General features: G+C 44.2%; 8 protein-coding genes, 1 long non-coding RNA gene, 1 other non-coding gene and 1 pseudogene across 10 annotated transcripts; 5 read left to right on the top strand and 6 right to left on the bottom strand.

Annotated features, from left to right (window-relative positions):
- Window positions 1–855: 855 nt before the first annotated feature.
- On the bottom strand, window positions 856–1,862 carry LOC145941254 (uncharacterized). The gene is made up of 4 exons (XM_083047261.1): window positions 1,846–1,862; window positions 1,530–1,779; window positions 1,303–1,458; window positions 856–1,221 (listed from the first exon to the last, which is right to left on the bottom strand). The coding sequence occupies exons 3-4, from the start codon at window positions 1,396–1,398 to the stop codon at window positions 913–915; spliced, it is 405 nt and encodes a 134-aa protein (XP_082903387.1). The 5' UTR covers window positions 1,399–1,458; window positions 1,530–1,779; window positions 1,846–1,862; the 3' UTR covers window positions 856–912.
- On the top strand, window positions 1,397–6,213 carry LOC145940256 (uncharacterized). Its single transcript, XM_083045169.1, has 2 exons — window positions 1,397–1,465; window positions 1,513–6,213. Exons 1-2 carry the CDS (start codon window positions 1,397–1,399, stop codon window positions 6,211–6,213), a joined length of 4,770 nt encoding a protein of 1,589 aa, XP_082901295.1.
- Window positions 6,214–21,479: 15,266 nt separating this feature from the next.
- Window positions 21,480–23,939, bottom strand: LOC145940740 (uncharacterized). Its single transcript, XM_083046232.1, has 2 exons — window positions 21,881–23,939; window positions 21,480–21,530 (listed from the first exon to the last, which is right to left on the bottom strand). Exon 1 carries the CDS (start codon window positions 23,603–23,605, stop codon window positions 21,887–21,889), a length of 1,719 nt encoding a protein of 572 aa, XP_082902358.1. The 5' UTR covers window positions 23,606–23,939; the 3' UTR covers window positions 21,480–21,530; window positions 21,881–21,886.
- Window positions 23,940–33,359: 9,420 nt separating this feature from the next.
- LOC145940255 (uncharacterized) lies at window positions 33,360–33,740 on the top strand. The gene has a single exon (XM_083045167.1). The coding sequence runs from the start codon at window positions 33,360–33,362 to the stop codon at window positions 33,738–33,740; it is 381 nt and encodes a 126-aa protein (XP_082901293.1).
- Window positions 33,741–36,370: 2,630 nt separating this feature from the next.
- Window positions 36,371–36,901, bottom strand: LOC145940254 (uncharacterized). The gene has a single exon (XM_083045166.1). The coding sequence runs from the start codon at window positions 36,899–36,901 to the stop codon at window positions 36,371–36,373; it is 531 nt and encodes a 176-aa protein (XP_082901292.1).
- A 383-nt stretch (window positions 36,902–37,284) lies between these two features.
- On the bottom strand, window positions 37,285–37,746 carry LOC145940253 (uncharacterized). Its single transcript, XM_083045164.1, has one exon. It carries the CDS (start codon window positions 37,744–37,746, stop codon window positions 37,285–37,287), a length of 462 nt encoding a protein of 153 aa, XP_082901290.1.
- Window positions 37,747–38,578: 832 nt separating this feature from the next.
- Window positions 38,579–38,652, bottom strand: Trnaa-ggc (transfer RNA alanine (anticodon GGC)). The gene has a single exon. It is a non-coding gene; the product is annotated as a tRNA-Ala (tRNA).
- Window positions 38,653–59,654: 21,002 nt separating this feature from the next.
- On the top strand, window positions 59,655–60,139 carry LOC145940252 (uncharacterized). The gene is made up of 2 exons (XM_083045163.1): window positions 59,655–60,018; window positions 60,066–60,139. The coding sequence occupies exons 1-2, from the start codon at window positions 59,655–59,657 to the stop codon at window positions 60,137–60,139; spliced, it is 438 nt and encodes a 145-aa protein (XP_082901289.1).
- Window positions 60,140–63,322: 3,183 nt separating this feature from the next.
- Window positions 63,323–64,066, bottom strand: LOC145940251 (uncharacterized). Its single transcript, XM_083045162.1, has one exon. It carries the CDS (start codon window positions 64,064–64,066, stop codon window positions 63,323–63,325), a length of 744 nt encoding a protein of 247 aa, XP_082901288.1.
- A 4,910-nt stretch (window positions 64,067–68,976) lies between these two features.
- On the top strand, window positions 68,977–70,249 carry LOC145940624 (uncharacterized; annotated as a pseudogene).
- Window positions 70,249–70,977, top strand: LOC145940623 (uncharacterized). The gene is made up of 3 exons (XR_014426050.1): window positions 70,249–70,383; window positions 70,471–70,617; window positions 70,758–70,977. It is a non-coding gene; the product is annotated as an uncharacterized LOC145940623 (long non-coding RNA).
- Window positions 70,978–71,558: the final 581 nt, after the last annotated feature.

Below are 71,558 nucleotides of genomic sequence, written 5' to 3'. Positions count from 1 at the left end.
GGTACTCATTGGGTAGCATATGTAAAGAGGGGAAATCGATCAATATATTTCGATAGTTTTGGTAATCTACGACCACCCAAAGAATTGGTGCAATATTGAAATATTACGAAAATAGAATACAATCACACATCCTATCAAAATTATAATCAGAATAATTGTGGACAATTGTGTTTACGATTTCTTCAAACGACTGATATAAAGCCTGTCAATCCATCATCACGATTCAGTTTGACAACATGTCGCTAACACTAACGTTGACTGGCAAAAGTAGTTCTCGCTGTAAGCTACATTCCAACTATAGATTTATATGATGATGATTACGTGCTCGGTTTAACAGGCTTTGAAACTTATCATACGATACCAAATGTGAATTCTAAGAATAAAAAATTTTACTTTGATAACTGTTGCGGATTAGAGAGAGAGAGAGAGATAGAGAGATAGAGAGAGAGAGAGAGAGAAGGAGAGGGTGTGCTTATATGCGTGTGTAAGGTGCAACGAGCGCGCACGCCTCGTTGCGACAATTAACGCGCTCAAATTTGGCGCGACCACACGCGCCTTCCGCCCGTGCGCCAATGGCACCACGGCGCGCCCCGCTATATCGCGTCGTAGCGCGCGGTTCGCGCGCTAAATATCACCGCCGCTTAATCGCTCACGAGTAACCGTTCCGTGGGCGAAAACAATAGCGACGAAAACAAACGGCTTTGTCCTCCGACTTTCGAGAAGATTCGATATCTTTATATTACAAAACACAAATACTGTGATTTTGTCTCAGAATCTTCTCGAAGGTCAGCGGGATAAAGACCGTTTGTTCGGCGCCTTTTTCTCGCACTCGTCTTGTCGATTTCTACACGCACAGACCGAGATTAGTACGCTTTGCTTTCTTACGCTTTTTCACAAGCACTTTCGATCGTTCTATCGGTTGCACTTCTTGCAATCGTCATGCGCTTTTCTGTCGCTACTTTCGAACATTAACGCACTTTTGTATATAGTTCTGTAAATATATTCTCGTCGTGTGAAATTTAGCTTCTTCTTTTTTTGTGCCGTGCTGTGCCGTCTCCTTTGTCTAACTCGCTCGCGCACTGACCGCGCTTCACTTGCCGCGATATTGCACATTTGCTGGTCCTTCGAGCCGGATCTCCGCGTCTTCGTCGCGTCCGGCACCTTTTGAACTTCGCCGTCGGAGTGAGTGCGTGTTCCGTAACCAGGTGCGTGTCCAGTGACCTGTGACAGAAAATGGAGATGGATCAGATGATCGACGCGCAGCACGATCTTCACGCGCGAATCCTGCGCAGTATCGAAAACCTGAAGAAGATCGGGGCGGCCAAGATAACCGTTCACGTCGTCCGCACCGCGATTCGCGTCCTGGACGATAAGTGGGCGAAGTTCGTGGAGCAGCATGAAGAGCTCCGAGCCGCCTTCTGGAAGCAGCTCAAGGAGGACGACTACACGACGAACGACCTGCCGAGTAAGGTAGAGTCAGCATATTACTCGCAGCGCTCTGAATTGTGCGAGCTCGAGGAAAAACTCACCAAGCCGAAGGAAACTGAGCTCGCCGAACGGGCCCGAGACACCGCGCCGTCGCGCAGGGCCTTGCCGCGGATCAACCTGCCTCAGTTCAGCGGCAAGTTCGAGGACTGGCCAGCCTTCCGGGATCTGTTCCGCTCGATGGTTCTTGAGGAGCCATCCTTGTCCAAAATTGAGAGGCTCCACTACCTAAAGACAAGCGTCAAGGGCGATGCTGAGCAACTAATCAGGAACCTGCCGTCCATGGAGGAGAACCTGGAACAAGCGTGGGACCTGTTGAGCACCTATTTCGAGAACAAGCGCCTTCTAGTCAGATCTTACCTGACAGCGTTTACCTCGTTGCCGCGGTTGAAGACTCCGTCAGCCGACGGACTAGGCCGATTCTTTCACGGCGTACTCTCGACAGTCGGCGCTCTCAAGGGCATTGGGCGTCCAATCTCCGATTGCACCGACCTTTTCGTGCACCTGGTCATCGAGCTGCTGGATGTCGAAACTCGTCGGGAATGGGAGAGCTCCCTCGGCAAGTCGTCCGAGCCGCCTTCGTATGACAAGCTCCGAGAGTTCCTACAGGAGCAGCTCATGACGTGGGAGGTCCTCCAGGCCGTGAAGTCCGGGTCGTCAACCAAGTCTCCGGAGAAGACTAGTCGCGCCTCTCGCAGCAGTCACGTGGGTACCAAAGGGTCAGATCCAGGCCGCAGCTGCCCACTCTGTAAAAAGGACCACTTCATTGCATACTGCGAGCTCTACAAGAAGAAGACCGTGCAGGAAAAACGAGAGGCCGTTTACACTCACCAGAGGTGCTGGAACTGCCTGGGTCGACACCTGCTTGCCGACTGCAAGTCCAAGGCCTGTGCCACGTGCTCCGGGAAACATCACACCACACTGCATGACGCCTTCACAGCCGAGGCCCTTCCTGCTGCCGGGTCATCTCCATCGGTGACGGTCCACGTTGCGCGACGGCAGCCAGTGGAGTGCGGACCAGCGCTGCTAGCTACCGCGCGCGTGCTAGTAGCCGATCGCGCGGGCACTCGTCACGCGGCCCGCGCCCTGATCGACCCGGGTTCGGAAACGTCTTTGATCGCGGAATCTTTGGCGCAGCGGCTTCGCTTGCCGCGGACACCATCCTCAGTGGCCATCTTCGGAGTGGGTGGCGTCCAGACGGGAGCCTCTCGCGGTCGCGTGGCAGTCAACGTCTTTTCTCGCGACGAGCGCTTCGCACTCGCCGTCTCGCCGCTCGTGTTGCCGCGCCTCACCATATATGGCGGTACTTCAGAGGGTGAGGCTCGTTCGTGGCCTCACCTTGATGATCTCGACCTCGCTGATCCTGAATTCCACCGCCAGGATCCTGTGGAGCTGCTACTCGGGGCCGACGTCTACCTGGACCTCGCCTTGCCGGAAGGTCTTCGCCGAGGAGGCCCTCGAGAACCAGGTGCCCAGCTGACTCGCTTCGGCTGGGTATTGCTAGGCTTAGTCGGAGCCTGCCACGTCGCAACTCCAGTGTCATCGCTTCAGTGCTCCACCGCAGATGACCTCGCTGACCTCGTACGCCGCTTTTGGGAGGCAGAGGAGCCTCCCCGTGCCGTCCTTCCGCTGACCGCTGACGAGCAGGAGTGCGAGGACCACTTCGTGCGCACGCACGAACGGCTTCCAGGCGGTCGCTACCAGGTGCGACTTCCGCTTCGCCAGGGGCTGCCGGACCTTAGCTCCACACGCCGAGCCGCATCTCGCCTCCTCGACGTCATGCAACGTCGCTTCGACCGCGATCGGGACTTCGGGATGCTGTACCGCGCCTTTATGAGCGAGTACATCACACTCGGACATATGTCGCCAATCGCCGCCGCGCTGTCATCACCAAGGGACCGGATCAGCTTCCTGCCGCATCACGGGGTGCTCCGGAGTTCAAGTGCCGGCTCTAAGATCCGCGTGGTCTTCAACGGCTCCACACGCACGGGCGCCGGAGCTTCACTCAACGGTCACCTGCTCATCGGACCTAACCTGCTGCCATCGCTTGCTGACACGTTGACTCGATGGCGGCGGCATCGCTACGTGTTCGCTGCCGATATCCAAATGATGTATCGGCAGATACAGCTTCATCCAGATGACCGGGACCTGCAGCGGATCCTGTGGGGAGAAGAGGGTCAGATCCGCGAATACCAGCTCAACACAGTGACGTACGGCCTAGCGAGCGCGCCGTATCTCGCCGTCCGCGTGCTGCGTCAACTCGCGAGCGACGAAGCCGACCGCTTCCCGCTGGGCGCCGACGTACTGCAGCATGACGTATATGTGGACGATATACTCACCGGAGCGGCCAGTCTGGAAGCCACGTGCAGCTTGCTAGACCAGGTGGTCGCCCTCTGCACGGCGGGCGGCTTTCCACTAAGGAAATGGGCCGCCAACGACGATCGCCTCTTGGAGAAGATCCCTCGCGAACACCAACTGGGCACCACGACGGGCGCCCGACTGCCGACGGACGAACACTCGGTGCTGGGCCTCCGCTGGAACCCGAGGGATGACGCCTTCTCGCTGTCCGTGCGGCTGACATCGACCGTTCCACCGACAAAGAGATCCGTGCTCTCTCAAACCGCACGTCTCTTTGACCCGCTTGGCTGGCTGGCGCCGATCGTCGTGCGTGCGAAGCTGCTGATCCAGTCTGCCTGGTTGCAGCAGCTAGACTGGGACGCACCATGGGCCGGGGAGGACGCCGCCTTGTGGACCAGACTCGAAGAGGAGCTGCCAGTGCTTGAGGACATCAGGTTGCCACGCTGGCTGCACCACGACGCTCCGCACAGTTCCTTGGAACTTCACGGGTTTGCTGACGCCTCCGAACGTGCCTTCGCCGCCGTGGTTTACATCAGGGCTGAGATTGACGGAAGGCCGAGCGTGAGCTTGGTGGTCGCGAAAAGCAAGGTCGCACCATTGAAGCGTGTATCGCTTCCCCGCCTGGAACTCTGCGGGGCGGCCCTCTTAGCCAAACTAGCCGAACATGTCCGCGTCTCCCTGGGCCTGGAGAAGTCAGCGGTCCACCTGTGGACGGACTCCACAGTTGCGCTTGGCTGGATTCGAGGACACCCTGCAAGATGGACAACATATGTAGCGAATCGAGTCGCAGAGATCCACCGCGAAAACCAGGAGGCGCGATGGCGGCACATACCTGGTCTGGAGAACCCGGCAGACTGCGCCTCCCGAGGGATATCGCCCAGAGAGCTGGTGCGTCATCCGCTGTGGTGGCGGGGACCTAATTTCCTCTGCGGCCACCCGGACACTTGGCCGAGGGGCGTCGGCCTATCGGATGAGACGAATCTCCCGGAGCAGCGACCTTCAACATGCCACGTGGTCGCCGAGGTGCGGGAACCTGCGGAGCTTTGCCGTTTCTCTGATCTGCGTCGTCTACTTCGCGTGTCGGCCTGGATCTGGCGCTGGAGGAGTCGGCACCGTCGCGCGGCAAGCGGCAAGGTTGCGCCTACGCTTCTGGAACCGGAGGAGCTGACGATGGCACTATCCCGCTGGATCCGAGTGGCCCAAGCCTTGGGCTTCCCTTCAGAGCTGCGGGACATCCATGCCGGAAAGCCATTGTCTGCCAGGAGCCCGCTTCGCAAACTGGCTCCCATGTGCGACAAAGAGGACATCCTGCGGGTTGGCGGGCGGCTGAAACATGCTGTTTTAGATTTCGACCAACGACATCCGATGATTCTGCCGCCGGAATCTCATGTCACTAACCTGATAATCGACGCCGCCCACAAACGCACTCTTCATGGAGGAGTCCAGGCGACCGTGAGCGACATCAGGCAGCGATTTTGGATCCCACGAGCCCGCCAGCTGGTTCGCCGCCATATCCACCGCTGTCTTCCCTGCTTGCGATGGCGGGCGGCCACTCCGCAGCCGGTGATGGGCGATTTGCCGAGGACGCGCGTCACGCCGAGCCGACCATTTGAGCAGACCGGCGTGGATCTGGCAGGACCTGTCTGGCTCAGGACAACAAAGGGCCGCGGTCACAAAGCCTACAAAGGCTTCCTTGTTGTTTTTGTGTGTTTTAGCTCCCGCGCTGTACACCTGGAGGCCGTCAGCGATTACTCCGCTGAGGCCTTCCTCGCCGCCTTCCGCCGGTTCATATCACGACGGGGGCTGTGCACGGTCGTCCACAGCGATTGCGGCACGAACTTCGTGGGAGCGGACCGGCAGCTCAGGGACCTCTTCAAGGCGAACAGCCGCGAGGCCCAATCCATAATCGGACGACTCGCAGATGAAGGAGTCCGGTGGCGATTTAATCCGCCGTCGGCTCCTCACTTCGGCGGCCTGTGGGAAGCGGCCGTCAAGGCCGTCAAGCACCACCTGCGGCGCACCATCGGCGAGGCCCGGCTCACCTTTGAGGAACTTTCCACGTTCCTCGCACAGGTCGAGGCATGCCTAAACTCAAGGCCACTCGGGGCCTTGTCCGATGATCCGGACGACCTGGGCGCTCTAACGCCCGGGCACTTCCTGGTGGGAGGCCCTCTCACCGCCATCCCGGAGCCATCACTTTTGGAGGCACCTTCCAACCGTCTCACCCGGTGGCGACTTCTCCAACAGATGCGGGATCACCTCTGGCAGCGATGGACCCGCGAGTACCTACAGGGGCTCACTCCGCGGCCCAAATGGTGGGCCACCCGGGGAGCCATCCGCAAAGGCCAGCTGTGCCTCGTGAAAGGCTAGAGCACCCCGCCATGCCGGTGGCCGCTCGCCCGAATCACGCGTTTACACCCGGGAGAGGACGGGCAAGTACGCGTGGTGGACATCCGCACCTCCGTCGGCGAGCTGACCCGGCCAGTGGTTAAAATCGTACCACTGCCGACGGCAGCCGCCACGGATGCAGGGCCACCCGCGTAGACCACGTGTCGCGAGTCCCATCGCGCCTGTAAATAATGTACATTATTGTAAATAGTCTTAACTCATAATTTTCTACATTGCGTCCTCGCGTACTCACCAGTCTCGTGAAATCTCGTCCTCCGGCGTATCTCCATGCTCTCAGCACGTTGCACACGGGGTTCCTAACCTCGCCTGTCAACTCGCGAGCGCGCGCGACACCCCCGGTTCGCGGCCGCGATAACGCACTATCAGATTTATTCCCCAGTAAACCCTAGACTCTTTCGTCGTTCGTATCCCGACGAGGCGGGCGGGATGTTGCGGATTAGAGAGAGAGAGAGAGATAGAGAGATAGAGAGAGAGAGAGAGAGAGAAGGAGAGGGTGTGCTTATATGCGTGTGTAAGGTGCAACGAGCGCGCACGCCTCGTTGCGACAATTAACGCGCTCAAATTTGGCGCGACCACACGCGCCTTCCGCCCGTGCGCCAATGGCACCACGGCGCGCCCCGCTATATCGCGTCGTAGCGCGCGGTTCGCGCGCTAAATATCACCGCCGCTTAATCGCTCACGAGTAACCGTTCCGTGGGCGAAAACAATAGCGACGAAAACAAACGGCTTTGTCCTCCGACTTTCGAGAAGATTCGATATCTTTATATTACAAAACACAAATACTGTGATTTTGTCTCAGAATCTTCTCGAAGGTCAGCGGGATAAAGACCGTTTGTTCGGCGCCTTTTTCTCGCACTCGTCTTGTCGATTTCTACACGCACAGACCGAGATTAGTACGCTTTGCTTTCTTACGCTTTTTCACAAGCACTTTCGATCGTTCTATCGGTTGCACTTCTTGCAATCGTCATGCGCTTTTCTGTCGCTACTTTCGAACATTAACGCACTTTTGTATATAGTTCTGTAAATATATTCTCGTCGTGTGAAATTTAGCTTCTTCTTTTTTTGTGCCGTGCTGTGCCGTCTCCTTTGTCTAACTCGCTCGCGCACTGACCGCGCTTCACTTGCCGCGATATTGCACAATAACGATGACAAGGAAATTACGATACCCGAGGGATCATATGAATTACAAGCTATAGATGAGTATCTGAGACGTGCAATTTCACAATATCCTTCCAATAAAGAGCAGAATGAAGATGCAATAGTGCTTCGCGCCAATCATAATACTCTAAAGAGTGAAATCAAATGCATCTATAGAATAAACTTTAATAAACCATACAATATAGGATCGCTATTGGAATTCTCGTCGAATCGTATATTGCAACCTCAAAAATGGCATGATTCAGATTTACCTATAAATATTGTAGGACATAAGCTACTTATTATTTAACGCTCGCAAGGTAGGCTATTGAGGTATTTGGATGCAGGAATTTGCGCAGTAACGGAACTCAAAATTTCGTTTAACACATGGTATATTTACATTTTTTATTTACATGTGGTCTGGTGTGTGTAGCAAGTAGTGGCACGTATTTACGTTGCCCCCGCGTTTTCTTGTCTGCGTCCACTGATCCACCTGGATCGCCTCTGGAGGGACGAAGGTCTGCGTCTCCTGGCTGCAGGAAGGAGTCACCGGCCACGGGTCCGTCTGGGTCCCCACGGAGAAGGTCTGTGGCTGCAGTAGCCACGGGACAGGTAACACCGACCTTGGCGTACGGGGCCGTCCTGTACTCTCGTCAGCCGATGAGAGAGTTATCGGAGATGACGGGTGAAGCTCCAACTCCGGTTCTGATATTGTTGTATCAGGAACCGGGGTTGGAGTAGGCTCCTGACGAGGCGTCTGTCTCGGCGGCTTTGGGGGCGATGTCCTCGGGCGCTTGGCGTCGGAATCGGCTTTTTTCTGGTTGGGGCGTTCAGCGCCGGAGCTGGGGCGCCGGCTGTCAGACCGGGGCAGCGGCAGTGGAACGTCGGCCAGGAGGCGTATTTTTCCTTTCGCCGACGGCTTCGTCTTGTCGGATCCTTGGCGGCACGCACCGACGTTCAAGCGTGGATCGTTGTGGCGTGGAACGCCGGGATTGTGGCGAGGAACGCCGGGGCGTGGAGCGCCGGAAACGTGGCGTGTAACGCCGGGGCATGGAGCGCTGGAATCGTGGCGTGTAGCGCCGGTAGAGGGCGAGGCAGCGCCGGAACCAGGGCGCGAAGCGCCGTGTCCTTGGCGGACTGCGCCGGAGTTGTGGCGTGGAGCGCCGGTGACTTGGCGTAGAGCGCCGGGCGAAGGAGCGGCAGCGCCTGATACTTGGCGGGAAGCGCCGTGCGAAGGCGAGGATGCGCCAGGGGACGGGTGTGCGCCAAGTGAAGGCGAAGACGCGCCGGCTCCTTGGCGGGGAAGGCCAGAGCCTTTCCTCGCCAGGAGGTGTAAGGATGTCGGATGTGTCCGTCTCCGGACCCCGATGTCGCTTCTCCCTCGGGGGGAGATGTTCTCGTTTCCTTCCGTGGTCGTGCAGTTGTCCTATCATCACGGAAGAAGTGTGGGCGTCGAGGCACCTTGTGGAGTGGTTACTTTTCTTCTGTGAGCGTAACTGCGCTGAAGAAAAATCGTACTAACTCCGCAGGGGGTCTTGCTTATATTCCCGTCGGCGAGAATCTCGCCTTCGGGGAAACAAAGTCGGCGTGCGACGCCTAGCGGAGGCGCCAAGCACTAGGCGCGCGCGGCGTATATAGCCGCCCACGCGCCTTTGGTTTGCTGATTTCTTTCGCGGGTGCGCGCCGCGTAGCGGCGGCGGCGGAACTACGCGCTGCCGCGCTTCGTGTGGCGTATACTGCCACAAATATTATTAGTGTGAATATTATTCGTATAGAATGTAGCGTCACCACTGGTGCGTACAGTAATGACAAGCGCGTACACACGATACATGAATTTTCACCGAGCGTGCCGCCAGGATTAAGATATCGGAAACGCCTGCACAGATCATTTATCTCCCGATCGTTGTACGGAGCATTACTGATTTAACGATACGTATTGTTAATCAAGAAGGACGATTGTTGGATTTTCGAGAAGAGGAAATTACTGTAAGATTGCACGTACGGCGTCGACAAAATTAGCGTGTGATGGTTGTGCTAAATGATACGGAGCATGTGAGAGACAATAATTTTACGAGGGACATTACGAGGGATAATACTTTTGCGAGAGCAGCTGCAGTGACTGCGACGACTGCGGTATCAAGTGACACGAATCAGAGATCTCGTTACACTAAAAAGAAACTCAGCGCATTGAATCGCGAATTTTTAAAATCATTGGGATTCATCGTACGAAAAGATGATTGACATTTTGAATATTGGCGGTGAGCCAGTCTTTGATGATCGTATCGTCAAGGTTGAGACACATACATACAATCCATATGCCAACACATCGCTTGGACATAGCGACGAGATACGGATACCTATACACCACCAGGATTTGTACACGTTGCCGTGCGAAAGCTTTTTGTATGTTGAGGGAAAGTTGATGACATCTAAAACAGATGCAAATGAAACGATGATATTAACAAATAATTGTGTTGCGTTCATGTTTGATGAAATTCGATATGAACTCAATGGTGTGGAGATTGATCGCAACAGAAACGTTGGAATAACTTCAACGATGAAAAATTATGTTTCTTTAACAACCGAGAGAAGTAAAATCTTGAAGAATGCTGAATGGGATATGACACATAATGAGTCATGTAACGAAATTTGTATGTTCAACTTTTGCGTGCCGCTCAACATGCTAATGGGATTTTGCGAAGATTACAAGCGAGTTGTGATTAATGCTCGCCACGAATTAATTTTGATACGTTCGCGCAACGACAACAATTGTCTGTATGGACCTGCGGAAGCTGCTATTGAATTACTCAAGATACAATGGCTTATGCCCCATGTACTATTGAATGAGGTCAATAACTGTCCTTGCTACGAGCATTGGAAAGCGAGCGATTCTTAAACATGAGTTTTCGCTCTTGGGATCTGTACGAATTTCCTCTACTACATAATACAACCAAGCATTCATGGACTGTGAAAACTGCTTCTCAGCTGGAAAAGCCGCGATATGTGATCTTTGCACTGCAGACTGGTAGAAAAAATGTCATGGCAAAAGATGTTACTGTATTCGATCATTGTAAATTAACCAACGTTAAGCTCTATCTAAACTCGGAATCTTATCCCTACGATGATTTAAATTTAATTATGAAAAAAATAGATTCGCCCTCTTGTTTGATATGTACTCTCGTTTTCGCAAATCTTATTACGGGTGTGATATTGAGAATGTACTAACTATCGCAAAATTTCTACATTGCGGTCCTCTAGCAGTTATTGATTGCTCGCGACAAAATGAATCTGTCAAAAATTCTACCGTGGACGTGAGAATAGAGTTTGAATGTAAGGAAGATGTACCGGCAAATACTACAGCCTATTGTCTCATCTTGCACGATCGTGTTGTCGAATATTGTCCGTTGACCGACGTAGTTCGTAAAATTACTTAATCAGCAATTATCCCCTCCACCGATGTAATATAAATGATTGAGATTTTTAACAATTGACATCAGTGGTCCAACATTCTTGCAACAAAATCGTTGTACCGACGTTTGTGGATCTGCAAGGATTTATTCTCAATAAACGATTTATCGTGAAGGAAGTGGCGATTCTGAGAAGAGGATTCATTGTTTCACATTATTTTTTCGTATGCCCCGTACCATGGCGTGTGCTCACACAATCTGAAAGACGTCAAGCCTCATGGTTGATTAGAAATCACCTTAAACTGCAATGGGAAGATGGAAACGTTCCATATAGTATGGCTCAGCGTTTGATTACAACAGCTCTCGCTGGCGGGGTACATGAAGAAGAAGAGTCATCCTCTCTCGTGTACGTAAAAGGACTTGAAAAGCAAGAATGGTTGACCGATATATTGGACGATGCGAGAAACGGTTTCACTATTGAGAACTTGGATGCAAACTATGAACATATTCTTGCCTTAAGCGAATTAGATCCTACATATAGCCTACGTTGTGAAAAACATGTAAAAAATTGTGCTTTGCAAAATGTATTTAAAACATTTAATTGGTGGTTGAATCATCGCAATGAATCACCACACCCTTTTTTTGAATAAATTAATATTGAAATAATATTCTCATTGTTCTCTCATTTTCCTCATACGCATACAAGTATTATATGTCCGCACGTGCTCGTATTAATTTCAGTATGTGACAGCATTCTTATGTTATAATTTTTAAATGTATTCGATTGAGGTTTGAATGTCGTTGATTGATGTTCGATCGAGGTTCGAAGGTGGTTGATTGATGTTCGATCGATGTTCGAAGGTGGTTGATCGAGGTACAAATGTGGTTCGAAGGTGGTTGATAGAGATACGAACGTGGTTCGAAAGTGGTTCGAAGGTGGTTGATCGAGGTACGAACGTGATTAGAAGGTGGTTGATCGAGGTACGAACGTGGTTCGAAAGTGGTTGATCGAGGTACGAACGTGGTTTGAAAGTGGTTCGAAGGTGGTTGATTGATGTTCGAAAGTGGTTCGAAGGTGGTTGATCGAGGTACGAACGTGTTTCGAAAGTGGTTCGAAGGTGGTTGATTGATGTTCGATCGAGGTTCGATTGATGTTCGATTGCGGTTCGATCGACGTTTGAATGTGGTTGATTGATGTTCGATCGAGGTTCGAAGGTGGTTCGAGGGTGGTTCGAGGGTGGTTCGAAAGTGGTTGATCGAGGTTCGATTATGGTTTGAAAGTGGTTCGAAGGTGGTTGATCGAGGTACGAACGTGGTTCGAAAGTGGTTCGAAGGTGGTTGATTGAGATACGAACGTGGTTCGATTGATGTTCGAATGTGGTTGATCGAGGTACGAACGTGGTTCAAAAGTGGTTCGAAGGTGGTTCATCGAGTTACAAACGTGGTTCGAAGGTGGTCGATCGAGGTACGAACGTGGTTCGATTGATGTTCGAAGGTGGTTGATTGATGTTCGAAAGTGGTACGAACGTTGTTTGATTGATGTTCGAAGGTGGTTGATCGAGGTACGAACGTGGTTCGAAAGTGGTTCGAAGGTGGTTGATTGAGGTACGAACGTGGTTCGAAAGTGGTTCGAAGGTGGTTGATTGAGGTACGAACGTGGTTCGATTGATGTTCGAATGAGGTTGATCGAGGTGCGACCGTGGTTCGAAAGTGGTTCGAAGGTGGTTGATCGAGGTACAAACGTGGTTCGAAGGTGGTTGATCGAGGTACGAACGTGGTTCGAAGGTGATTGATCGAGGTACGAACGTGGTTAGGTTGATGTTCGAAGGTGGTTGATTGATGTTCGAAGGTGGTACGAACGTGGTTCGATTGATGTTCGAAGGTGGTTGATCGAGATACGAACGTGGTTCGAAAGTGGTTCGAAGGTGGTTGATTGATGTAATAAAAGGGTGTGGTGATTCATTGCGAAGAATTATTATATATTAATATTGTGGCGGTACTCGCCACAAGAAGCACGGCGACGCTTCCGTCGCCGCCGCTAGGCGGCGCGCGCCGGGAAACTAATCCGAAGATGAAAGTCGGCGCGGAGGCTACATAAACGCGCGCCGCGCAGTACCGAAAACCTCCGCTAGGCGTCGCACGCCAAGTTTCCTTTCCCGAAAGTAAGAAACAGTTAATCGGGTATATAAAGGGGACCCCCGCAGAGAAAAACAGATTCTGCCCACGCATTATTACAGCGCTCGGCGCTCCCCAGAAAGAAGTCACTTCATCTCCTCAGCAAGAGGAATCAACAAGCAGGCGTTACGCGCCAACGACCCGGCGCCTCCTCGCCTGCCTCTGGCGCCCTGCGCCTCGACACAGGCGTTACGCGCCAACGACTCGGCGCCTCCTCGCCTGCCTCTGGCGCCCTGCGTCTCGACACAGGCGTTACGCGCCAACTACCCGGCGCCTCCTCACCTGCCTCTGGCGCCCTGCGCCTCGACACAGGCGTTACGCGCCAACGACTCGGCGCCTCCTCGCCTGCCTCTGGCGCCCTGCGCCTCGACACAGGCGTTACGCGCCAACGACTCGGCGACTCCTCGCCTGCCTCTGGCGCCTGTACGCCGTGGTCGCAACGACGACACAAAATCCTAGGCGTTAGGACATTCCGAGACTCCCACAAGGACTAGGGGACACAAACGAAGAAACGAGGAGGACAAGTTAAATATGTACCTATCGACTATCTTACACAGACACGTAAACACCTGTAAATAATGTAAATATAATGTGTTAACTACACTTAAGAATCTCGTCACTGCGCACATCTCAGCATCCAACTACCTGTCCCAACCTCTACGAGTATAAAATAGTAGTATAAGACCTACAAATTGGTGACCCCGACGTGATCGATAGAGAAATGGAGGACGAAGGTAGAGAAATCGTCCATAAGGTTGCGATCAAAATCCCTCCTTTTTGGAATGACGAACCGGAATTATGGTTCGCTCAGCTAGAGGGACAATTTACGCTCAGCGGCATAACGCAAGATTCCACAAAATACTCCTATGTCCTTTCTCAGCTAGATTCACGACAAATAAAAGAGGTGAAGGACATAATTACTCAAGCTCCCGAAGCTGATAAATACGGGACGATAAAAAAAGCTCTCATTCAGCGAATGTCAGTCTCTCAAGAGCAGCGGACGCGACAATTACTGGAGCTCGAGGTGATTGGAGACCGCAAACCCTCTCAATTTTTGCGGCATCTCCGAACACTCGCAGGAGAGAACGTGCCCGACTCTCTGCTAAGAACACTATGGCTAGGAAGGCTTCCAAATCAGATGCAGATGATTCTCGCCACCCGCACAGAGGATCGTCTCGACGACGTGGCCGAACAAGCCGATCGCATACATGAGATGTCATCGAGGGCCGTAGTAGCAGTGGCAAATCCCCCAAAACAAAAGGGGACATTAGAAGCGCAAATTCAAGCGCTAACGAAACAAGTCGCAACCCTGGCCACTCATCTCTCAAGGGGAAGGTCTAAAGAAAAAAATCTGGACAGGAGAGATCGAAGCCGAAGCCGAAGTTAAGCTACAAGCAAGGAGTACAATAGAGACCACTGCTTCTACCACAATCGATTCGGTGATAAGGCTAAGAAATGTACGCAACCATGTTCATATAAAAAACCGGAAAAAGAGAAGGGCAACCACTGATGGCGGCCAGTGGTTCCGCCCCAACCCTTCGCCGCCTCTACGTAACGTGTCGGACAACAAAAACACAGTTTCTTGTGGACACAGGCTCCGACATAAGCGTATATCCCCGTTCGATGACAACAGGACGATTATTGCCAACGAATTATGAATTATTCGCAGCAAATGGTTCTATAATCACTACGTACGGATGGATCACGCTACAACCAAACCTCGGTTTACGGCGTTCATTCCCTTGGCGTTTCGTAATTGCAAACGTCACATCGCCCATTATCGGAGCGGACTTCCTAGCCTACTACCACCTCCTGCCTGATTTGCAAAAAGGGGTATTGTTGGACGGCAAGACGAAATTCCTTATCAAAGGTACAGCGGAAACGGGGTCGATCGAATCAATAAAGGTGCTGGCAATTGAAAACACGTATCATCGCATCCTGGCAGAATTTCCCGAAATCACGAGGGCTACTGCCAGCGCACGAACCGTCAAACATTCAACGGCACATCACATTAAAATTACAGATGGACCACCGGAAGCATGTCGCCCCCGTCGATTAGATCCCAATAAACTAAAAGCAGCAAAAGTAGAATTTAACCTTCTACTCCAAGAGGGGATTATACAAGCATCAAAAAGCCCTTGGTCAGCCCCCCTACACATGGTGCAAAAGAAGGATAGTGCGTGGAGACCATGCGGCGACTATAGGCGCCTTAACGCAAGAACGATACCCGATCGCTATCCGATCCCGCACATAGAGGATTTTTCACAAACCCTCCATAACAAAAGAATCTTCTCAACATTAGACCTAGTCCGGGCATATAATCAGATTCCCGTGCACCCGGACGACATACCAAAGACGTCCATCACCACACCCTTCGGCCTGTTCGAATTTCGTTACATGCCGTTTGGGCTACGCAACGCGGCACAAACATTCCAACGCTTTATTAATGAAGTTACGAGCGACTTGGAATTTTGTTACGCCTATATAGACGATATTTTGGTGGCCTCAAACAATGAAGAAGAGCATAAAGTTCATTTACGAAAGCTCTTCAAGCGACTGGCGGAGAATGGCATTCTGCTGAGTCCCGCCAAATGCGTATTCGGAGCCAAACGGGTACTTTTTCTGGGCTACGAGGTATCTGACGAAGGAACGCGACCTCCGCCGGAAAGGATCGAGGCAATAAAAAGATTTCCTAAACCAGAAAATATCCAGCAGATGCGACAGTTCCTGGGGACGCTGAATTTTTACCGCAGATTCATCCCCGAAGCAGCTAGAGAACAAGTACTATTGAACGACATACTCAGCGGCCCGAAGGTCAAGAAAAAGTCTCCAATAACGTGGAACGAAGAACTGGAAGAGGCCTTCCAGAAATGCAAAGAGAGCCTCGCCAGAGCAACAATGCTGGCACATCCTAACCCCGAAGCCGAAATAACACTAACCACGGACGCATCCGACAGAGCAATGGGTGCAGTAGTTCAACAGCGGATCGGAGAAGAATGGCAGCCCCTAGCGTTCTTCAGCAAAAAGTTAAACCCAGCACAGCAAAAATATAGCCCCTACGACAGAGAGCTATTGGCGATTTATGCCGCTATAAAGCATTATCGCCATATGCTCGAGGGTAGGAATTTCACGGTTTATACAGACCACAAGCCGATTACTTACGCCTTTCAGCAGGACCCACTGCATAGTTCACCGAGGCAAGCTAGACACCTACAATATATCGGGCAGTTTACCACCGATATACGCCACATCTCGGGGAAGGATAACACGGTCGCTGACGCACTCTCGAGAATCGAAAAGATCCAAGTAGCGGTTAATTTGGAGGACCTGGCAAAAGCGCAAAAAGAGGACGCTGAGTTACAAGAGCTTTTAAACACGGACTCGGCGCTTAAACTACAAAAGATGCAAATTCCGGGGACACATTCCGCCCTATATTGTGACACGTCAACACAAATTGCAAGACCATTTGTCACAAAGGAGTTTAGGAAACAGGTGTTTCAAGCGCTACATAGCTTGTCCCACCCAGGAATAAAAGCGACAGCGAAACTGGTCGCAGAGCGTTATGTTTGGCCGAAAATAAAAACGGATTGCCGCCAATGGGCACAAGCTTGCATCAACTGCCAACGAGCCAAAATCCAGAAACACAACCGATCACCTCTCGGCAATTTCAAGAATCCCTCAAGACGATTCGAGCATATACATATAGATCTAGTAGGCCCTCTACCTATATCAGGACGCTACAGATACTGCCTCACAATGATCGACCGATTCACCAAATGGCCCGAAGCGATACCGGTGACAGACATATCTGCAGAAACGATAGCCCAAAATCTGTTCACCCATTGGATTGCGAGATTTGGCACACCTGTTCGGATTACAACGGATCAAGGAAGGCAATTCGAGGCCGACTTGTTCCGCCAATTAACCAAAATAACGGGTACAACGTACATTCACACAACGGCCTACCACCCAGCAGCTAACGGGATGGTAGAACGTTTCCATCGCCAAATGAAAACAGCCATTAAGTGCCACGCAACAGAAGCATGGACGGAAGTACTACCCGTTGTCATGATGGGAATCAGGGCAGCCTTCAAAGAGGATCTCCACGCAACACCGGCAGAAATGGTGTACGGAGAAACAATAAAACTCCCTGGCGAATTTCTGCAAGAATCACAAGGCACAACGGACAGCACGAGCGACTTCATTTTCCGACTCAAACAAACAATGAAGAAGTTACGACCACAACCGAGCAAAAGGCATGGTACTCCAGCAGTCTTCGAACATAAGGATTTGGAAACTACGTCACATGTCTTCATCAGACATGACGCACCAACACGGGCCCTCCAACCAACCTACGATGGTCCGTATGAAGTCCTCGGCAAAACAGAAAAAGTCTATAAGTTACGGATTAACGGAAAGACCGTCCACGTAACAAAAGACCGATTAAAACCGGCGTACATATTGGCAAAGGAGTCAATACCCATAAGAGAAAAACTGGAGACTCAAAATATTCCAGCACACGCAACGCCAGCAGCACAGGAACCGCCACCTAAGGAAATAAAAACACGGAGTGGAAGAACATCGCGCAAAACAGTGCGATTCCAACTACTCCAGTGAAATACAACGCAGGGGGTAATGTGGCGGTACTCGCCACAAGAAGCACGGCGACGCTTCCGTCGCCGCCGCTAGGCGGCGCGCGCCGGGAAACTAATCCGAAGATGAAAGACGGCGCGGAGGCTACATAAACGCGCGCCACGCAGTACCGAAAACCTCCGCTAGGCGTCGCACGCCAAGTTTCCTTTCCCGAAAGTAAGAAACAGTTAATCGGGTATATAAAGGGGACTCCCGCAGAGAAAAACAGATTCTGCCCACCCATTATTACAGCGCTCGGCGCTCCCCAGAAAGAAGTCACTTCATCTCCTCAGCAAGAGGAATCAACAAGCAGGCGTTACGCGCCAACGACCCGGCGCCTCCTCGCCTGCCTCTGGCGCCCTGCGCCTCGACACAGGCGTTATGCGCCAACGACTCGGCGCCTCCTCGCCTGCTTCTGGCGCCCTGCGCCTCGACACAGGCGCTACGCGCCAACGACTCGGCGCCTCCTCGCCTGCCTCTGGCGCCCTGCGCCTCGACACAGGCGTTACGCGCCAACGACTCGGCGACTCCTCGCCTGCCTCTGGCGCCTGTACGCCGTGGTCGCAACGACGACACAAAATCCTAGGCGTTAGGACATTCCAAGACTCCCACAAGGACTAGGGGACACAAACGAAGAAACGAGGAGGACAAGTTAAATATGTACCTATCGACTATCTTACACAGACACGTAAACGCCTGTAAATAATGTAAATATAATGTGTTAACTACACTTAAGAATCTCGTCACTGCGCACATCTCAGCATCCAACTACCTGTCCCAACCTCTACGAGTATAAAATAGTAGTATAAGACCTACAAATATTAATATTATTTTTCTTATAAAAGAATTATATATTAATATTATTAAAATATTATTAAAAATTCTCTCTCTCGCGAACACTTCGCGCTCTCCTTCGCTGCATCATCTCTCGCAACATCTCGCTCTTGCATATACGCCTCTCTTGCGATATCTCGCTCGCGTGCGCCTCGCGCTCTCCTTCGTGTCATCACGCTACCTAGCCATCTCGCACTATCTCGCGACCGCTATCTCTCTCCTTCACGTGCGTCATCTCCTTCGCGTTCCTCTCTCCCCGCGGACCCCTCACCCACAAAGCTTCATACGGTCTTTCGCGGATTCTTCTCTCCCCGCGGACCCCACACCCACAAAGCTTCATGCGGTCTTTCGCGGATTCTTCTCTCCCCGCGGCCCCCCCGCGGCCCCCACGCGGACGCTTCCCCCTCCCCGCGACCCACTCGCGGACCCTAACCTTGCGGACGCCACCCCCTCCCCGCGAACCCCTCGCGGATCCGGCACCTAAATCGCGGACGCTTCCCTCTCCCCGCGGATCCCTCGCGGACCCTAACCTCGCGGACGCCTCCACCTCCCCGAGGACCTCTCGCGGACCCGGCACCTAAATCGCGGACGCTTGCCCCTCCCCGCGGACCCTAACCTCGCGGACGCCTCTCCCTCCCCGCGGACCCATCGCGGACCCTAACCTCGCGTACGCCTCTCCCTCCCCGCGGACCCATCGCGGACGCCTCCCCCTCCCGCGTGACATCATTCCCCCTCCCCGCGTGACGTCATTTCCCCTCCCCGCGTGACGTCATTCCCCCTACCCGCGTGACGCCACTCCCCCGCGCCATAGGTTCCCCCCTCTCACCCCCCCTCATTGCCCCTATGTTAGAACCGGCTTTATACCACTACTCTCCTCCAATAATTTTATTGCGGGGGCGGCGCCCCTTCTCTTTTGAATTAGAAAAAACGAAAATAATGTTCGACTACGAACACTCATTATGCTTGAGTTCGGACACAATCATGCATTAAAAACAAATCGTATATACGAGAATCGTATATCTCGTATATATGTATATATAATATAATCGACTACAAAGTTAGTCTACTGCGATGTGCGATGTACTTCTTTCATCGCATCCCAAAGAAAAAAGAAGTCAAAATAATGTCAATTTAATAACATTAACATTATTTTGATTTTCTGTTCTTCTTGGGATCTAGACTTTTTGCTCGTGTTTTGGTTGTTAAGCAACGAGCGAGCGAGTCAGTATGACGTTTTTCGTTTGTTTTAACGAAGTGAATGCGTCGAGCGTCGATTAGGATAATGCATATTGTTCTTTGCGGACAGTCTGGACGATAGGTAGTAAATAACGTCCATTTGATTATTTCGCATGTACAGTATTTCATGTACAGATCGATATATACAATTCGGAATGACAATTTAACGTGACATTTTTAATGTTTTGTCTCGGATTTAGTGATTGATATTTTATTTTCGGTTTTGTTATTTAATTATTGTATAGAATGGATAAGTTTGTTTTGCGTAGACCTATAAATACCGAAAAATCTCAAAATACTAGTGAATCCGAAAAATCGACTGACAGTCAGCTTACTACATCGAAAAGTGTAAGTCGACGTGATACTAAGTCTACACTTCATTTTCTATCATCTTGGATTGAAAAATTTTCGTGGTTGATATACGATTCCGAAAAGGAGGTAGCTTTGTGTAATGTGTGTAAGACCGTATATGAAAAGGGTATTTTGACATTTTCTTCAAAAATAGAAAATGCGTTTATTGAAGCTGGATTCGCGAATTGGAAAAAAGCGATTGAAAAATTTCGAATTCATGAAATGTCAGCGTGTCATAAAGAAGCTGTATTGAAATTTGTCAGTTTGGAAACAAACGTTAATATAGCAGCAAGTATTTCAAATGAAAAATTACGACAAATGAGGGAAAATCGTGCCTGTTTGTTGAAAATAATATCATCGTTACGCTACTTCGGCGTTCAAGGCATTTCAATTCGAGGCCATACTGATGAAAAGAGTAACTTTAACAACTTATTAAATCTCAGATCCGAAGATTCAATAGAATTACAGAAATGGTTAAATCGAGATTCATATAAGTGAATGTCTCACAAAATTCAGAATGAAATTTTGAATATAATGAGTCATTCTGTATTACGTAAACTTATCCAAAATGTGAAAAATACGGTTTACTTTTCCATTATTGCGGACGAAACGAGCGATATAACTACTAAAGAACAGTTCAGTTTTTGCATCTGGTATGAAAATCTAAAAATAGACTAAATATAATCTATTTAGCACTTATTCTAATAAATAAGTTATAACTTCATTAAAATACTTCTTAACAGAAAATTTGACCACACCAGACAGGAGAATCTATTTTAACAAAATTGAAATAAACAAACATATTTTTATATTGAGATTTATAACAATGAAATAATATAATTTATAACAATATAATAATTTTGATTTAGATTCACTACATTTATTTAATACTATTTATGTACATAATATGTAATGATCGATATTAGATCTATTAATTAAGTATTATCAATTCTGTTTGTATTTTAGGTTTGTAAATGATTCTATAGAAGTAGAAGAAATGTTTCTTGGATTTTACAATACTGATAGTACGACATCAAAAGTCTTAACGGATATAATTTTTGATATTTTACGTCGTTTCGATTTATCGACTTCCAATATTCGTGGACAATGTTATGACGGTGCAGCGAATATGTTTGGTATTTTCAATGGAGTACAAGCCAAAATTTTAGAGATCGAAGAAAAGGCTATTTTTGTTCATTGTACTGCGCATAATTTGAATTTAGTTGTTCAAGATTCAATCAAGTCCGTAACAGAATGTCGAGACATGTTGAACATCGCGAAAGACTTAAGGGGGGAACCTCGTGTAAACAGCACTTTTTTAAAGATTTTATTACAAAAAAGTTGGAGTATTTATTGAATTCAAATAAAATACATTGTAATATTTAAGTTTAAATCTACAAGAAAAAATTTTTTTGTTGTAAAAAAAAAACAAAATGGCGGCGCTACAGCTGCTTGAAGTTGGCTTCTCGAGTTTGCGCCGGACAACGCTCAGGTCTTTGTAATTGTCTGAAATCAACGAATTAAATTTTTTTCATTAAAATAAATTATTTTGTATTTCATGAACCTAAATTTAGCAAAAAAAACAAAAAAATGAAAAATTGAAAACAAAAAAAAATATATATAATTTTTTTTTTTTAAACAAATTGTTAAAAACAATATTTATTATAACAATTTTAATATATTTTTAGGTTCATGAAGTATACAATACATACACAAATATCTATACAAAATTTCAAGTTAATCGGCCATTAACTTTTTGAGTTATATTGTCCGGCGCGAAAAAAAAAGCGTTTTGAGAAAAACGCGTTTAAAGTTTTCGCTACCAAAAAGTTAAGTTTAGAGTGACTTATATTTACCTAGGCTTAATCTGCGATGCCAGGGCCGTAAAGTAATCCTTCCTCTTCTAGAAAAACATCTAATTGTGCTGCATTTTTCTCTTTTCGAGCAGTCCTGGCCTCTTTTGTCGCTTCTTGTGATCGTCGATCTTGTCTCTTTATTCGATTCTTATCATAAGTGTCAGCAAATTTTTTGCACTCTGGACCAATTTCCAGTTCTAGATTGTTCATAACTCTCAATACAAACATATATCCGTCGTTGAACATACCTCCGGCCAAGTAAGCAGCAATTTCGATTATTTTTAAACCGCAGTTCAAATGCTTCGGAGCCAAACGCCACACAGTTGCATTGAAAGATTCGTTTGCATTCTGTGTGAAGCCACCCACACACCGTTCCAACAAGTCATCCCGAGACAAATCTTCGTAAATCGGCAAAATGTGCTTTTGTACATCTTTGTGCAGTGGTTTTGGATGTTGATAGGCAACATTTGTGGCTTTTGCAACGTTGTATGCACACCACGAGTCGGCGCCAGTAGGACAAAAGTGATGCTGCGGCTGTTTATCCGTCGAAGATAGATGGTAATAAGTGGCCATTATTTCCTTTTTCATATTTTCTTTTGAGTGTGCATTCCTACGAATGGCTAGACCATAATATTTTGTCAATTTTTTAATTAAAGCATCGGTAAGCTTTCCTTTTCCACCAAGCTTAGCGGTTTTTTTAATATTTCTAAGGCGGCTCCCCATCCTCTTTTCCACGTGACCTACGCATTCACTTTTTATCACTTCAACATCTTCATACGGCTTAGCATCTAGAATAGCCTTAAAAGTTTTTGCGTCACCATCTCCGACGTAATTAGTATAACGTACACCATAATATTTCTCAGAACGACGAAACATTTCAAGGACAGCTTCGACCTCCATTTTACCTGCAGATCCTTTATGAGTTATGGCACAATTTTCTAGATGCTCTGCACTCTGATCATCGTCAGCGTGGTGCCGAAAATAGGTACATGCTTGACAGTAGCTGCTTTTTACGATTAAATCAATCACTTTACCCGAATAGTGAGCGATAAGAGTCGTCACGCCATAGAGAGAAGAGAACCCGCGCTTTTTCCACGATCCGTCACCGCTTACCGTGAAATTTAGTAACGGCTTTTCATTCTTCTCATTATTACTTTTCTCCTCTTCTACTGCATTTTTGCAACTCAAAGCAAAAATTTTTTTGACAGACGAATGTACATGCTTTATAATAAGATCGTAAGCTTGTATAGATAATCCACTGCCTAAGTCCATAATACCACAAAAAATATTTATACCTTCTCGAGCGACACCGAGTAAACGCATGGCAAAAACAACACGTCTATTTATTTCAAAAGCGTTGTGAATAAACGGTCCTGATTGGATGAGGGAAGTTCCGCATCTACACTGCACTGAAATTTTAAAACCAAGACCTCTTTCGCCAGATTGTCCAAATTTCACTTTTTGCTTGCACACTTTACAGACAAGTAAATCAGCGAGAGCAGAAAAAACGCTGATAAATTCAATAATTTTATAACACATACTAGGGTTTACAATAACATCTTCCACTGACGCCTTCAACTTCTTTGCAGACGCACTAGTTTCCTTGCTCATCTCCTCATCGACTTCCACGTTCGATACATTCGAAAACTGATTGCCTTTAAATCGCCGACGACGAGACCGGTTAGGACGACGATTTGGATCATCCTTTATAACTTTACGCATCATTTTTGCAAATAATATAAAACAGAAGCGATAATTAAAGAATTAGTGACCGTTGAATTAAAATAACAAAGCCAATAATAAACAACGGGCAAGGTTATAGATAATTTATGATAGACAAAAACATAGCCGAAAAGAAAATAGAATATTCGAGATCGAGAAAAATAAGACAGAGAGCGGCAGAGGACGAGAGGGCGATGACTCTCATTATTCGGCTTAAAGAAATAAGACGTGTACATTTTATTCAACTTGTACATCTTATTCACGATTAAAGACCACGTTAATTTTAACTCGGACGTTATTGATTTATTTCACCTCCGGACATTAATTGCGCATTCGAGACCCGCATATTATTAATAACGGCAAATCGCCAAAATACCATTAGAGCGCATCACTTTAATGACTTCTTAGGGTTCTTTTGGATTTGATTTAGGTTTTGAAACTTTGGAAATATATTCTTCAGATGGTATATGAATTTTTCAAGCCATAAAAAAAAATGCCAAAAAAAAAAATTTTACACGAGGTTCCCCCCTTAATAAATTTCGTAAAAGATTCACCCAAAAGGCTGGCGATTTTTAAAGGTATATAGTATAATAAACAAAAACTTTATTCATCATATTCGTATTTTTATTTTAATTATAATGTATACTTATCGAATGACTTTTTTTAACGATATTGTTAATGTACAGGTATGAAAGCGGAAAACTCAGATAGGAAGGCGAATTTAAGACCATTTTGTCCTACTCGTTGGACAGTACGATACGCATCCTTACACTCGATTTATGAAAACTACAACACCTTAAAAGAATTTTTCATTGATTATTCCTTATCCGAAACATTCGATGCGGCTGCGAAAGCAAACGGGTTTTTAAAAAATATGGAATCTTTTGATTTTTTTTTTACGATATCTGTTTTAGAGAAAATTTTCGGTTATTTAGATGCGACCAATACTGCTATTAAAAAAAAACAACTTCATTTTGGAAATGTAAAATTATTAATTCAAACTTTATGTAACACTATAAAAAATTTAAGAAATCAGTTTGAGGAATACTGGAAAGTAGTTAACGAAAAAAAAGTTACGTTCGAAATTGATTCGGCTAAGCTAAGACGTAAGAGAAAAATACCAAAAAAATTTGATGAATCGAAAGATAATTTGAAAGACTGTTGTACAAATATAGAGGATAAATATAAGAGACTGTATTGCGAAATAGTCGACAATGTTGTAAATTGTTTGGAAAAAAGATTCGATACAGAAGTAAGTACGTTTTTGATGAAAGCAGAAAAATTCGTTTTGGGAGATGATGTGTTTCAACGTGAGGTAGTAGAGCATTTTAGTTAGGATGTTGATAGTGAACGACTGATTTTGCATCGAAATATGTTGCATGACATTCTACGAGGAAAAAAGACACAGCTTGAGCGCGAAATCATCAACGAGTTTTGATGATGTAGTTCGTTTGCTGCAGCAAGAACGACATATAGCAGATTTGCTGCCAGAATTAGTTAAATTTATAAAATTAATTTTAACAATCCCTGTAACAACGTGCACAGCCAAACACTCATTTTCTTCTTTAAGGAGATTACTGACTTATTTACGGAACACTATGACGCAATATCGATTAATATGGAAGAAACAATGAAGTTAGATTTAAATGTTATTGCTGAGTTTATAAACCGAAACGAAATCCGTCGTATGAACTTTGTTGAGAAAGAGAGAGAGAGAGAGAGAGAGAGAGAGAGAGAGAGAGAGAGAGAGAGAGAGAGAGAGAGAGGGAGAGAGAGAGAGAGCGAGAGAGAGAGAGAGAGAGAGAGTGTGTATGTATGTGTATGCGGGGAAATGTATCGCGAATGCATTCGCGCTTCGCTATGAGCGCGCAATTAAATCCGAGTGATTAACGCACTCGAATTCTGCGCGACGACACGCAATATCCGCCTGTGCGCCAATCGCACCGCCGGCGCGCCCCGCTACCGCGCACAGCAGCGCGCGTTTCGTGCGCCAAATATCGTCGCCTTCGATCGCTCACGGGTAACCGTCCCGTGAGCGAAAAACAATAAACGGTGAAAAACAAACGGTTTTGTCCTCCGACATTCGAGAGGATTCCATATCTTTGTGTAACGAGAATCACAAATACGATGATTCTCGCCTCGGAATCTTCTCGAAGGTCGGCGGGATAGAACCGTTTGCCCGCTGCCTGTATGTTCACTCGTCTAGTCAGCTTTCACGCGCACAGACCGAGATTCTTTCGCTGTTTTCTTCTCCTTTGTTCGAGCTTCTCGCGGACAGTAACTTTTTCGTGCGGTTGCACTTCCAGCGATCGTCGCACTGCTTGTCGCGATAAAGGTGCATCGCGCTTGCATCCTGTATATATATATTGTGTAATTTTCTTGTAAATATAGTGCCGTGGGTTTTTTTTCTTCGTGTAAATCCTGTGTTCTTTTTTCTTTCGTTGTGTCGTTGCACTACCTCTGCGTCCTCTGGACTCAATCGTGTCCGCGCAAAAACCGCTATCTACGCGCTTTAAGATTCCGCACAAACTTTTTACGAATGTAGTTTAAATTTGTTTTAAGATTTTGTTGACGTGCATTATATATTTAGTTATTTGTACCAACACTTTGTTTAACATAAAAATATACAATTTAAATGCTTCTATCTCCAAATGTAAAGGCTGGAAAAAAAAGATCATTTGAAATGTTTGGCTCTTGCCCCCCCAATATTTTTTCCAAGTCGGCGCCACTGTACGAAGGTATACGACGAGAAACCCCCTCGTATACAGTTGAAATCGTTAGGGAACCGCATAGCGTTCGCTTGACTATACGACGCCGGGAACCGGAAGTTATAACCCTGGAATGAAATAAACATATACATATATTTTACATCGAGTTAGCATTATTTAATTTATCACATACAATAATATAGTACTTAAGAAGCTTGCATTCGCTGCTTACATTTCCTTCCATTTAAATCATACACGCACATACGGAAGCATACATATTTATGTCGTCCTGCGACGTCGCGTTCTCTTCATAAGTCCTGACCACGCGTGTTTTACCGCTCGGCCCGCGAGCCAGGCTTTCTATTGCGTACCTTCATATGTCACGCAAGAACGCGTCAAAAATCTCCCTCCAGGACGTAACATAATTATTAATTGGTAACAGCGTGGTGGGATTATCCGATTTTATTAGGACAACCATCATCAGCTAATAGGTAGCACACTTATAAAAATGGTAGTATCGTGGTGGGATCGACACAACAAGAATACCCTTCCACAAGTTCACTTTCACAATAAGCGCTCTGAAACAAACAAATTAAGAATATCAATTAATATAACCTTGTAACTTAAAATATTAACTATAAATATTATTTATTACATACGTATATATATACGAGAACAAATACTTCACACATAATATTAATTATACACAATAAAGAACTTAACGAAGCATGAATCTTATTATTTAATATAACTATACTACGAAACTACGAGAAATATTTATTATATATTCATAACACTACGCAATATTATTTATAAAAATACACATCTTACGAAACAATTATATAATAATATAATTATATAATCTACGAACATATTACTACTATTATAAATATTATTTATTACACATCGCACAAAATTATTTACGAAATTATACATTATACAAACAATTAGATTTTACGAACATATTTATTAACAAATATTACCATTATACTACAAACACATCGATTATTTATTAACATTCACAAACACTTCGAATATTTAGTAACATTTACAAATAAAACTTTACATAACTATAAATATTTAAAATGGATCGTTCAGGGGAACACTCAACTCACGTCGCGAGAAACGAAGATCGCGTCAATTACGAAATTGTATTTAAAGAAATGCGCGAAAAAGAAGCTGAATTATGTAAACGCACGGAAATGCTCGAAAATATGATGCATGCATTAACGAATAATTTTACCACGTCTACTCCTACAGAAGCAACTACAAGTTCGAATCTTACCTTTAGTTTTCCAAATCCAGCAACCGCAACGAATGGTTTTCCGCAACAAGCAGGATATCCGAAGTCCTATCTTCAAAGCGCTCTTGAACTCGTACCAAAATACGATGGGCATAATATTCCTGTTTGGCAGTTCGCAAGAGCCTGTAAAAGAGCAAAAGAATCAGTACCTTTGGTAGATGAAGCACTCTTTGTACGCATGTTACGCAATAAATTAACTCACCACGCGTATCTCGCCGTAGAAGATGAAATTCACATAACGGTAGAAAGATTCGTCGATTGTCTCAAACGCACCTTCGGATCCGGTAGAAGCTCGAATTACTACCGCGGACAGCTGAGTATGTTCTATAAAAAACAAAACGAGCACATTTTAGATTATATAGGTCGTATTAAAGATTTAAGAACAGCAATAATTGAAGGAGATCAGACTAACCTTAATAGATTATTAAACGAAGTAGAACTCGCTTCCATTGAATCATTCGCCCTCGAAGCTTTTTACGAAGGCCTCCCGCGTGAATACTGGACAGAACTTCGCGCAGAAGGTTACAATAGCTTCCTCGACGCTTGCTCAAAAGTGCTCGTAATTCATAAACGCCTCGAAAGAGAAGATGCGAGAAATAAAAGTCCCCGCAATTCTCGAGACAACTCCGCAACTTCGAATCCAACGCAAACGTTCCAACGTAATTCTCCTATTTCCTCGAACGTACCAGTCCTCCAACAAACGGAGCCCAGAAAATATGTAGTTACTGTAAAAGAATCGGACATTTAGTACACGAATGTCGCACAAAACAATATCACGAAAGGTTTAGCAACAATAATAATAATTATCATAATAATAATAACTTTAGAAATAATAATAACTTTAACAATAATAATAATTATACAAATAATATACCTCCGCAAAATACGGAAAACTGCTCAGAGGTCTCGGACAACAGGGCACCCCGAGACCTTGGCAAAGCCCTGTCGACTCATCACATGGAGAGCAACCCAGGTCCCTCCATATCCTCAGGGGAGACGACGGAACAGTACCCGCTGTCGAACTCGAATCTCCATCCTTTCGGGGACCCATTGCCTTCATGCTCGACACAGGAGCACAGCCTAACATAATAAAGAAAGGATGTATTAATTCCAATATTCAAATTAATAATAACGATATAATTCAACTCACCGGTATCACCGAAAATATTGTCAACACTCTAGGCTCCATAACTGCTCATATCTCGCACGCACCGGTGACGTTTCACGTTGTACCCGATGAATTTCCTATAATAACACAAGGAATTCTAGGATCAACATTTTTCACAGAACATAATGCATGTATAAATTACGGAATTCAATCTATCACATGGCACAATTGCTCATTTCAATTTAAAAATAAAGAATCAATAATCGTACCTCCGCGTACAAATTCAGGGGTCACAATTCGCATCTCGAATCCAGAGATCAAAACTGGTTACATTCCTCGCCTAAGAATAAACCGCGATGGAGTTTACGCCGGAGAATCGGTTGTAACCTGTATAAACGATAAAGCATACATTAGAATCACCAACACTTTAGATGATCCAATCGAATTTTTCATACCAACAATCAAACTTTTAGAAATTGCGGAAATTTCAAAGAATCAGCCTAATAATAATAACAATAATTATAATAATAATAATAAAATAAAAATATTACCTCAATCCGCAGCAGAGACTGTACCCAAAAGCGCCGAATCCGCTTCTAATACGCAAATCGCGTCCAATCAACCTAAAAACAATTACAAAAACAATTATAAATATATTTCTAAACAATTACGCAACGAAAATCAAATCAAAAATAATTCTTACAAAAATTCTTTAAAAAAATACAATTCTCACTTCTCTCCTATTGGCGCGCAAACGCGAGCCGCTGATTCAGATCAGCATCCTCACGGGCAAGAGCACTGCCTTCCGTCTGGCGCATCGAGGTGCGTCGTCGATCTCGATCGACATCCTCAAATTACCCCTTTTTTATTTCTTGTTTCTCTTTTTTTTTTTAATGCGCTGAGGAAATCCTTTATGGATACCCACGCCTCCGGGATGGGGCCGTGGGTTATGTGGGAATCCTTGTTCCCCTTGACCGAGCCTCGAAAGGTTCTGCCAGGGGGCCCAAGTGTACCTCACTAAAACCCCAGCGGGTGTCCTATCTCGGGCGATGCTCGGGGATGCGAGGGATGCTGGTATCCCATGCCGTCCTCGCACCCCCTCGCCTATTCTTCCCCGGGGAATCGCCTAATCCAAGGATAAAAAGCGAGTCCCCGTCCGCCATCGTGCGGATCCGTCCCGGTTGTGACGCAAGGGGGACCACCCTCACGTCACGCCCTCCCGTGTTAGTGGGGGGCGGGGTCGGGACTCAAGTTTTCCCGCTCGAGCCCCGGCCCCCGGCTGGGACTCCATCCGCCCCCAAAGAGTTAGCGGATTCGGTCGTCAGCCGAGGGCTCTCCTCGAGGTTCGGACGGCTTCCCTTGACGAGTCAAGGGGAACCGTCCTTATCCCTCCCGCGAGGTCTTCGGGGGTGGAACTCCGGACTTAAGCGTTCGGCGTTCCCCCCCGAAAACATCATCCCACCCCAGTTTTGTCTGGGGCGAGACGGGGCCCAAATCCCCCCCGGCCCCCACCACGGCGGTTTCCTCGCCCGGGCAGCCAGGAGGGGTCGTCCCTCTCCTCCCGGGATTCAGGGGAGCGGGCGAGTCTCTTCCTACTCCCCCGTCTCTCCCTCACCCTTTCAGCCTCCTCCTTCTGGAGCATCACTTTCTCACAGAAAGAGGAGACCGCCCTCCATCCCTCCTCCTCTTCTACCATTTTTATTGCCACTCTTGGCAGGGACAGGTCCCTGCCGATAACCGACACCAGCTCCTCCCTTTCGCTGGCCCATGCCGGACATTCCGCCAGGGTGTGCTGGGCTGTGTCGCACTGGCAGTCACAGTGCCAGCACACCCTGGATTACTCCTTTCCAATTCGACCTAGATACTCAACGAAGCATCCATACCCGGTGAATATCTGGGTCATTCTGAAGGTCATCCCGCCTTTCGACCTATTAAGCCATTGGGTCAGGATAGGCTGAATTGCCTCAACGGTTCTCCGGCCGGGCAGTGCTGGATTTTCCAGCATGCCCGACCAACGGTCTATGGAGACCCGCCGAGACTGCCCTCTAATGGTACGTCTGGCACCGTCCGTCACCACGATTCCCGCCCGCTGCAGTTCGCGTACTCTGCCGTACACTTCTGCGTGCATGCGGGCGAGGATCTCAACTGGAGGTACTCCAGCGAGTACCCCCACTGCCACCCAACTGACTGTCCGGTACCCCCGGCAGATTCTGTTCGCCACCCGCCGCTGCAATTGACGTAAGCTGTCTCGCAGCTTGCGGGTGGTGACCACCTTCTCCGCCCATATGGGAGCACCGTACAACATCATTGCGTGGACGGTGCCAGCGTACAAGCGGCGAACACTTTCGCCCGGTCCACCCAGGTTTGGGAGAAGACGGCTTAAGGCCATAGCCGCCCTCTCCACCCTGGGGGATATTTGGCGAAAGTGTTCGCCAAAGGCCCAACGGCTATCGAGGTGGAGACCCAGGTATTTGATCCGGATCCCCACCTCGACCGGGGTGCCTTCCACCCTGATCTTGATTTTAGGTGGCGCCCCACGTCTTCCTTTGTGGAAGAAGGTAGCCTCGGTTTTGTGGGGCGCCACCTTTAGTCCTACCACCTTTATAGTGTGGATCACCTTTGCCGTGGCGATATTTGCTTTCGCCACGGCGTCCCTCCAGTTCTCCCCGCCGGCTATGATGAGAGTGTCATCGGAGTAACAGATGACGCTGCAGCCGGCGGGGATGGCAGTCCGCAGGACCACATCGTATGTGATGTTCCACAGTAGGGGACCCAACACTGACCCCTGTGGAACGCCACACGACATTTGCCTTTCTCGCTGTTCCGCATCCCGGTCGTAATAGGATATTTTCCTATCCCGGAAATAGTCCCGGATCGTGGCGACGAGATAGGGGGACACCTGATGCGAAGACATCGCCGAGCAGCGGCAAGAAGCCATTAATGCTCGGCGTCGCTTCACCAGACTCAGGCGACGCGGAGAGGACAAGGAGATAACTGAGGCGTACGACGATTACCGGCGTAAACGTAACGTCCTCAGTGCGGCCATCCGGAGGGCCAGGGCCAAAGCGTGGGACGAGAACCTTCTCACGCTGAACGCAGACCCTTGGGGGCGCCCATACAAAACAGTTATGAACAAACTGCGAAGATGGGCGCCTTCCGTGACGGAATCTCTTGACCCCCAAGACCTCGAGAATACTCTCGACCGGCTCTTTCCCACCATCGCGAGGAACTTACCTGAAGAGGAGGAACCAGTTTGGGGGGAAGAGGAGCCAGAGGTAACGGGGGCAGAGATGGCCAGGATTACCAAAAGACTTAGGTGTCGGGGAAACAAGGCCCCGGGGCCTGATGGTATTCCTGGCCGGGTTCAGGCCTTGGACGACCTGTCCGTATTCATGAGGCAGCTCTTCACCGACTGCCTAAGAGAGGGGAACTTCCCCCCAGTATGGGAAAGGGCCAAGGTGGTCCTTATCCCAAAGGGGAGCAGTGCGACAGGGCTCCCTCCTGCTTATAGGCCAATTTGTCTATTAGACGAGACGGGTAAATTACTCGAGCGAGTAATCGCTAATCGCCTCGTCGAGCACCTGTCCCGGGTAGGACCGGACCTTCACGAGGACCAGTATGGATTCCGTGAGAGAAGATCAACGATCGACGCGATCATGCGCGTCAGATCTCTCGCGGAATCGATCATGGAAGAGGGCGGGGTGGCAATGGCAGTGTCCCTGGACATAGTCAAAGCATTTAACACCCTGCCCTGGGATCAGGTGGGGATCGCGATGGAAAGACATCGCGTCCCCAGGTACCTCGTGAGGGTCATTCACAGTTACTTCCGGGACAGAAGACTGGAGTACATCAACAAAGAGGGACTCCAGTGCAGGAGGGAGATGTCATGCGGGGTCCCGCAGGGGTCAGTATTAGGTCCTCTACTATGGGACCTTGCATTTGATAACATTCTTCGCACTGCTCTCCCCCCCGGCTGCACCGTCGTTTGCTATGCAGACGACACGCTAGTGCTGGCCGGGGGAAACACTTGGGGGGAGGCGAGACAGAGGACGGAGCTGGCGGTGGCATGCGTTGTCCGCAGCATCCGCGACATGGGTCTTAGAGTAGCGCCTCACAAAACAGAGGCGCTATTCATCCACGATGGCTCTCATGGAAAGCCACCTGGGTCTCATGTCGCGGTGGATGGCACCCCCGCCCAGACAGCAACCCACATCAAATATCTGGGACTGCTGCTGGAAGGGAAATGGACCTTCATCGATCACTTCGACCGGTTGGGGCCAAAAGTGGAGAGAGTGGCGGCAGCTCTAAGCCGCCTACTTCCAAATCTGGGAGGGGCTGACGGTCGAGTGCGTCGCATGTACGCAGGGATAGTCAACTCGGTGGCCCTTTACGGGGCACCGATTTGGGCAGAGGCCGCGAATTCAACCCGAAAGATCAAAGACGCGCTGCGACGAATACAAGCGGCGCGTCGCGATCAGGGTAATTCGCGGCTATAGGACTGTCTCTCATGCGGCGGCCATCACCCTTGCTGGACTTCCGCCAGTGGAGTAAGTCGCACGGATGTACGAAGAAACGTACATCCAGACACGCGAGCTCCATGGGCGGGAGGTCACACTTACGGCGAGGGTGAAAGGCATCATGAAGGTCCAAGCCCGGCGACGTCTCATGGAGCGGTGGACGGGATATCTAGACAACGATATCCCGGACACCAACTCAGGGAGAAGAGTCGTCGGGGCCGTGCGTCCGGTGTTAGAAGAGTGGGTGGACAGAACACACGGCGAGGTGTCGTTCCATCTTGCACAGATACTTACGGGACATGGCTGCTTCGCAGCATTTCTGTGCAAGATTGGAAAAGAGCGGACAACGCACTGCTACCATTGCTGGGATGATATGGACACCGCGCAACATACATTGGCCCAATGCCTAGCATGGGACAATGAGCGCAGTGTCCTGCAGGCAGCGGTGGGTGACGACCTCTCACTCTCGGTCATCATACCAAAGATGATCGAGAGTGAGTAGGCATGGATGGCAGTCTCCTCCTTCTGCACCACAGTCATGAAACAGAAGGAGGCAGAAAGAGAGCGCGAACGCGCTCTATTGGAGCACGGGAGCAGCGAGTCCAGCGACGACGGGTACGCCCCTGTAACACAACGCAGGAGACGCCCCAGACGCCAGGACCCGTTGCATCCGCCGAGGCCAGGAGGAAGAGGAGCAAGACCCGAGGGGGAGAAGAAGAGGCAATAGCCAAAACTAACCCCACCCGGGCAACATAGAGCCTCGCGGGAGGAAGCACGGGATCTGCCTTGGGGAAGCTCAAACCCTGAGACAGACCCAAGCTACAACTTGGGGTGCTTATGCCCCCCCTAAGTGGAGGGGAAGGTCCAAAGTCAGGACCTTCCCTAGTCACCCACTTAGGGGGAGGGGGGCCAGTATCTGGGCGGGAACCCAGACCTGACCCCGTCCTTCGGGGAAAGCTTTTCCCCGGGAGGGCGCGGCATGGGGGTGTGGCCCTCCCATGCCGCAAACTGTCGGGACGACAGGCCCCTCGCAAACCAAAAGTGAGGGGCAGGGAGTCGCTGCAAATCCAAAGCGGCGACTTCCACGGACAGACAAGGCGGGGGCCCTCCGGAAGTAGTGCAATTGCCAGATTCCCGAAGGGCTCCCAAAACGCTCGAGAAGGCCACCGTGTGGGTTTTAGTGGGTAGGGGCAATGAAACCATTCCGACACGCCGTCGGGGTGGTGGAGCCTGAGTCGCACATAACCCCCGTCTCCCTTTCCCGAGGGAACGGGGGTATCCGTAATTGGATTTCCCACACGCACAAAAAAAAAGAGGGGCACCTGATGGTGCTCCAGAGCCTCCCCCACTCACCGCCAGGGCAGGGTGTTAAATGCGTTGGAGATATCTAGCGACACCGCCAACGCCACCCCGCCCTCCATCACGGATTCCGCAGTCGAGCGCACTCTCTGGATAGCGTCTATCGTAGAGCGCCCGATCCGGAACCCGTATTGATCTTTATTAAGATCCGGTCCTACCCGGGACAGGTGCCGGACGAGGCGGTTGGCAATAATTCTTTCGAAGATTTTGCTCGCCTCGTCCAGCAAGCAAATCGGCCGGTATGCGGACGGCTGGTCCTGCGGCTTGCCTGCCTTAGGAAGGAGGACTAGATTGGCCTCCTTCCATATGGAGGGAAACTTACCCTTCCTGAGATATGTAGTGTACAGGTCCCTCAGAGGATCCATCATCTCCTTTGAGGGGAGGCCCCAGGTCTTCCCTGGGATGTCATCAGGTCCCGGCGCCTTGCCGTTCCTTATTCTCTTGATGACACCCCGTAATTCCTCCCTGGACACATGGTGTTCCTCCTCGTCCCACCCCGCCTCCCGCTCTGGAATTGGGTTATTTAACCCGTCGTCCATTACGGGAAACAGGGTGTCTATGATCTTATTGACGAGGAGGGGATCCAGTGTTTCCGTCGTTGGGGACGCCCTCTGTTTCAGCTTGCCTAAAACGATTCTATAGGGGCGTCCCCATGGATCCTTGTACAGGGTGGAAAGAAGTTCATCCCAGGATCTCGCCTTCATTGCTCGGATGTCTTTACGCAGCTGGTCCCTGAGGGACCTGTACTGCTCCCATGCCTCTTCTCCGCCGTTTGTGCGGCGTTTCCTTATGGCCCGCCTTTTCAGGCGGACCAACTCCCTTCTAGCCTTTTTTTTTTGCGCTGTGGAAACCTCATGGTACCACTCACCCCCCGGGTAGGGGATGAGGGTTATGTGGGACTCCTTGTCCCCCATCGCCGATCCACGTGTGAATCGGCGGTGGGGTCCAAGACCTACCGCACTAAAACCACAGCGGGTGCCTGGCACTTACGGGGATGGCAAGGAACTGCCGAAGCATTACTTCTTGCCATCCCCAGGCCCTACCGTCTTAGGAGAGCATCCTCCCCGAGAGGAAGATGCTCTCCCCCGCGAATGTTCTTGCGGACCATCCCGGTTGCGGCGCAGGGGGGCACCGCTCCCACGCCGCGCCCTCCCAAAAAGTTTGGGGGGCGGGGTCACGGCTCGAGTGTCCCGCCACCCCCCGCTCCCGGAACGGGGCTCCCTCTCCCTCCTTAAAGGGACGGAAGATTCGGCCACCGCTCCGAGAGCGCTTCACCCGAGGGCTCCCCCCAAAAGGGGAGGATGCTCTCCCACCGGCGTTCTAAGGCAGGTGAGAGGGCCGCCCCTGTCGCGTCCCTTCCCCGGGGGGGTTCACGTTCAATGGGGCTCAGTTTACGTTCTGAGCCCCTGTGATCCCCCCGGGCCGCGGTTCCCTTCCTTTGCGGGATTCGACCATCGGCCCGGGGGCACCGCCGAGGCCCTCCCCTGGGGGAGGGACTCGGCAGGGGCGAAGGCGGATGCCGCCCGACTCCCGGCCGCAGGGCTTACGCCGTGCGGCCGCCAGCCAGGCGACACCCGCCCCCGCCCTTCTCCTAGGACTATCACTCCGCCCTTGCGGGCCACTCATGGCGCCGGGCGAGGGGGGTACCGCGCCCCTCGCCCAACTGTTCCGCCCCTAAGGGCCAACTCCTCTCTCCTCTCCGGGCGAGGGGGGCATAGCGCCCCTCGCCCGTCTTCCTGTCGGGTCAGCCCCCCTTAATAGGGGACTGGGTCTTTATCTGGGCGGACGCCTCCTTCGCCTTCGATTTGGCATTGGGGGGCGTCCGCCCACACCTCCTCCATCTCCTCCGTTTTGTCGGAGTCTTTCCTCCTGCTCCCGTTCTCTCTCCGCCACCTCCTTCGCAAGCATAACAGCATTGCAGAAGGAGGTGACGGAGTCCCACTTTTCTCTGCTCTCCAGCATCGCCTCGACGATGCTGGAGAGCGACAAATCATCTCTTACCTTAGCTTTTAGGACACGGCGCTCACCCTCAAACGCACTACAGTGCTCGAGGGTATGTTGCGCCGTGTCCTCCTCCTCATCGCAGTGGTAGCAACTTGCCGTGCGCGCCCTTCCTATTCTACACAAATACTCCTGAAAGCACCCATGGCCTGGCACCCTGGTGAGTATCTGTGTAGACCTGAACGACGTTTCGCCGTGGGCCCTCTCCACCCATTCTTCTAAGAACGGGCCCACGGCCCCGACTACGCGTGCCCCCGAGTGCGTTGGGGGCACATTGGAGAGGTAGTTTTTCCACCTCTCCATCATGCGTACTCCCTTTTAGCCTGGGCAAGCTCATCCGACCACCAGTAGGTTTTCTTCGACGGTCGGGCACCAGATCTGGGCATAGACGCATTGCATGCGTCTATAATTGTGCCCAGGATCCAGTCGAGGTTGCCCCCTAGACTCTTTTCCTCCACGGCGCCCCCTCTGCACATGAGGGCGCCGTGTATGGACGCCATAAAGGCGTCCTGATCCAGATTTTTGAGGGCCCATCGCTTTTTCTTCTCTCTTACTTCCCGGCGACGGGCCATGGCCTCCCTAGGGATGGCGGCAACGGAGAACTCCACGTATTCGTGGTCCGATAGAGTTTCTTTCTCCGTCGCCACCCTCCATCCTCTAATCAACCTGGATGCGAGGGGGTTCGCCTAGGTCAGGTCGACTATGGAGCCTCCCCGCATCCTTACGCACGTATGCGTCATCCCGCTGTTCATTATGTTGAGACCATGGTCCGCCGCCCAATCTATTACCATGCTTCCCCTCCGGTCCTGCCGCGGGGACCCCCAGACGCCGGATTTGGCGTTAAAGTCACCCGCAACAATAATTGGACCGAGGGAGAGCTTTCGTAGCTGTCTACCCACCACCTCAAGCCTGTGCGCAAAGCTTCTAGGCCCCAGGCTCGGCGGTAGGTAGACGCTCACCACTGCGATGGGCCCCCATTTTATTGCTACGAACCCCAGTCCTTTGGAAAATGGTTCCATGGGCGGGGAGTTCGCAGCCTCCCTCCATATAATCGCGGCTTGTCCATCTAGGCTAGCCGCGATTTTGGGGCCCTCTCGGACATTATACGGTTCCGAGAGGATCCCCAGCCCGCAGTCTGCCTGTGCCATTTCCTGCAGTAGGCAGTCCTGGGCCCTCCAAATTACCCCTCCTCTGCTTGCATCCTCCCCTAAAACAAAAATGATTTCAAAATCAACAATTGTCTCCACACATGCAAATGAATCTTCCTCTATTTATACTTACTCTTCACAAATTATCACCACAAAAGGTGAATCCTCTACTACAGCAGACGACTCCGACGTACTCGCTCTGGTGCAAACTCTATTCCAAGGTGATGACCTGATGAATCCAGGCACTCCTTCTCTCACAAATCGTATCTCTCACTCTCCCCCTTTACTCGCAATCGCGAACTATTCTTCATGTGTGGCTGCAACAAACGAAAAAAGAAATCATATTAACGAGAATTTGCATACTTTTTCAGGAACGATCGTCGAAAACGAATCGGAACCAAATCCAACAAATATTAACACCAGCGACAAGGGTGCTAATATCATAATAAATAAAAATAAAATTTCAAATCAATATATCAAAACGCGTAATTATAAAAGAATTTTGCAAAACAATAACAATGAAGACGATAATATCAACAATATTAACGAATCATTGTTTATTAGTAATATATATGACGAAAAATTGGCAGAACGAATTAAGGCTAACGAGAATTATAAATTAAGAAATATTTTTTTTTAATCGGCTCTCAATATTAATAAATAAATAAATATAATGTTTTAGAAGTCGGCCAATAGAGCCAAGCGCGAAAATTAATTTTTAATTTTTCGGAACAGTATCTCTTGGTTTGAGATTACTGAGTTCCATTGATTAATTATTAATTAACCTCGAACTTACAACGGAAAAATAGGCGAGAAAAATATTGGTCCGAAAAGTCGCTGAAGCGGGAATTGAACCCGCGTCTTTCGCTTGCCAGGCGACTGCTCTTACCATTAAGCTATTCAGACCCTTTCGATCCTATATTTTTCATTTGCCTTCTAATAGATGTTAGTAAATAACGCCATGATTAGGCCAAGGCGTAAATAAATATATAACTTAAGAAATATTTTTTTAATCGGCTCTCAATATTAATAAATAAATAGATATGATGTTTTAGAAGTCGGCCAATAGAGCCAAGCGCGAAAATTAATTTTTAATTTTTCGGAACAGTATCTCTTAGTTTGAGATTACTGAGTTCCATTGATTAATTATTAATTAACCTCGAACTTACAACGGAAAAATAGGCGAGAAAAATATTGGTCCGAAAAGTCGCTGAAGCGGGAATTGAACCCGCGTCTTTCGCTTGCCGGGCGACTGCTCTTACCACTAAGCTATTCAGACCCTTTCGATCCTATATTTTTCATTTGCCTTCTAATAGATTTTAGTAAATAACGCCATGATTAGGCCCAGGCGTAAATAGATATAACTTAAGAAATATTTTTTTAATCGGCTCTCAATATTAATAAATAAATAAATATGATGTTTTAGAAGTCGGCCAATAGAGCCAAGCGCGAAAATTAATTTTTAATTTTTCGGAACAGTATCTCTTGGTTTGAGATTACTGAGTTCCATTGATTAATTATTAATTAACCTCGAACTTACAACGGAAAAATAGGCGAGAAAAATATTGGTCCGAAAAGTCGCTGAAGCGGGAATTGAACCCGCGTCTTTCGCTTGCCGGGCGACTGCTCTTACCACTAAGTTATTCAGACCCTTTCGATCCTATATTTTTCATTTGCCTTCTAATAGATGTTAGTAAATAACGCCATAATTAGGCCCAGGCGTAAATAAATATATAACTTAAGAAATATTTTTTTAATCGGCTCTCAATATTAATAAATAAAAATTTTCCGTTGTAAGTTCGAGATTAATTAATAATTAATCAATGGAACTCAGCAATCTCAAACCAAGAGATATTGTTCCGAAAAATTAAAAATTTATTTTCGCGCTTGGCTCTATTGGCCGACTTCTAAAACATCATATTTATTTATTTATTAAGATTGAGAGCCGATTAAAAAAATATTTCTTAAGTTATATATTTATTTACGCCTGGGCCTAATCATGGCGTTATTTACTAACATCTATTAGAAGGCAAATGAAAAATATAGGATCGAAAGGGTCTGAATAGCTTAGTGATAAGAGCAGTCGTCCGGCAAGCGAAAGACGCGGGTTCAATTCCCGCTTCAGCGACTTTTCGGACCAATATTTTTCTCGCCTATTTTTCCGTTGTAAGTTCGAGATTAATTAATAATTAATCAATGGAACTCAGTAATCTCAAACCAAGAGATACTGTTCCGAAAAATTAAAAATTAATTTTCGCGCTTGGCTCTATTGGCCGACTTCTAAAACATCATATTTATTTATTTATTAATATTGAGAGCCGATTAAAAAAATATTTCTTAAGTTATATATTTATTTACGCCTGGGCCTAATCATGGCGTTATTTACTAACATCTATTAGAAGGCAAATGAAAAATATAGGATCGAAAGGGTCTGAATAGCTTAGTGGTAAGAGCAGTCGCCCGGCAAGCGAAAGACGCGGGTTCAATTCCCGCTTCAACGACTTTTCGGACCAATATTTTTCTCGCCTATTTTTCCGTTGTAAGTTCGAGGTTAATTAATAATTAATCAATGGAACTCAGTAATCTCAAACCAAGAGATACTGTTCCGAAAAATTAAAAATTAATTTTCGCGCTTGGCTCTATTGGCCGACTTCTAAAACATCATATTTATTTATTTATTGAGAATTATAAAAATTCACATGATAAAAAATCGAAACCACAAAACACGATTTAGATCCGGGAGAACATTGTAAAAATGATAGAAAAAATAAGATTATACCCTTATTACGACTCGATCATCTTAATGACATTGAGAAACATAACATTATTAAATTAATTCAAAAAAATAGCGACCGATTCCATTTAACCGTCGAATATTTAGGAAAAACAAACATTGTAAAACACAAAATAATTACCAGCGACGAAACACCTGTACATACCAAGCAGTATCGATTTCCGCCGATACACCGTCAAGAAATCACCAACCAAGTAAACGAATTACTTCAGAAGAAGATTGTAGAACCATCGATGTCACTGTATAACTCGCCTGTATGGATCGTTCCAAAAAAATCGGATTCTATGGGAAACAAGAAATGGCGCATGGTTATCGACTATAGAAAGATAAACGAAAAAACACTAGGAGATGCTTACCCATTGCCAAATATTTGCGATATACTCGATCAACTCGGCGGAGCGAAATATTTCTCAGTGCTCGACCTCGCCAGTGGATTTCACGAAATATCAATGGACACCGCAGATGCTCACAAGACAGCTTTCTCGACGCCACACGGCCACTATCAATTTTCACGAATGCCATTCGGTGTCAGAAACGCACCCGCAACGTTCCAATGATTGATGGATCAAATACTAACCGGCATGCAAGGAATAGAATTATTAGTTTACATGGATGACATCGTAATATATGCAAGTTCATTACGCGAGCACGATATCAAAATGGAAAAACTAATGCAAAGACAGAGCCGCAAATTTAACGTTACAACCAGACAAGTGCGAATTTTTACGACACGAAGTCGCTTACCTCGGACACATTATCACTGATGATGGAGGTCGTCCAGATCCTCAGAAAATAATTTCTGTCAAGAATTTTCCGGTCCCACGCAACTCAAAAAACGACAATTTCTCGGTTTAGCAGGATAATACCGCCGTTTCATCCCTGATTTTTCACGGATCGCCAAACCATTATCAGATCTTCTGAAAAAAGATAGAAAATTTATATGGAACACCGAAATGCAAAACGCTTTCAACACTCTACACGAATCATTATGTAAGGAACCGATATTACAGTTTCCCGATTTTAATAGAGATTTTGTACTCACCACAGACGCATCCGATTACGCAATAGCTGGTGTATTAAGCCAAGGACAAATAGGCCAAGATTTACCCATCGCATATGCTTCCAGAGTACTTAACGCCGCTGAAAAAAAATATTCAACAATCGAAAAAGAACTTCCCGCTATCGTACATTGCGTAGCTCACTTTAGACCATACCTTTACTGGCGCAGATTTACTCTCGTAACGGACCATCAACCACTCATGGATACATAGGGTCAAAGATCCCACATCTCGACTCATGAGATGGCATCTGAAATTAGAAGAATACGATTACACAGTGATATACAAAACAGGAACCTCTAACAAAAATGCAGATGCATTATCTCGAAATCCGATAAATAATATTACTTATCCTTCCTCGTATCCTGTTGAAAAACGACCTCGAATCCTATTCGAGACTGGAATGTTCGAAAATTCCGACGACGACACCGACGAAGAAGCTCTCGAACCGCCATTAAAGATGCCAACGAGCAGCCTCTACACACAGCATCACGACAAGTTAACAGAAGACTCCGACACCACAGACGATATCTTCACCGTTCCACGAGAACGTTCACCTGCAAAACCACTTGACAAACAACAAGAGAAATTTGTCAGATTTGCCGAAACCGTTGACGAACAAAATAATTACGAAACAGAAATTAGAAACTTTAATTTAAACGAACCAAGTGACCAACAGTCAGATCTCGAATTCTTCACTGCAACTTTAATTACTCCGGATCAACCATTAGAAATACAGCTTGAACCGACAGAAGACTTCTCCGAAGACGATTTAGAGATGAACAGCGAAGACAAGCCAATCGATGAAATATTTCCCAAAGAGGATCTACAACCAGAAAGAAACCAAATTTTACAACGTAATTTTCAATGCCGATTTAAAGAAAGCAACACACCGATAACTAACCTGGACGACAATATTGTAATTTTTGTCACTGTTGATAAAAATCCTCTAGACAACGGAGCACACGAATTACTGCAATCAGGAAACATGCCTCCTCTCGAATTACTCACACTTGGAAGAGCACGCGTCTATCCTTCCATGCATCCTAGGCGGCACATTATCATTCTATCTATAAAAGAAAGAATGAATACACAATTAGACGAAAATATATTAAATGAATGTATTAAGTCTTTACGCGACGTAATAATTGAATTAAATATATGTACGATAAGCCTGCGTAAAGTCGAAAGATTAGATACAATACCTTGAAGACAACTATATTTCTCGCTGCGAAGCACTCTCGCCGACGATTTCGTCACCATCACATGCTGTCATAGATTTACTACAGCACCGCCGTACACGAAGGAACAGGATACACACCACACGAATTAATTTTCGGCTATCCAGCAAGGATCCCATCCAGCTTCAACTGCGAAGAAGAACCTGAAACATATAATTCGTATTTAGCTAATCTATTTGCAAAAACTCGCGATTTACAAGAATCCGCCAAAAACAATTTAATAAAAGCGAAAGAAAAATCTAAAGTTCGTTATGATCAACGTATTAATATTGTAAAATTTAAAGCAGACGATTACGTATTCTTAACAAACGAACAAAAATCTAACAAATTTAGTAAAGAATATCTCGGTCCGTACCGCATAATAGAAGTTTTTGAAAACGGAAATGTAAAAATACGGATAGGAAATACGATGAAAGTTGTACACACGAATAGGATCAGAAAAGCTTACTATAGCGAACCAGGATGATGCCTTCTCTGTTACAGATGTTTCCTCTAATTTATCTCATCCTCCTGGGTCGTTTCAGCAACGCTCTAATAGATATAGGATACGACTGCGAAACGCCCTATGACAATGGCACCACAGTGTCATTGCTCGAAGACAATACTTGTCATATAAACGAAGGAGATCTTCTATACCGCGATGTATATATGGAACTGCTGCATCACCCCAGAGTCACTACGGTAGATGTATTGACCTGCAGAATTGAAATTGAATATATTATAAACAATTCAGATTATAAAGATATTAATTATAAAAATACATTAAGAAATAAGCGACATTACATACCTATAAGTTTAACTTCATGCGCATATATACACGCATATGAAAGATTTCAGTTCGGAAATTTTACTTTCCATGGTCTCTCTGCAAACGACGTGAATAGCCGTTTAATTCGTTTAAATAATAATAATAGAAACGATATTCCGCCGTCAGAAGACCTGAAAACAAAAGAAAATGTAAATATTTATATTCATATAGTTTTTAAGCACTCTTCAGTAAAAATAGATTTACTTACTAATTAGATTTTGCTGCCTATAGGCACTACGTGTAATTATAATCACCTCGAGTGTATAGATGAAGAGGGATATCAAAATTATTGGTCCCCAGTATTCTTTAACGGATGTGAGAATTTGCCACACTCCGTAGTTTATAGAGGCATTGCCAAAAAGATGCAATCCACGGGACATCCGACTGCTTATGCACTCACGCACAGTAATACTAGGATACTCCTCTTCGTTCACACTCAGCATTCTATATGTAATGCCACCGTGCTTCAAACGGAGCATCCACGACTCGTTGTACGAGAAATAAGCGACGATATCCTGAAAAATCAAAAATATATTAATAAAATAAGATTCCTCGCTTTTTCTAATATAAACGGTCATGTTAATGTAATTACTAACAATAATCTAGATATTAGAAACATTTATATATCTCTTAATATGCAAAAATGTAATAAAAAGGAAATGGAATTACGTACTTCAATAATAATGGCACAAAAGGACCCATCACTACTCGCATACACACTTATGGGCATGCCTGGATACTCGACACACATAAGAGGAGAGGCTGCACAACTTTTCCGCTGCACTCCTGTACCAGCACGAATAAGAATTGCGAGAAATTGTTTCATGGAACTCCCAGTAACAGTGGATGACAAACCAATGTACCTGCAACCAAAGACGCGTACCATTACAAACAGAGGAACCGAAATCACATGCGATCCTCTCACTACTGCCATGTATAAAATAAAAAGTCAATGGCATGTACTCACACCGAAGCTAGAAGAATATAAAACAGCATCAGAGCCTATTAATCTTATTGCGATGCCATGGGGCAGAAATCTTGACGCCAACAGCATCGCTACAGCAAATTCCATCCTCGATACAGAAGAAACTATTGTCAAAGACGATGAATCAAATGAAGAATCGACTCCAGCATACATACTCAGGATCACCCTGCAAAACACAATAATATGCACTGCTGTATTACTTATATACATGCTTGTACAAAAATTATACAAGAACAAGCATCGCTCACCTGTACCGCAGCAGCCAAATAACAGCATACAAGCCAGAACATACCCTGGACATATAATTATCGACTCGTACGATGCAGAAGCTCCAGAAGTATCCTCTCACAGCAACTGTAAAAGCCACATAGAAGTACTTCAATGTACACAGCATTCACACAAGGAACATTATGATCTGTCAAAGGAAATATTTAACCTCAAAACTGCTTACCGGCATCTGGAGACAAGAATAAACAAATGTACTTCCCCGATGCAAGCTGGGTTCAACAGGCTTACCGTCGCATCGTCTAAAGACCGCTGCTCTCAACTTAACGAGGGGGGTGTTACGACCGTCGACTCCACTTGACGTCCACCGCCGCTCGTCATGTAAATTTTTTCTTTTCTTCTTCCCGAACCACCGGCAACGCGCACGATTGTCTTATCACTTGGATATATTATTTTTCTTCACCCAACGCGCACCTGCAGCACACAGAATTAATTATTATAAACAATTATCAAACGTAAACACAACGCTGCACGTAAACAGATTTAAAAAGACAGTCAGTGGCGCCCTGTTACTGCATGTATATCAGCGCCGCCGCAATAATGCACAGCTGTACGATTCTCTCCTGAGATCTCGAAACTCTCTCTCGCGCGGAAAATCCAAAACCGCTTAAGGAGGGTGGTTGCTGTCATTGCGGGGCAGGCGGCAAGAGGGGAAATCCCGTGTCTGTTCGCGTTGCTTGCACTTTTTGTACTTTCAATCTTTTGTCTTTTTCTCTCCAATGTCCAATGTATATTTATCTCTCTTTACAGTGCAGAAAGTGCAAACGCTATGTTTTTACACGGGCGCTTGTAACAACTACCAACTCCAAATAATCAAATTTTCGTCGCGTAAAATAAATGAGTTTCAGCAAATGAATATGTGGAATACATTTAATTAGCTATTTTATAAGATTTTAAATCATGTTTTATACAGTTAAAATCCAAATACGTTATTATTAACGTTGAAATGTGGCAACCGCGCATTTCATTTTCAATAACTGGTAGCATTGATACACGAATAACCCTGAGATGTCAGAACGCGACGACACCGACTATATCTATTTTAGTGTTCTCAAAAAGGAAAAGGTGGAAGGGAAAGTTACAAACAGAGAAGTAATATAATCGACGTCTAAAACAAGTAGAAAATGGAAAGCGGTTAAAAAAAGCGAGAGATGAGACAGAAACAGAATGCGTGATCGATGGGCGACGTATAATAGATCTAAAGATTATGTCGCAACACATGTGCTGTAATTTCTGTCACGAGGATTTATTGCTGAGAAATATTAAAAAAGAAGAGAAACACGGTTTAGCCTTAATATTTTCTGTACTCTGCCAAAACTGCCTGCTAATGAATAAGGTACCGACTGGACCTACATCTTGGACCGATAAATAAATCGCTATACGACGTCAACACTAAATCAGCGTTAGGTAAGTTTGTATATTATAATTCTGTTTACATAAATGCGTACCTGTATAATTTATTAATAAAAAATGAAAATTAAATAAAATATTTACATTTTCTAACGATGCGACTTTCTTATAGGAACTGTGCACTCAGGATTAGGGTACACATCTGTTAACAAGTATCTGCAGTGTCTGAATATACCAAACATGTGTTCGACCTCGTACAAACGACATGAGAGAGAGATCGGACCTATAATCGAATTAGTTGCAAAACAAAGCTGTCAGGAAGCCACTGCATTGGAACGATCTTTAACAATAAAAAATGCAGCATTTTTAGAAAAAGTTTTGTAAGTCTTGGCGTCTCAGGATTTTAAATTGCATAAATCAATAATCATTGTATATCTAAGACTTTTTTATAATGAAATCTAGTTTTTTCATATTTACTTTCTATTTTGAAACTTTACATTCTTTTAATAATGAATTTTATAATTACATGCTTATAGAATATAAATAAATATATAAATGATATAAATAAAAGTATATATAAATAATAAGTACAATAAAAATATAAATAATAAGTACAATAAAAATATAAAATATAAAAAAATATAAATACAAATTTCAAATAATTGTATATGTAGGATCGGAATTATTTTAAATTATAATATTGTATCGCGTGAATAATTTATCTTAGATATTGCGAATCGATAATAAAAGTATTTGTCTCGACCGTTATATTTACTCGAGACAAACTCGGTATTATAATATGGACGCAAACAAAACAGTGTAAGTCGACTCGGATTGTTTCGTGAGACAGCCAAGTAAAAACAATATCTCCGATTACCTTGACGAGGTCGTAAGACAAAGCAATAACCGAAAAGTCAAGAATTATCTAGAAGTCTAAGCGAAAGAAATAAATACAGCCGATTAACTGTCGGAAAGGACAGTCCTCGCTCGAATTTAATACCGTTGACATTGCCAAATTATATTGTATCTTGAGCCAAATATATTCTATCTTATTTTTCACTAAGAGATTTAGAACAATTTCTTTACTGCCGTTCATCTGCGCTTACAATTTTGGGGGCTCAGCCGGGATCTGACGTGAGTTGACGCTGCGAAGGGCAGTGAACGGCTGCGACGCGAAATCGATAATTGATAATTGTTCCACAAGTATTGATTTTTCGCGATTGTTGTGAAAATTGGTTGACGAGAGAGAATGGCAAGCACTGAGAAAGACGCAAACAATTTCACCGTCAACGAACTTAAAGCGATACTGCGAGAGAAGGGCCTGGCGACTACTGGCGCGAAAAATGAATTAATAGCCAGACTTTTTGAGAGAGATCCAGCGGGAGGATGGATGTCGCGGGTGCCGAGTGAGGAGGAGAGTAACGAGGAAGTAGACGAACCGAGCGTGATCGACACTGAGGTCGAATATCTGCGACGAGAAATGGAGTTGTGTCGGAGAGATAAGCAATTGATGGAGCGCGAGCTGCAGTTAATGCGGCGAGAGAATGACTTATTAAGACGCACCCAAAATGCAAATATTGACGGAGGCGAGTCGAGAAATGAAACGATAGCAAGGAATCCGACGACCTCCCATGAATCAGGCGCAACCAACATCAACGCGGGTCTATTAGGATATTTCGAGGGCGACGGCAGCACGTTTGAGTCCTGGGTGAAGCGTGTGGGATCCCTGAGAAGTGCATATAATCTGACAGACGATCTAACGAGAATTTTGATCGGAGCACGCCTGAAAGGCAAGGCGCAAGAATGATTTCATTCCAATTCGACGTATACCGAGATCTCTGTTGACGAGCTGTTACTCGAGTTGAAGAATATGTTCTTCCATGAGCCGGGAAGAGTGCATATGAGGAAGCAGTTCGAGCAGCGTGTCTGGCGAAGGGATGAGACGTTCAATGAATACTTGCATCAGAAAGTAATTCTCGGAAACCGAATTAAAATTGAGGAAGACGAAATGGTCGAATATGTTATTGAGGGAATTCCGGATCCAGTATTACGAGACCAGGCACGAGTGCAACGGCTGCAAACGAGGAGGGCGTTACTTGAGGCGTTCGAGAGAGTGTCGCTACGAGGGAGAGAGTAGCCGGGAGCCCGAGGAAGCACGGGAGAGCGGCGCGCCCAGGGACGTGTCGAGAGAGAGGACTCAGTGGCGACAAAGAGTGTGATGCGGTGCCATAATTGCGGGGCGCAGGGACATCGTGCAGCGAACTGTCCTTCTAAAGCAAAAGGTACACGATGTTTCGAATGTAAAGAATTTGCGGCGAATTGCGAGAAAAAGAAAATTAAAATTAATGAAGTTAAAAGTGCGTGTGATATCGCGAAAACGGAGCATAAATATCTTAAAGACGTAAAAATTGATAACGAGAATTTAGTCGCGTTAATTGATACGGGCAGCGATTTGTCACTAATTCGCGAGGATCAATATTTAAATATAGGGTCACCGAATTTGACCCATCGAGAAATTGTGTTTCGCGGTATAGGCGCACAGAACTTTAAAACTAAGGGAAAATTCGACATTGAAATTAAAATTGATGACGACTATTTCTTAACAAGCCTATCGGTAGTGCCGAACGAATTGCTGCAATATGACTTGATTTTAGGAACCGATTTAATAAACAAAATTAATTTATATGTCGAAGAAGGGAAAATTACGGTGCGAAAACCTAGTGCGGAGATCCGAGCGGCGAACAGACTCCCTGAAATTTTTAAAATCGAATTAATGAGCGAGTCTAGCGATGTCGATTTATCTCATTTGACGAGCGAGCATAAAAATAATGTAAGTGACATAATTAATAAATATAATCCCACCCAAAAATGCGAGACCGAATATAAAATGACTATTGTACTTCGCGACGATGAACCGGTTTATCAGGCCGAGGCGTTTGTCTCCGTCGGAGAAGGAAAAAGTTAGCGCACATGTAAACGAATGGTTGACCGCGGGTATTATTCAACCTTCGCTTTCAGACTACGCGAGTCCAGTAGTCCTAGTACAAAAAAAACGGGAGAAACGAGATTGTGTGTCGATTATCGGCAATTGAATAAAAAAATAATTAAAGATCGATACCCACTCCCATTAATTGATGATCAATTAGATGCGTTGCAGGGGGCGTCGGTATACAGTACAATCGATTTAAGAAACGGATTCTTTCACGTGCCGGTAGAAAAAGAGAGTAGGAAGTACACCTCCTTCGTAGTTCCGGATGGACAATACGAGTTTCTCTACGCGCCTTTCGGTTTATGCAATTCTCCGGCAGTATTCCAGAGATTCATAAACCAGATCTTTCGAGAACTGATTAGGGACGGCGTGGTTTTAACCTATGTGGATGACATAATTGTCCCGTCGGCGAATTTTGAAGTCGCGCTGTCGGGCCTTGAGAAAGTTTTGTGCGTTGCTGAGAAATTCGGGTTAGATATCAATTGGGGGAAATGTAAATTTTTGCAAACTAGAGTTGAGTTTTTGGGCCTAATTATTGAAAATGGTTCGACGCGCCCAACCGAACATAAGACGGAAGCCGTGATGAGATTCCCGCAGCCGAAAACGATAAAACAAGTACAGAGTTTTTTAGGATTGACCGGATACTTCCGGAAATTTATTAAAAATTATGCGGTAATAGCCAGACCTTTGAGCAATTTGTTAAAAATGAATGTGAAATTTGAGTTCGGCGCGAAAGAAAAAGAAGCCTTTGATAAATTGAAATTTATATTGAGCGAAAAACCGCTGTTAAGATTGTATAAGCAAAAAGCGGAAACAGAATTACACACCGACGCATCGATGTACGGTTTCGGCGCTATATTGTTCCAGAAGTGCGATAACGATGGGTGCTTTGCACCCGATATACTACGCGAGCGGAAAAACTACGGACGCCGAGGCGAAATATACAAGTTACGAGTTAGAAACTCTAGCAATAATAAAGGCTCTGCGAAAATTCAGAGTCTATTTGTTGGGGATTAATTTTAAAATTGTGACAGATTGTCAAGCATTTGCGTTAACAATGAACAAAAAAGATCTGTGCGTTCGCGTCGCTAGATGGGCTTTACTATTAGAAGAATTCAGTTACACTATTGTACATCGTCCGGGTAAGAATATGATTCACGTGGATACCTTGAGTCGAAACCCGTTACCTCATAGTATGTTAATAAGTGAATCAGAAGAGAGTATGGATGCGAGAATTCGGAGGGCCCAGCGAGAGGACGTAAATTTGCGAGATATTTATACATTAGCTAATAAAGGAGAGAGAGACGGTTATGTAGTGAGAAGCGGACTGTTGTATAAAGAAAACGAGGGCGACCTACAAGTAATTGTCCCGAAATGTTTACAAGCGCAGGTAGCTCGTCACGCGCATGAAAACGGTCACTTTGCGGTTGAAAAAACCGAAGCGTTGATTAAGCCAAATTATTGGTTCCCAAACATGCGTATAATCGTCGAAACTATAATTCGGAATTGCGTAAATTGTATTTTAGCAAACAAAAAGACGGGTAAATTAGATGGGTACCTAAATCCGATATCTAAAGGTCATGTACCTCTTGAGACATATCATATCGACCACCTAGGACCGCTTCCTTCGACGAAAAAAAGATATCACCACATTTTCGTTGTCGTAGATGCATTCTCTAAATTCGTATGGCTTTTCGGAACGCGATCGACTAATACAGCGGAAGTAATAGATAAGCTTGATAAATTTCGGAAACCCGAGAAGAATCATTTCGGATCGAGGAACGGCCTTCACTTCGAATGAATTTCATGAGTACTGTCGAAAAGAAAATATCGAACACGTATTAATTACGACAGGCGTTCCTCGGGCGAACGGGCAAGTAGAAAGAATAAATCGAACATTGATACCGGTATTGACAAAATTGACCGCTCCTAAACCAGACGAATGGTACAAATATTTGAGTCAAACTCAGCAATATTTAAACGCGATATCGAGTCGAAGCACGGGTAAAACTCCATTTCAAGTAATGTTCGGTACGCATATGAGGCTGAGAGATAATCCGCAATTGAGAGAATTAATTGAAGAGGAAATGGAAGCGATGTTCAGTATTAGTCGAGATGAGTTAAGAGAGCAGGCGCGAGAACGTATAATGCGCACACAAGACGAGAATAGGCGAAATTATAATAAGCGCCGTAAAAAAGCGAAGCGGTATCGCGAGGACGATTTGGTAGCTATTAAGAGAACACAGGCCGGACCAGGTTTAAAATGCGCTGTTAAATTTTTAGGACCATATCAGATAATTAAAATTTTGCGCAACGATAAATATGTCGTTAGAAAAATCGGCGACCACGAAGGACCGATCGAAACTTCAACAGCCGCCGATCACATAAAACCATGGCTAGAAAACGACGATTCTTGCGATGACGATAATAATCATGACGAAATCTGAGGACAGATTTAATTGTCAGAACGGCCGAATGTAGGATCGGAATTATTTTAAATTATAATATTGTATCGCGTGAATAATTTATCTTAGATATTGCGAATCAATAATAAAAGTATTTGTCTCGACCGTTATATTTACTCGAGACAAACTCGGTATTATAATATGGACGCAAACAAAACAGTGTAAGTCGACTCGGATTGTTTCGTGAGACAGCCAAGTAAAAACAATATCTCCGATTACCTTGACGAGGTCGTAAGACAAAGCAATAACCGAAAAGTCAAGAATTATCTAGAAGTCTAAGCGAAAGAAATAAATACAGCCGATTAACTGTCGGAAAGGACAGTCCTCGCTCGAATTTAATACCGTTGACATTGCCAAATTATATTGTATCTTGAGCCAAATATATTCTATCTTATTTTTCACTGAGGGATTTAGAACAATTTCTTTACTGCCGTGCATCTGCGCTTACATATATGACTATTATAAAATGACTCATAAATAATGTAAGAAATTATATGTATGTATGTAGAAATTATGTATGTAAATTTATTCTTAACCCTTATTCTTATCCTCTTATTTATTATTAAATGTACAATTACATATAGTACATTTGTCAAAAGTGTGGAAACCCCTAAATAATTTTTGTAAAAATGAAAATATCAAAAAACGGTAAAACACGTATTTTGATTTATCAAAAAAGCTACCCTATGACATGGATACCGATCATCCCCCTCCCCCTGGTACGCGGGGGTAAGAGGGGGGTTGAAAATTTTAAATTGGATTAAGGGTCGAGTGGGGGCTCGTTTGAAAGGTCTTTTCATAACAAACACACCCTTAAAATTTTAAGTCGCTACGACCCCCTCATTCAAAATGGCGGCCGTTCAAATTTCGAAATTTCATGTACTTATGTTAGTGTTATCCAGGATCAACTGCGTGGAAGTGGCATGAATTTGATCCCTTGTGTGTGTGTGTGTGTGTGTGTGTGTGTGCGCGCGTGTGGCTAAACAAGTGTGAATGTGTACATAGTGGTGATAGGTTGCAGAACAGACGATTGAAAACTGTTATCTCTCTTTAATGATTCAAAACCTTTTACTCCGTGTTTTAAAATAAATTTTACTCAGTGTGTTAAAGTAAATGCTGAAAGTGGCTGCCATTTACTTCCTGACAATATGCCAATCTTTGATAGAATGCAGTAATGGCTCTACGATTCGTCTCAAAAGGTATCAAACGAAAATTAATTCTAATTTTCCAAGTAAATTTAATTAAACAAGTAAATAAGTAATAAGTAAATTGAACAAGTTCAATTTACTTATTACTTATTTACTTGTTTATTTAAAATTTTCAAATTTGTTAAATTTACAATTAACAAATTTTAATTCGTATATATATTACGTGTCCTTACATTTGATTTTACATTACTCCTATATGTAACGATAAAAAATAATAATAATGAAATAATAAAATAATGCGTTGATTATTTCACTATTCTGATTGAATTAGGGCCCCATTAGCGCCCATTCATCAGGGCCGACTCACTGCGACGTTGTCGTTTGTCGATGCGTCCACGATAGTTTTACGCGAAACAGTTACAATATGCTGTTTTATTTTTACAATTTCTTGATAACTATGTAGACAAATGATTTCAGTTCTCGTCAAAGTCCTTCGTAAATGTATAACAAATTATTTGCATCTATTTTCATTAAATTCTTATCATTTTTAGCATGCTTTTGAGAGTTAAATTACAGGTGACATAACCTTTTTGCTATGTCGCCCGTGTGTAAGAGAGAGAGAGAAGTATAACTTTAATAATTAATTACTCGACAATCGTGCAGACAATTGCCTTCATCTTTGGCATGAACGACAGATTCCCATTGACGAATATCCTCCATAAATTTGAACTTATTCTTATTATTTTGATTTGAGCAACCACCCTCCTTAAGGAACATTTACGTTCCATGTTTCCTTTTTAACAATATTTAATTGTAGACATATATATATATATATATATATATATATTAAGAGAAATAATTATATTATGTTAAATTAAGATAATTCTAAGAATTATATTATCAATTACAAATTCAAAAGGAGGCTATATGGAGCCACGCGTAGGGTGTAGGTACGCAGATATTAAAAACAAACTTGTTGGAAAAACAAATTTATTGAATCTAAACGTTTCGGTCCTTTCTTTGGACCTTCTTCAGTAAATTTAATACAATAAATAATAATGGGGAATCTACATACTACCGCACGTAGCGCAAAAGCCGTGAGCCCCCTCTATCGATATCCCATTAGATAGACAAAGTGACATAATATGTCATGAGGTACTCAAAAGTGGACTATAATGACGAGTATAGTGAGGAATTTCCGGAAGGGGGCTCACTCTTACTCACACACTCATCCATCGCACGTTCACACGACCGTACGCGGACGCGCCCGATAAAAACAAGGGCACTTAAATAACAACACCAAAACACAGGAACATTTGAAATCAACGTATTCTTTATTTATTCAATATAAAAACATCTATTATTTGACAAGTACAAATATTAAAAGAACATACATTATAAAAACAGCGATAATAACATCTCGATTAAAAATAGATATACAAATGTTGCTGTGCAAATATAATAAAACGGTTATTATATTCAAACTCTCTCGCGAGACCCTATCATTCGGAGACACGTGGAAATATTGTAACCTGGGGGTAGCCCGGTTACAGAGGTATATATACGCCGCTCGCAAGGGATGTATATACACTAAGAGATTAATATTCATACTATCATACTAATAGCATCAACAAACCAAAAATCAGAATCTTTACAAATATCGTTACAAACTACTTAATAATTATTATACTATACTTATATCTTAATATTCTTATAATTATACCAGTGTGTATAAAATAAATACTCATTATTCTTAAGCTATCTTACATATTTATTCTACGAGTAACTTGCTGGAAACCTACAATTTATAGTAAGTATTAATCAACTTATTATTATAATTATTCTCGAGTGCTACCAAACCATATATTAACTAATTACATTATAAATTATTTCATTATAATTAATCAACGCAACGTATTAATAATCGAATAACTAAAGTACCGCGACAGTACTAACAATTGTTTCACAATTCTAATACTATATATTTAACTCGACACAACGTTTCACTACTTTTCGCTCTTCTCTCCATAATCTTCTTCATCGACTGCATAATAGCAAAACCACAGCCTCCTATTGGCACATCTTTTCGAACCTGTAAAATAACCACAAGCTCAGACTGCTATATAAGAAAAATAATTATTACATAAAGAATTTTTATATTTATCTAATTATAATTCAGTCTTCTATCAATATTTCATTCGTTTACCGCGCGCCTCTCACAGGGCGTCGCACTGCTCCTATCCATTAGAGCGCTTCCGACAGGGCGAGCGATCCTTGATAATTCATCCAGCTCTATACCCTATTCTCGGGGAGCGCCTCTACAAGGGTGAACCTCAGCCTATAGCCTCAGGGTCACGCCTCTCTCAAGGCGATAACTGCTTCCCTTCTCTACCTGTAAATTAAGAAAAGACAGAATTAGTTCATCTTATTGAAGAATAAATAAATTATTAATAAATAAAATCAACTGTTATATGTAACCTTAAGCAGTTCAGGCGACAAGGTAACTGGGAAACAATTAATGTAAACGCGCAAACATTCATGAAACCTCAAAATAACGTTAATAACCACCATTAATTAACTAACAACAGGATATTAACAAATTACATAACAAATGGAATTTGTTGTACTCACACGTTAATTAATTACTTATTAGTAAAATGGAACGCACGAGGAAATCCAGACGTACTCAATTATTAAAGCGACTGTTACGCTCAATTGACAACGGGAAGCTCCCACAGAGTTGGCTCAATCTCACGTTGCCTGAACAACTCAGAAGCTTCTCAGACTATTTAACAGCCCAGCAACCGACGATTCGAATCCGGAAATCGTATACGAAGGTATACGACGAGAAACTCCCTCGTATACAGTTGAAATCTTTAGGAAACCGCATAGCGTTCGCTTGACTATACGACGCCGGGAACCGGAAGTTATAACCCTGGAATGAAATAAACATATACATATATTTTACATCGAGTTAGCCTTATTTAATTTATCACATGCAATAATATAGTACTTAAGAAGCTTGCATTCACTACTTACATTTCCTTCCATTTAAATCATACACGCACATACGTAAGCATACATATTTATGTTGTCCTGCGACGTCGCGTTCTCTTCATAAGTCCTGACCACGCGTGTTTTACCGCTCGGCCCGCGAGCCAGGCTTTCTATTGCGTACCTTCATAGGTCACGCAAGAACGCGTCAAAAATCTCCCTCCAGGACGTAACAAGCCGAATCCCTGATCGGGGAGTTATAATAATCCTTGATGATTGGTACGCCAAAATAGGAAGAACCAATTTCATGACCATGATCATGAGCTGAGACAGATCCTTTTTTTTTGACGCTGTGGAAACCATCATGGTACTCTTACCCCCCGGGTAGGGGGCAAGGGTTATGTGGGACTCCTTGTTCCCCTTGACCGATCCGCAAGAGGATCGATCAGGGGGCCCAAGACCTACCGCACTAAAACCACAGCGGGTGTCCGTCACGGCGTTGTTTGGGGGGTGCGGAGGATGCTGGTATCCCATGCCAACTCCGCGCCCCCCCGCCAAGCCTTCTCGGAAAGAGCGCTGTCTTTCGACAGCGCTCCCCATCGCGGTTGCGGCGCAGGACGACACCGACCCCACGCCGCGCCCTCCCAGAGAGTCTGGGGGGCGGGGTAATGGCTCGAGTACCCGCTCGAGCCGCCACCCCCCGCCCCCGGAGTAGTGCTCCCTCCCCTTCCCAAATGGAACGGGGATTCGGCATCCAACTCCGGGGGCCCTCGCCTGGGGGGCACCCCTCTGAAAGGAGAGGGACCCCCCTACGGCACCGACGCCCCCCCACCAGCTCCTTTCGGTGTCTCAGTGAGGGGGGCACTCCTGCCGCACCTTCGTCCGAGAGGGGGGGAGACCGCGCGCCGCCCCAGGCCAGGCACAAAGTGCCCCGCCCCCAGCGGCGCGCAGTTCCCCCCTGGAAGGCCGCCCCGGTTGCGGCTCTCTCCGCTCCCAGAGGGAGTTAGGATTCGGCCGCAACCAGGAAGGCTGCCTTTTGGGGGCGCGCTGGTGCCGGCCCAGCATAGCAGGACCGACACCCCCACGCCCCCAATCCCAAGGGGATGACGGGGGGGAACCAGAGACTCTAGGGTCCCCGGCCCCCCCATCACCCCCACCCTGCGCCTTATCTGGCGCAGGTGCTGTGTTGAGGTCGCCTCCCCCCACCCCCGCCGCCACAAATGGGGGTGCCCACCAAGATGGACACCCCCACCGACGGCGGGGGAAAAAGGAGAGCCGCCCCCACCCTCCCGTGAGGCCGCCGGGGGGGGGGGGAGATTCCGGGACTTTAAGCGCCCCGTGCCCCCCCCCCTCGACGGCCTCATCCCGGATCGACGCTTAACCGCGTCGAACCGGGTGTGGGCCCGACCCGCCCCCGGCTCCCACCACGGCGGTTTCTTCGCCCAGGCAGCCAGAAGGGGTCGTCCCTCTCCTCCCGGGATTCAGGGGTGAGGGGGAGTCTCCTCCCTCTTTCCCGTCTCTCCCGTTCTCTTTCCTCCTCCTCCTTCTGCGACATTACTTTTTCGCAGAAGGAGGAGAAGGCTCCCCACTTCCCTTTGGACTGGACCATCTCTCTCACCACTGCGGTGAGGGAGAGGTCCCCTCCTATTTTTTCCTTTAACTCCTCCCTCTCCGTTTGCCACGCAGCACACTCTTCTAGAGTGTGCTGCGCGGTGTCCTCCTCGGCTCCGCAGTGCTGACACCGCGCGGTGCGTTCCTTTCCAATTTGACTCAGGTACCTACCAAAGCATCCGTGCCCGGTAAGCACCTGAGTCATCCTGTATGTGACCCCTCGAGCCCCGCCTATCCACTCCTCCAGGCAGGGCTGGATGGCCTCGACGGTCTTTCGGCCCGGCAGCTTCGGGTCTTCAAGCATGCCGGACCAGTCCACCATTAGGGACCGCCGAGCTTGGGCCCTGATTCCGTATCGGTCACGGTCTGTTATTGGGACACCCTCCCTTTTCAGCTCGTCTGCACGCCGATAAACTTCGGCGTGCATTTGAGCCAAGAGCTCTATGGGGGATATCCCTGCGATGACCCCCATTGCCACCCAACTGACCTTTCGGTAGCCCCTGCAGATGCGACCGGCCACCCGTCTCTGCAACTGATGCAGCGTTGCTTTTATTTTTCGAGTGGCCGCCACTCTACTCGCCCATACAGGGGCTCCGTAGAGGATCATCGCGTGGACCGTGCCCGCATACAACCTCCGAATCCTCCCGTCGGGCCCCCCCAAGTTCGGCAATAGCCTACTGAGCGCCATTGCGGCTCTCTCTACTTTAGGGGTTATTCGACGGAAGTGTTCTCGGTAAGCCCATTTACCATCCAGGTAGAGGCCCAGATATTTGATCTGGGCTCCCACCAATACCGGGGTCCCCTGTACCTCTATTCTAGCCTCCGGTGGCTCCCCGTGAGTGCCGTCGTGCATATAGACGGCCTCTGTTTTTTGGGGAGCCACCTTCAGCCCCAATCCTCTAATTGTGCGCACCACGCGGTTCACTGCGATATTGGCCCTGGCCCTCGCTTCCCCCCAGTCTCCTTCCCCGGCCACCACCAGTGTGTCGTCAGCGTAACACACCGTGCTGCAGCCGGGGGGGAGGACAGTCCGCAAAACCATGTCATACGTGAGGTTCCACAATAATGGCCCCAATACTGAGCCCTGTGGAACCCCACACGACACCTCCCTCTCGCATACCTTGGCCTCTCGATCGGTGTAGCCGATACTTCTCCCGCGGAAGTAGTCCCTCATTATGGCAATAAGGTAGGGAGGCACCCGGTAATATTCCAACGCCTCCCCCACCTTACGCCAGGGCAGGGTGTTGAATGCATTGGATATGTCTAAGGATATAGCCAATGCCACCCCACCCTCTTCAGAGATGGCCTCCACAGCTGAGCGGACCCTGAGAACCGCATCCACGGTGGACCGCCCAGCACGGAAGCCATATATCTGAGACAGATCCTGGGAAGTTTCGGACTGGGGCAGAAAAATGAGCGGGGTGAGCGTCTCCTTGACTTCTGTCTCCAACATAGACTAACAGTGATGAACACGTGATTTAAACATCATCCACGTAGGCTGTACAAGTGTACATATCTCCAAGTGGAGATCCCCGGGGGATTGTACAAGAAATCAAATTGATTTTATCCTAATCAACAGGCGATGGAAATCATCGATAACCAATGTAAAAACATATCCCGGCGTGGATTGCGGAAGTGATCACCAGCTATTGGCAATGAATCTTAGGTTGCGTCTAAGGAATGCTCCTAAGGAATTGTATTCTTACAACCGTAAAACCGACAATCCTAAACGAATCTGAAATGGAATGCTTCAAAAGGTGAACAAAGCACTGGCCACTACGGTGATTAGAACAAATGACACAGCTGAAGCCTCCTGGCAGAGTATAAAACAGGAAATTATACATGCGGCCCAGCAATGTGACAGCACTACAGAAAAACCCAAGAAACCGTGGATAAGTGAAGAAACATGGGAGACTATTAATAAGAGGAAAGCTGTTAAGATGAGATCTGATGATTAAGATCAAGACCAGTATACAAAACTATCCAAAGAAATTAAGCGCCAATGCCGAAGGGATAAAGAAAGATACATATCGGACATATGCAAGGAAATTGAAGTACATGGGAATCGTAATGAGTCACGCGATCTATATACCAAAGTGAGACTTCTAGCTCAAGATTTCAAACCCAAAAACTGGGCAATTCAAAACGAACAAGGAGAGACCATAAATGATCATGAGCAAATGGAGGTGTGGAAGAACTATTGCGCTAAATTATACCAACAAGAACAGATGGGTAATACACCCCTGATAGATGGAGACCTAAGTCGAATGGAGAAAGAACCGGAGATAATGCTGGCGGAGATCGAGGAAGCCATAAAATCGCTAAAGAGGCACAAAGCGACGAGATATGATGAGATCTCAAGTGAACTACTTCAAAGTTTGGGCAAAAAAGGAAAACAGGCCATATTGGAAGTGTGTAAAAAAATTTGGAACACCGGAATTTGGCCAGAGGACTGGTGCGCATCTACGTTCGTTCCTACACATAAGAAGGGACTGACAACAAAATGTGGAAACTATCGCACAATCTCTGTAGTTTGTCATGCAAGTAAAATACTGCTCCAAATAATACTAGCACGTATTAGATATTCCTAGATCGTCAAATACCAGAAGAACAGGCTGGTTTCGTAAAAGGGAAAGGCACAAGAGAACAGATCCTGAATATGTGACAGATGATCGAAAAAAGTCGCAAATTTCAACTTTCAATGATTATCTGCTTCCTGGACTATCAGAAAGCTTTTGACTGCGTTGACTGGCGGCACCTATGGAATATTCTGATACAAATGGAAACTCCCAAGCACCTCGTGATGCTTATCAAAAACCTCTATGAAGCAAATAATACAAGGATCAGGCTGGATAATCTGTTTTCGGCACCGTTTAAAATAGAAAGAGGAGTTCGACAGGGCTGCATTCTCTCGCCAATTCTGTTTAATATCTACGGTGAGCATATAATGAGAAAGACACTAGAGGAACTGGCACGGAAGAATCACTATTGCCGGGAGAAAGATCCTCAACCTCAGGTATGCAGATGACACCACCCTTTTTTTTTTTTTTTTGCGTTGTGGAAACCTCATGGTACCACTCACCCCCCGGATAGGGGATGAGGGTTATGTGGGACTCCTTGTCCCCCATCGCCAATCCACGTATGGATCGGCGGTGGGGTCCAAGACCTACCGCACTAAAACCACAGCGAGTGCCTTCGCTGGCGCTTATGGGGATGGCAAGGAACTGCCGGAGCATTACTTCTTGCCATCCCCTGGCCCTACCTTCTAGGGGAGCATCCTCCCCGAAAGGAAGATACTCCCTCCCGCGAATAAACCTGCGGTCCTTCCCGGTTGTGGCGCAGGGGGGCACCATCCCTACGCCGCGCCCTCCCAAAAGTTTGAGGGGCGGGGTCACGGCTCGAGTTTTCTCGCTCGAGCCGCCACCCCCCGCTCTCGGAGCGGGGCTCCCTCCCAAAAGGGACGGGAGATTCGGCCGGCGCTCCGGAGCTCTTCTCCCGAGGGCTCCCCCCTGTTGAAGGGGGGGAACCCTCGCCGCAGGCAGTGTTGCCCTCCCACCGGCGCTCTAAGGCACCGGTGAGAGGGCCGCCACTGCCGCGTCCTTTCCCGGGGGGGGGGGCACGTGCAATGGGACTCATGACTGAGTTCCTGTGACCCCCCCCCCATGCCCTCGGGCCGCGGTTCCCTCCCTCAGCGGGATCCAACCATCGGAGCGGGATCCAACCATCGGAGATGACACCACCCTAGTCGCAGCCAATGAGAAGGAAATGGTAACCTTTCTATGCAGAGTGGAGACTGAAAGTCTAAGCGTAGGTCTTAAATCAACAAACAAAAAACAAAAATAATGGTAGTAGATCGCCATAATTCCATACAGCTAACGACAGTCCTGGACGACTTTGAACAAGTAAATGAATATATATGTATATCTAGGATCATGTATTAACAACCAGGGTAATTGTGCAACGGAGATCAGAAGACGTATGGGAATGGCGAAGGGCGCAATGAGCAGACTGACGATGTTATGGAGGGATCGCTCAATAACCAAAAGAATCAAGATGAGACTAGTCCGCACGCTGGTATTTTCATCTTCTTATACGGAGTGGAAACGTGGACAATGCGAGCTACAGAGCGCAAGAAAATAGATGCCTTTAAAATGTGGTGCTGGAGGCGGATGTTCCGAATCCCATGGACGGCACGTAGGACGAACGTATCGGTTCTTCAAGAACTGAGAATCCAAACAAGGCTGTCCTCCATCTGCCTACAACACACACTTACATTTTTTGGTCATATAGCCTGTCATGAAGATGATAACCTAGAGAGGCTAATTGTAATCGGAAATGTGGAGGGACGCAAGAGTCAGGGACGGTCGCCAACACGTTGGACCGACCAAATACAGAGGGCCACTGGGACATTACTCTACAGCGCTATGAGAAGTGCGGAGGACCGTACTCAATGGAAAGAACTAGTCACTCGTGTCACCGAAGATCACGATCCCCAGTAATGGGGTATCGACTACAGAGAGAGATGAATCACATACTTGCTGAACAATCGGACAACTTGCAAAATTATGTATAGATGTGCTATCGTTGTCTATGTAAAAATACGAAGATTAGTTTTATATGGGATCTACTAAGGATTATTTATAATAACCTATTGTAGTTATGTCAAACATTAATACTTATGATATTGAATCGGAAATTCACGAAGGAGTTTATCATTTCTTGGGTGACTTATACAATCTTCATTTTATATGTCTAAATATGAATCACATACTTGTTGAACAATCGAACAACTTGCAAAATTATGTATAGGTGTGCTATCGTTTTCTATGTGAAAAATACGAAGATTAGTTTTATATGGGATTTACTAAGGATTATTTATAATAACCTATTGTTGTTATGTCAAACATTAATACTTATGATATTGAATTGGATATTCACGAAAGAGTTTATCATTTCTTGTGTGACTTATACAATTTTAATTTTACGTGTCTAGATGAGTCACATACTTGTATAACAATCGGACAACTTGCATAATTATGTACAGATATGTTATCGTTTTCTATGTGAACACAATACGGAGATTATTAGTTTTATATACGGGATTATCGAAAGGTTATTTATAAAACTTTATTATAGTTATGTCGAATTTTAACTCCAGTTGAATATACTCCAAATTAATATAAAATACATAATTGCCTACAGTAGGTAAAAAATAAAATATAGAATCAATATGTGTTTTATTTGTTGTTACAAATAAACAATTTTATTAATTTGTAATGTTTACAGAGTAACATTTTGGCTTATATATTATAAACGGTATAATTATTGGATTTCAAGAACATTTGGAAGAGTACACACGTATATGTTATCTTTCACATCTATATACACTACTTTACATTTAATTGTATCCAACGGTACAATTTTCAAAATTTGTTGTGTGTTCCTGTTATTCCGTACACGCATTATATGAGTAATATTAAAGATCGGCTCTACTTCATATTCTGTAACTGTCAGGTAACATTTATTTTTGAAACAAATGAAACTTGATATTTGAACTATAGCGGATGATTGCTGTTGAATGTCAGTATCGTTAGTTTTTTTTGTCGTTCATACAAGGTGCTATGTAAAATCATATTTTTATATACACATCTAGTGAATATTTGAACAGTATCTTGATTATTTTCGGGACTAAGAGTTTTTAAAAAAAAATTTTTTTAATTTTCAAAACTTACTTTTTTCTCTACTAGAACAGCACCGCATTCAGTAATATTGTGTTGCATTACTAATTGTCGGGGGTTAAATAAGCCTTTACAATAAAGTTCACATGTTTCCACCTTATCATTTATTATTATATTTTGAATTGCACTTTTTTGCAAAGTTTCGTAGCAATTTGAAAAAGTAGTTCGTTAGGACCGTGAATATTTTGTTTTAAATGGAAAATACCATTTTCATACGGAAATGCAGTGGTAGCCCATAGTGGACCACTCATACGAACACTGTGAACTACATGTAATAATGAGTGAACATTGAAAGTCATCATACTTTTACCATATAAAATCTCAATTTCTCCGACGAAATGTGTTAAATTAATTTCACATTGTTTTAAATCTTCTTCTGAAATATTTTGAAAAAGAAGAACATAAATACTTCGCACTAAAAGTATAAACAAAGCTAACGCATTATCGTCTAAAATGCCTGTGAGACATGGCACACTATAAAATAAAATCCATGACCGCCATTCACTCGCTTTAAGTTTACCTTCTTTAAGTGATCGCGGTAAACGATGTATTTCTTTTGGAAGTCTTATATTCAATAATTTTCTATTAACATCGTCCCTTTGTTTTCGTGATAAATAAAATGGAGAACTAGGAAAATTCCACTCAGCCCACATTTGGCGCACAACTCCTAACAATATACCGTGCATATATTCTATGGGAAATCCCCATACACAATCAAAATATTTCAATTCTGTCAAAATTGAAGGACCTTTAACATCATAAACCGGCCTTTGTTTCCGCTTAACTTCTTGTACATCTTTTAGATGTTCTACATGATTTCTTTGTGAATCGTTTTCTGTTAAAGGATATCGCATAAAATCATGTACCGGCAGGAATCCGGCGTTAAGATGTGTGTATACGTATATGACAGCCGAAAGACAGCGCGATCCGCGGTGTCCGTATAGCTGTCTGACTCGCACTCCCTCTGTTCGACCGTTGAGTGAGTGAGATAGCTATTGGACACCACTAACAGTTATCACGTCTTGCATTGCTTTCTTTCTCGATCGTGCGATGTATGAAAGAGATGCAAAATTGGAGTACCTCCTACTATTTTCTCCTTTGCTCCTTGATCTCCGCCGCGCTTCAAGCGACACGTATGTCGCGTTACGTATGTGTGCGTATGACTTTCGGCTGTCATACACGTATTCGCACACATCTAACGCCGGACACCCTTCCTACCGGTGCGTGTACATGTACACCATTTGCATAACACCAGCTACATCCAAAATAATCGTTAAACTGATATCGATTTTGCATTATAGGGCGAGCGACTGAGTCTACTGATGCGCATAATGGCCATAAAATAAATGTAATATTTTCATTGTTGCTATTTAATATGGTGATACCTTTGTTCATTATTTTTTTTATTTATTTAATGAAAATCTGTAGATATAGATTCATGAAATTTGTTTTAGGCTCACATTTAGACATTCATAAAGCTGCTAAAATTAAAGTTTGAAATCTGTACTTAGGCGATATCTCATTTAATATTAATAACACGGGCCAAATACTGGTTTTACTACTTTTGAATACAGGAAACCATCTGTATTAAAGTTAAAAGTCAAAACTCTATATTTTCTATTCTTTGCGATATCCTTATATAAATGACTATCGTATACGTCCGAAATATTATTTGTTTCTTGTAATCTGGTGTTATAATATTTGCTTAATTATTCATCACAATTTCTCGTATATTTTTATCTTCTAACAAGGAGCGAATTTGATATTTAACATTAGTAGATAAAAAATAATTTGAAGAATTCGAAGAAATTTGATACCTTTTCTCACACTGACTACACATAGCACTTTTATTATGACCAATATGATCTTTAGATAGTGGATTTAACAGTAAACTGTAACATTGTGTGCAGTAAAATACATACAATATTTTGTCTGCCGGCGGATTGTACTTTTTTGATATCGTATTTTAGTAATATCAAGAGACACGGTAGTGTCTCGCGCTAAGTAAGAGTGAAGCTCCATCCCAGCAGCGAGCCACCGGCCGTGTATCTTTACGCGAGTCGGATAGTTGAGAGTATCATAGATTTCGGATACTCAATAACGGCTGAAGCTATCGAGTTCTTATTACGCTTAATCGATAAATTGAGGTCGAATTATATAATGAAAGTTTCTTTATTTTTGCTCTACATGGTTTTTTATAATAGATATCATTATGCAAAGTCTCAAAGTGAAAATTTTTCTTTAAGAAACGTCCACGTCACCGTCGTCATCGTCATTCACGCAAGTATCCAATCGCGTGCGTCAAATTCTGTACAGTTGGAGCGTTTGACACAAGACTGCGCTGGAGGCGTTTCTATTCATTCATGATTATACCACAGTTAGGCTGCGTTCGGAAACGTCACCCGAGTACATTCCCTCTCTTTCTATATCACTACTCTCTCAGTGATATAGAAAGAGAGGGAATGCACTCGGGTGACGTTTCCGAACGCAGCCTTACTGTTATGATGTGTGTGATGTGATGACATATATAATAATAAATAATAAAGTTAAGGATCCGTTGTCCCCGGTGGATTAAATATTTGTTTCTCTCGAAATTCTTTATTACGAGCAGTGATCGCTGTGGATCGATATGGATTGCAATAAAGCACAAGATTCGCAACAAGATGATTCATCGCAACAAGATGTAAGTATTTTTTTTATTATATAATGTAAACTATAATTAATAATTAATATAAATAAAAAATTTTTTTTTTCCAGATGGATTTATTATTAGATATAGACGATTTATCAGTCGACGCGCCGGTTGATGCGCCGGCCGGCACGTTGGCTGACGCATCCATAGGCATATTAATTCCAATCAATGAGCCTGGGCCTGGACCTAGGTTTGGGCCTGGGTTTGGATCTAGGCAGCCAGCAGCAGTTGAAGAGCATCGACCAAGACCTGAAATTGGGCCTCGGTCTGGGCTTGGCCCTAGATTCTCTAACACTGGAAATATTCCACGTAAGTTAAAGTATTATATATTTTTATAATTTTTTTTATATAATAATATGCTGACTTATTCAGTGTTGCGATCACAGGCACATACAATAACATGCAATATATAAAAATATGAATACAATTAAGGCTGCGGTCAAGACTGTGTTACCAATGCTTCGAAACATCATTCTATCTTTATTCTCATGGTATACATATAGAACAAAGATAGAATGATGTTTCAAAGCATTGGTAACACAGTCTTAATCGTAGCCTTAATTGTATTCATATTTTCATATATTACATGTAGTGCAGTCTTGACCGCAACCTAAGTGCAATCTCTTATTCTACAAATACTTTTTTTACATGCGCTGCATTTAATTACTGTCATATATGTATATGATATACACTTTAACATCAATATAAGTCTATAAATAATCTCATCTATGGATGCAACATTGCATTAGAATAATAAATCATAATGCTACTGTATATTGCTGTCGCTTGATTACATAAATTAATCATCAATCATTCTTTACAATAAGACTTGTTTTATATTCATGCAGCTATTAAAATGTATATCATGTCACAAATACAATCAAGTGCAACGCAAGTAAAAAAAGGATATATAGAATAAAGCAAAGAAAATGTATGTAAACGTTTCTAACGTGCTGCATTTAATTATACCTGTGATTGCAATATTGAATTGAATTAAAATAAGTCACAACTACTGTATTGTACTAAGATAACATTTTTATTAATTACAGATTTTAGAGCAAGAGGAACAAGAGCGGGGGTCAGGCAACAAGAACAAAAATTTATGAATTTTTTATACAAATTGTCGTTTCCCTATTATTACTGGGGGCCAAAAAGGGGACGAGGAAGAGGTGGGAGAGGTGGTTTAACTCAATCAACAATAGAAAAAGGTACATTTAGAATTTAATAAATTAATTAATTAATTATATACTTACAGGGAGATAAATATTTGTAAATTTTTCGATATATTTCATATATTGCTTTATATTTGTTTATTCTTAAATATTCATAATAAATGTTTTGTTTTTTTTTCAGCAAATCCAAGCATAAACATTGTTATTCATTCTGGCTCTATGTATCTTCATTACATGCAGTGGCAAGGAGATATTTGCAAAGTATAATAAAGTACAAAGACTGTTTTCTGCTCTCTCTATTAGCCGTAATATTAATAAATATAAACAAGTGTGACATGGAGACACAGGATTTTGTTATCAACATTGTTTTTTTATAAACGAAGGAATTGATGCAAGCAATGGAAGAGTCTCTGCTGCAGGTATATCACAAGCACTTTACAATTCTGTTAATCAACTGTTATATTTAAACAAATAATTTGAAAATTAAAATATAATTTCTATTACATTTATATTATTGATAAGATCATATAGATGCACTGTTTGATTGCATGTTTGGATTTATGATAGGTGTTGAAACGCAGAAGATATCATATATGGAAGATGCAATTTCTCCTAAGGATACACATGTACATATGAATTATGGCAGTGCAGATGTCACACAGACATTTTTCTGGCTTTTACAAAAATCTGTTTCCATACAAATTGTGCAAATCAATTTAACAAATTGGAGGATGAGTTGCTTTTGGATCTCTCAAATAAAGATATATTTCTGTCATGTGGATTTAAATGCATGTAGGAGAAAACATTTATTGTTAAAAAGCCAAAACAACAAACAGAGAAGAATACAAGTATCTTTCTTTTCACTTTTCTTATAAAAAGAGTTATATATATTTTTTCCTCCCTTATATACAAATTTATATATAAAACTGTACCGAAACTTATGCGACAGGTGGGCGATGAATGGTTAATAGCATCTTTGAGCTTGTTTCAACTTGAGTTGTTCAGAATTATTGGAACCCATAATGTTCATATTCAAAAATGATCTTTAGGAGATCCAGAAGATCCTTATGATGAGAGTTATTTAAGTATTCATTTTATGCGTAAGTATTCATTTTTCAAACAAGTATATCTCTGTTTAAAGTATTATGTAAAATTTTTCTACAAAGTATTATTTATGTAAAAAAAAGAATAGAAAGTAAAACAATTTATATAGCACAATATCAATTATATAAAATAAAGATAAATATTTTAAAAATGTATTTTAATATTTATATGAAAACTTTGGAAATTTATTTAGATATATAATATTTAGATATAAAATTAATTTTCATTTCTTTGGAAATTTATTGAGTTTTTTTTTATTATATACAATTTTATTAAGATTATTATTATATATAATTTTCAAACTTTGGAATTTTATTAAGATATTTATATTTAGATATAATTAATTTTTATATATTCTATTAATTACAGATAATGCAGTTGACGTGCAGTAATACGCGTCTTTTCATATTCTCAAAAGTTCGTCTGAATTATTCGGAAAATATACTTCGCGAAGAAGTAAGTATGCACTTTACACAAGCAATAATGTGCACCTTTAGATATCTTCGAAAATACACATTAAAGTTATTAGGAGATTTTGCGAAAAAATGTGAATAGTGCAAACGCAGTAATGTATCTTTTAATGTGCTTGAAAATTCATTTCTGAGTTAGAAGAATATGTTTTACAAAGAGATCAGTGGAACTTTACAGTAATGCACAATTTTATGTGATAAATTCGTAAATTAAAAATAAAATGTGCATATTTATATTTATCAGTATATAATTTTACTTTTATGCATTAACAAAAACATTTCTTTCTTCTGTTTGGGATTTTTAATTGCAATTTATTAATTTTGTCCGCATAGAACGCGCTTTTCCAGGAAGCTGCTGCATGTAATTAATATTATATATTAACAATTTTCGCTTTTCTTTTAACTGCATTTAGACACAATTGTTTTGATTAAATACTTGATGACTATTTTTTTATTTTGAAAATTTATTATTTTCTCTTTCGCAGACTGAAGAAGAAGGCACTGAGGAAGAGTTTGCGAATCTTGCCGAAGATGAGAGAGTTTTAAAGCTGTCATAATTCGTCGAAAACATTATTATTCATCATATGGAATTATAGAACAATACATTTATTGGCATGTGGCATCAGCGTTCTGGGAAAAATTCGAGAATACAGAGTACAGCCAACAGGGAATTGTTCAAGCATGCTGTGGATGATCTGTACATTATGTTTACGGAGTTTCTACTTGTTCTAAAAATGTTGGAATATATAAGAAGAACAAGGATGCGGCTACGGATACGGATAAAGCACCAAAAATGATATGGAGACACAATTCAAGCTCATTGTCAGAGCTACATTATTGAACCAATTACTATTGTGTCACGATTGTACTATAGACCAGATCTATAAAGTTGCCTTTAATGTATTCTGCAATTCAGACAACTCTTCTCAAGGTAAATATTTATCTTAATATAATCACTTTGTGATCTAATACTTATGAGATATATACAGAAATATATGTCATATTAAATCAGATATGTCAATTAATAGAAAACTAGTTGATCTGAAATTATTGGAGAGACTCGTAGGAAATTGCACTCACATATCATTAATTTATATTCGTATCAAGAATCATCTAATTAAAAAAACATGCGACAACATTTGACAAGTCATAATAGATTTCATTAGAAAACGTATGTGAACGTTTTTATCTCTCTCTTTTTATTAATCTCATATAATTTATAATAATAATTATAATAATTATAGTAATATCTATGATGTAATGTTTTATTTTTACAGTGGCTCGAAACTGTTGTCATAATTTAGCGGGTAAGAATCTGTTTTGGTGGTTTTTCGAAAACGGTTGCACTAACTGATGAAATCCATAGTGCCATAAATAAATTTAAACAGAAATTATTTCTATTTCCTGTATGAAACATACACCAAGATATGGATCGATCATCTATTCAACATATAAATTTTATTCATAAAAACATGTATTTGCATGCTATACTTTTTCCCAGAATATCTCGAGTCACAACCTGCGGTGAATGATCTGAATTTGCCTGGAAGAAACGGCTCAATGGAAGGATCTTAAGAATTTTCAGAAAGCAATTAAAACGAGACTCTTACATATCGGAGTGAACACCCCGAATATAGATCGCCGCTATAAAAAGATAAAATAAAAATTGTCAAGTATCTCGATCTAACGGGAGTTCTTCTGGAAGCTGTCAAGCTGTCAATGGAACCTATCAAGTGAGATCTCTACAGCTTATCGCATATAGATTCTTATGTGTCCGTTTGTTATCTATATTGATTTGTCGAATACGTTTATTTCTTCAGGAGTTATTTGGAAAGCAGAGAGGACATCGTACGTTTTGTTGTTAACTGTCTGCTCGAAGATTCGCCGAGCAAATTGGCCGACGAATTGGTAAAGGACGTGCAATTAAACAACAGTTGGACGATCAGCGAGACTGAGGATTGGAAAAGGTGAATGCCGGATTCTGTCAACGTTAATCCCAGTAAACCGCGAAATTTCATTAGTCGCGTTATAAAAGCAGCTGTGTGTTGTACTGGCTGGCTTCAGTATTGTATAGCGTCAGTATTAAATATAGAATTTGTATTTTCAGCTAAAACAATGCAGCAAGGTGTCTGACATAATCTCTATCCTGGTGAAGGTGTACAGCAGTCAGGATTTATTTGTCAATGAGCATCGCACAATTTAGTGAAGGAGAGTATCAAGCTGCAACTCAACTCGATTATCTTAGTTGGATTCCAAGCAAAACAGATACATAAAATATCTAAGAAATACAAAATATAAGTGTGATCATAAATATAAAATTATATTATATTATATATTATATAAATATTATATAAAATATTATATTATTAAATATAAAATATTATATTAGAAGAAAAATATTTATATTGCTTGTTTTCAAAATTAAATATCTTTTTCTAAGATTATTATTCTAGAATTTTAGAAAATATAATGCGAGTGACTAATTTTTTATAATTCCATTGTTCTGATATTTCTGATTATCTTATATTAGAAAATATATTGTTACCTGAAATAAATATTTTATATTTAATAAATATATTTTCTAAAATTCAATATATATATGAATATGTGATATAAATTCCACGCGCATGCGCGAGAAATCCAATATACGATTTATTAAAATTATTATTGATTAATAATACGTAAAAAATAATATAATAATGTATTTTATATTTTATTTATAATATAAATATATATCTATTATTTATTTTTATTATTTATATTTTTTTATTGTAATATATAATTTAATTTATTTTTATTTATGCAAGACCGTGATTACAATAAATTGTACAGAAAACAGAAAAATATACATTTAATAATAATAAAACATCATTAATTCTACTAATTTCTTACTAATTCTATTTTTCAT

This window comes from Prenolepis imparis, unplaced genomic scaffold (genome assembly GCF_030444845.1).
Source record: "Prenolepis imparis isolate NDT839.2.m4 unplaced genomic scaffold, iyPreImpa1.0 SCAF_9, whole genome shotgun sequence".
Taxonomy (NCBI): domain Eukaryota; kingdom Metazoa; phylum Arthropoda; class Insecta; order Hymenoptera; family Formicidae; genus Prenolepis; species Prenolepis imparis.
Note: the sequence above shows the minus strand (reverse complement) of the source record. Positions and strands in the feature narration are given on the sequence as shown.

Excerpts from the sequence above, each read along its gene's own strand:
- LOC145940252 (XM_083045163.1), top strand. The coding sequence starts at position 59,655 with ATGGAGGTGTGGAAGAACTATTGCGCTAAATTATACCAACAAGAACAG. Across the intron at positions 60,019-60,065 it reads CTCTGTAGTTTGTCATGCAA|ATCGTCAAATACCAGAAGAA; the intron begins GTAAAATACTGC and ends AGATATTCCTAG.
- LOC145940254 (XM_083045166.1), bottom strand. The coding sequence starts at position 36,901 with ATGGAGAGGTGGAAAAACTACCTCTCCAATGTGCCCCCAACGCACTCG.
- LOC145940253 (XM_083045164.1), bottom strand. The coding sequence starts at position 37,746 with ATGGCACAGGCAGACTGCGGGCTGGGGATCCTCTCGGAACCGTATAAT.
- LOC145940256 (XM_083045169.1), top strand. The coding sequence starts at position 1,397 with ATGAAGAGCTCCGAGCCGCCTTCTGGAAGCAGCTCAAGGAGGACGACT. Across the intron at positions 1,466-1,512 it reads CACGACGAACGACCTGCCGA|CTCGAGGAAAAACTCACCAA; the intron begins GTAAGGTAGAGT and ends GAATTGTGCGAG.
- LOC145940740 (XM_083046232.1), bottom strand. The coding sequence starts at position 23,605 with ATGATGCGTAAAGTTATAAAGGATGATCCAAATCGTCGTCCTAACCGG.
- LOC145941254 (XM_083047261.1), bottom strand. The coding sequence starts at position 1,398 with ATGCTGCTCCACGAACTTCGCCCACTTATCGTCCAGGACGCGAATCGC. Across the intron at positions 1,222-1,302 it reads GCCGCCCCGATCTTCTTCAG|GTCACTGGACACGCACCTGG; the intron begins GTTTTCGATACT and ends TTTCTGTCACAG.
- LOC145940251 (XM_083045162.1), bottom strand. The coding sequence starts at position 64,066 with ATGCGATATCCTTTAACAGAAAACGATTCACAAAGAAATCATGTAGAA.
- LOC145940255 (XM_083045167.1), top strand. The coding sequence starts at position 33,360 with ATGAAGGTCCAAGCCCGGCGACGTCTCATGGAGCGGTGGACGGGATAT.